This window comes from Armigeres subalbatus, chromosome 3 (assembly GCF_024139115.2).
Source record: "Armigeres subalbatus isolate Guangzhou_Male chromosome 3, GZ_Asu_2, whole genome shotgun sequence".
Lineage (NCBI taxonomy): Eukaryota > Metazoa > Arthropoda > Insecta > Diptera > Culicidae > Armigeres > Armigeres subalbatus.
In genome coordinates, this window is record NC_085141.1 from 23539129 (window position 1) to 23611217 (window position 72089).

The 72089-nt window shown below is 40.0% G+C and overlaps 5 protein-coding genes across 8 annotated transcripts in view; 3 read left to right on the forward strand and 2 right to left on the reverse strand.

The window, feature by feature from the left end:
- The first annotated feature begins 24118 nt into the window (after window positions 1–24118).
- LOC134221515 (BRD4-interacting chromatin-remodeling complex-associated protein-like) lies at window positions 24119–25282 on the forward strand. Its single transcript, XM_062700706.1, has one exon. It carries the CDS (start codon window positions 24119–24121, stop codon window positions 25280–25282), a length of 1164 nt encoding a protein of 387 aa, XP_062556690.1.
- A 1642-nt stretch (window positions 25283–26924) lies between these two features.
- LOC134221516 (uncharacterized) lies at window positions 26925–30083 on the forward strand. The gene is made up of 3 exons (XM_062700707.1): window positions 26925–27504; window positions 27549–28205; window positions 28255–30083. Exons 1-3 carry the CDS (start codon window positions 26925–26927, stop codon window positions 30081–30083), a joined length of 3066 nt encoding a protein of 1021 aa, XP_062556691.1.
- A 4160-nt stretch (window positions 30084–34243) lies between these two features.
- LOC134219690 (uncharacterized) lies at window positions 34244–36371 on the reverse strand. Its single transcript, XM_062698509.1, has 3 exons — window positions 36201–36371; window positions 35213–36062; window positions 34244–35158 (listed from the first exon to the last, which is right to left on the reverse strand). Exons 1-3 carry the CDS (start codon window positions 36281–36283, stop codon window positions 34337–34339), a joined length of 1755 nt encoding a protein of 584 aa, XP_062554493.1. The 5' UTR covers window positions 36284–36371; the 3' UTR covers window positions 34244–34336.
- A 12623-nt stretch (window positions 36372–48994) lies between these two features.
- LOC134226877 (zinc finger protein 239-like) lies at window positions 48995–51190 on the forward strand. Of its 4 annotated transcripts, none has more exons than XM_062707945.1 (5): window positions 48995–49103; window positions 49174–49526; window positions 49590–49807; window positions 49873–50127; window positions 50178–51190. In XM_062707945.1, the coding sequence occupies exons 2-5, from the start codon at window positions 49247–49249 to the stop codon at window positions 51072–51074; spliced, it is 1650 nt and encodes a 549-aa protein (XP_062563929.1). In that variant the 5' UTR covers window positions 48995–49103; window positions 49174–49246; the 3' UTR covers window positions 51075–51190. The 4 variants fall into 4 exon arrangements, with proteins under 4 accessions (XP_062563929.1, XP_062563931.1, XP_062563930.1 ...); XM_062707947.1 differs by having other exon boundaries at window positions 48999–49103; window positions 49213–49526; XM_062707946.1 differs by having other exon boundaries at window positions 49037–49124; window positions 49213–49526.
- Window positions 51191–64326: 13136 nt separating this feature from the next.
- Window positions 64327–72089, reverse strand: part of LOC134225401 (UDP-glucuronic acid decarboxylase 1) — a 42113-nt gene continuing 34350 nt past the window's right edge. The window contains exons 3-5 of the mRNA XM_062705445.1: window positions 65339–65926; window positions 65011–65277; window positions 64327–64941 (exon numbers count right to left, since the gene is read on the reverse strand). Of these exons, the coding sequence (XP_062561429.1) occupies window positions 64825–64941; window positions 65011–65277; window positions 65339–65926 (972 nt within the window). The 3' untranslated portion in view covers window positions 64327–64824. The remainder of the gene's footprint in view (window positions 64942–65010; window positions 65278–65338; window positions 65927–72089) is intronic.

Here is a 72089-nt window from a genome sequence, read left to right on the forward strand (position 1 = left end):
CAAAGTTTCACCTAATATTTCCAATGATTTTAACATCTAAACATCTAAAGAAACAAAATATTTCGTAGGCAGATCAAGTTAACGCCACATGCTTGGCGTATACAGTCAAATTGCAGCTAAATATGTGTTTCCCCGACATACCACACCCCATCGCATATAAAGTCGTACGATCCATAATGAAGAACCAACAGCAGCGCTGCCAGAAGTCAAATTTAAAGTTTTGCGCCATGACAAATGATTTGAAATAATTTCCTCCTTGGTATGCTCACTCGTTCTCCGCGCGCAGAGAACCAGTGTGAGCGTTGCCAGCTTTCTCCGTTTCTTCATATCATCCTCTTTCGCATGCGAATCAAGCACGTTTAAATGCAAGTTCTGCTATGCGCGCAGCAGGAGTCAAACCCGTTCGACGCGCTGCGAGAACAATCAACGACGCAACGCACCGGGCTGTGTCGGGCTGTGCTTTGCCAAAAGGCACACCGCGCACGCTTTCGTTCATACTTCGATGATTGGAAACAATTTGTTTTTCTTTTTTCTCCTGATGAATATGCAATGCATCAAGAACAATATTAAATTAATGTTTGCGTTTTCAAAAGAGACATTAAATAATGCTTTTTCACGAATACTCAAAATCAATCAACATAGAGAAAAAGGTATAGTTTTCACTAAATTTGAAGAATTAAATAACTGGAACACATTTCAGCTTCTAAATGTGACTCATTGGTCGTCAGAATCTGGGGTCGCAACAAACAGTAATTTTATAATCATATACTAATTATATACTACAATTATTGTACTAATAATGGTTAATAACATTTCTTTCAAAGCAACAAAATATGTGAGAATTTAAATATTAGCGGCGATGGGACCCGTGTACCCCGAATGGTGGAATGAGCCGATTTGAAAGATCTCTATTCTGAACAATATCCAGTTATTGCCAACTGTTACCAGGTTGTATTTTAGACGATTTGCAAGAGTTTAAAATGTTGAGTGCATCTAAATTTAAAACATTTTTGTAACAAAAGAGAATAATAAGCTATTTATTGTTTTGTAAATCCTTTCCATTTAAATTGTTTTTTTTCTAATATTTGGTTAGGTTGTACAAGAAAAGCTTTTAATATTAGATTAAAGGCACAACTTTCATTCGAAACCACTCAGCTTGATCAATATTTTTTATCAGCATGGTAGAACAGGTGTAGCAAAAGTCCACGAGACGCCCCTGGGTACCATTATCACAAAATCGCATATGCTCCTGGGATTTGCAAACGATATCGATATTATCGGAATTGATCGCCTTTTAAGAGGGAGACAGCGAAGATTGGACTCACGATCAATACCAGCAAAACGAAGTACATGGTCGCTGGCAATCAACGTGGGTTCATTAGTGGTGGTGGTAGCGAAATGGTGCTGGATGGTGAAAAATTTTAAGTGGTAGAAGAATTTGTGTATCTTGGAACATTAGTGACGTGCGATAATGATGTTACCCGCGAGATGAAAAGGCGTATTGCAGCTGCAAATAGGGCTTATTACGGACTTCGTAACCAGCTTAAGTCCCGTAGTCTGCAAACGAAAACAAAGCTCGCGCTGTATACTACTCTGATTCTTCCGGTGGCTTTATACGGCCATGAGACATGGACGTTAAAGGAGGCTGATCGGAGAGCTCTCGGAGTGTTTGAGCGTAAGGTGCTGCGGACAATACTCGGCGGTAAACAGGAGAACGGTATCTGGCGGCGTCGCATGAATCACGAATTGTACCAGGTGTAGAAAGGGCTGGATATTATTAAGCTTATACAACACGGCAGACTACGGTGGGCTGGTCACGTTGTTCGTATGCCTGAAGAACGTCAAGCGAAGATAATATTTAGTAGAGATCCCGGAAGAGGCCGCAGTCTTCGTGGAAGGCCGCGTACACGATGGCTTTTTGCAGTTGAAGAGTATCCGAGGGCGCTCAATGTTCAGGGCGACTGGAAGTGATTGGCCCAGGATCGAGTCCAGTGGAGAAGGATACTCCATTCGGCGTAGGTTCATCGAAGATCTGTAGCCCATCAAGTATCAAGTAAGCTCCAAATATTGTGCCATAAATTCACATACCGGAACGCCTTGAAGTGCTGATTCCTTGGGGAAAGTGGACACTTTTTGATCAATTCTGGTCACGTTCTGGAACGCCTTGAAGTGCTGGTCCCTTGTGGAAAGTGGCCACTTTTCAATTCCACAACCTGACTTATAACGTATCAAACTTCATGATTTTGCAAATCCCTTCTAGTCACATTCCGGAACGTCCTGGAATGGTGGTTCTTTTCTTTTCGATCAATTCTGAAACCTGGCTTGTGACGTGTCGAACTGATTTTGGCGACGTATCAAACTTCATAATTTAGCAAATCAAGTCCATAGGAATGTGTTCTGAGGGTATTTTGACATTTCGGAACGCTCTGGAATGCTGGTCCCCTCAGGTTAGTGCCCAATTTTTGACCAATTCAGAAACTTTGCTTGCGACGTATCTAACAACGTGATTTTGTAAAAATTGCTCCTACATTGATACAACTTTGACAAATGAAGTTGAAAAATGCAGCGTCTGGTCACTTTATACAAAATGTAAAGTCCAAGTAGGGTAACCAAATTGAGTTGGACCCCTGGCAACAATTTCGATGTTGGTTTCAAAAAATAAATTTGTTCTGCATGTTTGACTAGTTTCCTAGTCGAAGAAACCGATATTAATAAGATCAGTTTGCACAAGAAGGTACACCCAACCAGCGGATGGCAGATTTTAATACAGTTCTGCATAAGAACCTTGCAGAAACTGTATAATACAGTATCCCTCCGCTTATCCGGACCTCGCTAATCCGAAGACTCGTTAGTCCGGATCTTGCTAATTCGGAATATTCTGAATTAAAAAGTATCAACACCCATTTGAACACATTATGCTTTCAGTTTTCAAATATGTGCTGTGATTTTGTTTTGGTTCATTTGTATGGATTTGACAGTCAGATTAACGAGAGACACCTCGTTAGTCGGGGCATACATTTGTCGGATCAGCGGGGGTATACTGTAATTGAACCGTTTGTTTGAGAAACTGCATATGTAACATTTTTGACCAAAATGAGATTTTTATATATTCTGAATCCTCTTCCAAAAATACGTATTCTGGCAAAAAATACGAAAACAAAATTTTTGTTCAGGAATGTATGAAATTTTTTTCGTTTCTTTGAGAAACTACATATGTCCACGCACTTTGAAGAGCAATTATGGAGTACTGTTTACAGCTTTTGCACTGGAAGTGCCCCAGGGTGTTGAGTTTTGCCAAAAACTATTGATCTGTATCGAAGAAATCGAAAGATTCGGTGTCAATTTGTTCATTTGTTCAATTTGTTCATTTGTTCAATTTGTTCCTCGATGCCGTGGACGTGGTGAATCAAAAAATTTTCGTGGAGCATTATCGAGGGGTCCATCAATACGATTAAATCGATTACTATTGCGGATAGACCACCCCCCTGAAATGAGATGTAGTTCTTGAAGCCGTCTACCGATTGGGTGGCGCTAGTGTTGCCTTTCCTATTTTAAGCTCCGTTCATACCTCCGCGAGAGAATTGGCAATTGGCGCTTTGATGTTGAATGAAGAAGAAGAAGCAGAAAGATGATAACCAGAAATATTCGCACTGGAAAACATATGAAGAAATCAACCGTCTAAGACGAATTAAGTACTGTCCATTTAATTCCACCAGTTAATTTTCATTATCTTTGCAGATTTCGACCACAACTGTGTGGTCGTCTTCAGTGTCTCGTACTTGACTCGACTTAGTCGAGTCAAGTATCGAGTCGAGTCAAGTACGAGACACTGAAGACGACCACACAGTTGTGGTCGAAATACGTATCTGCAAAGATAACGAAAATTAACTGGTGGAATTAAATGGACAGTACTTAATTCGTCTTAGACGGTTGAATACATTCCACTAGAAGAGCTTTATATATTTTTCTGGATATGAAGAAATGTTTGAAACTCTTCTTTAAAATTCAAGAAGCAATTTAATTAAAAACGGTAAGCAGTACTGGGCTAGACTTGTATTCTACTGCACAATAAACACAATACAGTCCCATCCCGATTTTGGCAACACCCGTTTTTGTCTACCCCCGATTTTGGCAACACCCGTTTTTGGCAACATTTTCTTCCCGATTTTAACAACAACCACGAAATTTTTTTTATCACTTTTTACAGCTTAAACCTTTTTATTAATATGTAATAGGATAAACAAAACCAAAAGTGAATGTCATTAAGGTTTATATGCGTATTATGGGCTCTGTACGAATAGTGGGCACTTCCACTGAAATAATGACCACCACTCGTATCACCGCTCATTGTAAACAATTTCTATTGAAACTTTTCTGCTCTTTTTATTCACGTTTTCCATGTCCTTATTCATACTACCATAATCTAACCAGCCCACCGTAGAATGTTGTATTTTTTGCAGTGGCGTTTCCCTAACCTCAATCTACCTGTGCACTGGACTTAAATTTAAGGAATTTTCGTGCGAAAATGTATAGAATAACTAGATTTTGATTAGTTTAAACGACTCTGATAATTTTATTTTTCATTTGGACTGTAGAAATATCAAAATTTTCATTTTTTGTGTCAGTGCACAGGTAAAAAGTGAGGTTACGCGACGCCACTGATTTTTTGGCATCCTCACTGATTTTGTTGTCGACAAGCTGACTCACACCGTTGTACCTAGTACAACACCTATTAAGCGAAGCCCGCTGTTTACATCACAATGCAATCGATACTGCATTAGTGATCCAGGAGCAAGCAAGCCCCAGTAGGTTTAATTGCTAGTGATTAGCACATTCGATTTTATAAATGCGCTATATAGCTTCAAGTCGTTTTGCTCATTATGCGTCTCTTTTCTGGTATCAGCCGAGAAACTGTAATTTTATCATTTTATCCGTCTTTCTGCTACATTCCCGTATATATAATAAGCAACAATTTTGTTTCAACGAGTCTTATTGTTTAAAATTGACGCAAATTTGTCTAGCGATTAATATGAGAACACTGTTGGCTTTTTCAGTTTCCTGATGGGTCAATTGCATAACGAGCCTTTTGATTCCAGCATGTTTGCCAACAGTTCAACAGTAATTGTAAGAGATTGGTAACATGTGACCGTAAGGCTCTCGAGCAGGCATTGAAAAAATCAGATTATGAGAAAAAATCGGGTTAATCTAAGCAAACTTGATCCACTGCCGCGGGGCAAGTTATGAGCTTAATAAGATCTTTGAAATTGGACGTTCGATGATTCACCGTTTAATGATCTTCAACGCTCACCAATGTAAGTCTATTGAGTGAAGCGAATCACTTGGTAACACAACAATGAGCGTCATTACGGTGCGCTAATAGAAGCAGCCATTCAAGCATTTTAAAAATAAAGACCTCTATGAGTCTGGAACTCTAGCACACTGAATGGGAGGCGTTGATACTTTCTATCGACTATCTTATCACCTTGAAAGAAGATCGAATCAAGCAGAACGCATAATGTGGTTTGATTGTTTCGTTTCATTGTACTAGAGCAAGCGGGGTAATAGGCGAGTAATGCGTCACATGTGGTTTTATTATTATTTATTCAGACTAAGGCCGGAGTGGTCTGTGCGGTACATGACAGTCGTCTCCGTCAACTGCTGTACGTCACCAGTCACGCAGTCTACGAAGGGTCCGTAAATCGTCTTCCACCTGATCGATCCACCTTGATCACGCACGCATTTACCCGGTATATTGTAAAATATTTGGCCTACTTTACATGGTCGCATTTTCCGGTGGAAAAATACTTGGTTTGTCCCTCCTACTGCTACGGTTGGTTTTATGTTGTTCGAATAGTTGTAAATATTCGATCTAGTCTGTATCATTTGTGCTATTTAGTGTATGTTTTATTTGTTGATTCTGTGTCTGGACTGAACAGGAAAGCCTGAAAATAGGCAATAAAATATTTAGTTGTGATTTGTCCCAAGTTTGTTCCAGACACAGACATCGAATCGTTGATGCCAAATGGCATTAATTGATTCGAGGTGCCCAAATAGGATAAGAATGCTTTACGAAGGCTCAGCTATGAATACAGCAAACTAATTGCTGTAGACAAAAAGCGCGATGCGCAATAAAAATATATCTGCGGGATTTGGCTGATGGACCAAAATCTCATATGAAACCTCGGCATTTCCCGTAATGGGCACCACCAAGCCGTCTCTCTCTCAGGGCACCAGGAGAGAACGTGCATTATTTTAATTTGTTATTTGTTACATGTTGATAGTTAATCTTTATGTTGTTATAAAATAATTGTAACGTGGGGCTTGTTACACTGGCGCCCAACGTGGGGCTTGTTACACTAAGTGTAACAAGCCCCACGTTACAATTATTTTATAACAACATAAAGATTACCTATCAACATGGTCTTTTGTGAATTTTTTTTGCCTATATTTAAATTCAATTGTTTCTCGTGTTTGAGAAAAGTATATTTACTTTATTTCGATAAGAAAAGTGAAATTCGAAAGCACCACTGCTGTATATCACGTCACCATTTGGTACATCGAGAAGAAGTGGTCCTCAAGCTCACCGCATCCAATCAGCCAACGTGTTCGTGTCCACCGTATGTCCCCTGACGGATTCCTATTGCAACAGTTGGACATGTAGGAAGCTACCTTCACTATAAACCCGTCTACTGTGAACCCGGTTGGTTTCGGTCCCGCTAAAAGATCATCCGTTTTTTGAAGGACGTATAAACCCCAGTTTGCATTGGTGAGATCAACCCAATATTAATTTAAATTCTCTCTAGCTATCTTTCTTAACTGTGCCTTTGATCTGTCATATTTTCTGTTTTTCGGAATCTCCACAGAATTGATCCTTCATCCACGATCTTTTAAATTGCTAAATTGCTAAATTGCTACTATAACTTGCACTCCAGCCGACTCCGCCACAGACTTTGCGTTTCCGCCTTACGTTCTTGTGTACATTGTCCATTATTGTACTTCCCCAAGGATTTTTTTTCACACTCATCATAGACTGATATTGCAATTTCCATTATTAGAGTACACGTTCGGGATAATTCAGTATTTTTTCAACTGATATTTGTAGTATTGTAATTTGCTTTCATATTCAAGTCGTCAAACCATAATATTCAATAACATTTTTGTTTAAATCGTTTTTTATAAAATTTTGTATTAGTTTAATTTATTGTTTTTTCAATTAGCTAATTCGACTAGTATTTTCTTACTATTGATGCACACGATAAATCAAATTAACAATTATGATCAAAATTGGAGTTTTTTTGATTGTGGATAAACTCAACTGGCGAGCAAGTTCTAACTCTTGCCTTCCTATCTTTCATTGCTTCATGATTTTAAAATTGCGAAAAAAAAACACTAAATACGTACAGGGCATCGTTTGCTGCTATTGCCGCGGATATTGTGGGAGTCCCAGATATCCGGTTCACGCTTTAGTTAGCAACGGTGGCTCTTCTCGACCTTCTATTCCCTGAGTAGTTAACACGAATAAGGGCGTCCTTGTGAAGTATTGCTGTACCTGTTATGAGCACCTAGTACATCCCATTCCCCACACTTCCTGAAGAAACCTTTCTTGCTTCAGGAGTGATTCCTTTTTATAGTACTAGTCTTCGTAACAAAAAGGACACCATTACGGATCATGAGATATGATCAAATTATTCGTAGTACTACTTAATCAACACCCCCAGCTGGGTGAGGGGTAGAGGATGAAACACACACACACACACATAAAGATTACCTATCAACATGTAACAAATAACAAATTAAAATAATGCACGTTCTCTCCTGGTGCCCTGAGAGAGAGACGGCTTGGTGGTGCCCATTGTAGTGTATAGATGAAGCATACAGAAAAATAATATTAAATTCCAAATTAATGAAAATAATATCGAACGGCAAAAAAAAAAAATATCTTCAACATCCCTTATAACAAGACAGAATGACAGCATCCCTATAGTAAGAAAATGTTTACTCATTGCATTTCCCCTCCGATCGTTCTAATTGGTTGGAGCACACGCTGTCTCACCTATAAAAGAAGATGCATTGCACTAGTTAGGTCATTCTTCACTCGGACGCGATAGACGGAGCATCGAATCGGAGCAGCAGCGGACAACAGGATGCCAACACGGAAGGAATCTCGTGCTTCACACGTCGAATCGTGTTGTTCGGCGGAACGAAAGCGGTGAACGGCGGAACGAGAGCGGAGAACGGTGGTTTGGATATCAACAAGAGGAACACGGCAAACAAAGGTCCTTTTCAGGACCATTAGTTAATTTGAATGATTTTCTGGCTGGTAGCGAAAGCCCTCTTATTGAATAAGTAGCGCAATCCTACCAGCAAGTTGATCAAATCTGGATGTCGGATCACGACAATGGCGAAGTCGGTTTTTGAAAGAACCTACTGAATAAGAGGAAATGATGAAGAGATGAATTATTGAAAATATATTCCAATAGAGAAGGTGGAATATACGGGCTCCTATGGAAAAGGAGGAGTTCGAAACAATATGAAAGTTGGATGACTCCGATAGAAAAGGCGGATGTCAATATGTTATAGACTCCGATGGAAAAGGTGGAGGTCTGAGCTATAAAGGACACCGATAAGAAAGACGGATGTCAATTTTAGATTGAAGATTGATGTCGGAAACAAGTTTTGAGAATGAATTTTAGGTTTGCATTCGGAGTGAATACGGTAATTGTATTGATAATTACATTTGGAAACTGTTGTGAAGAATGCAGATTGATTTGAAAATTGGATTTTAGTTATTCTATTTATGATATGTTGTTAGATGGAAGTTCTGAATGAGAATTGGAGAGTTGTTTGGATGCTGGGTGTAAAAAATGGATTTGGATATTGAGTTCGAAAATGTAAGGTCGAATGAGTGAGATGAAATTATTCACAGACAATTGGATTGGAAGCTTGTGTATTGAGATTGATTTTAGAGAGTTTGGATGTGTAGATTTTTTTTATCAAGCAAAGATTAGATTGTATTAAAATTGAATTGAAAACTGGGTTTGAGACTTGATTCGATGATTAAAGGTTTCAAATTAGCATTGCGAGCGCAGGATGCCAATCTGGATATGGCGAGTTGGGTTCTCGGTCCGACCAAGCATGTTTTCGTGTGGGAAACATTCTCGACTCCCTGGACATAGTGTATCCATCGTACTTGCCACAAAAGTTACATACTCACGCAATGGCTAGCATTCAAGTAATAACTAAGCAATCAACAAAACTAATAGATTACTATGTTGAAAAAACAGACCTGTTGGAATGTAGAGCCATAGAATAAAAAGAAGAAGAAGAGGAAGAAGGAGAAAAGAAGAAGATTTGACTAGATGATTGAGCACGGGATTTTTTACATTGTTTTTCTTTCTTTATAGGTTTTATGTTTATAATGGATCAATCGCCGCGAAATTGCTGGTGGGGATCGATGAGAATTTGTTTTCGGTGAAACTTTTGGATTTATATAATGAAGTTAAGGATAACTTTGAGATTTGCTTTCGATTCGAAGGGTAATTATTTTGATTTGAACTACATTTTTTACGATACAGCCTTTACGATTGCATCAATGATTGATTTGGAAACTGTTGGATACACTTTGAAACTATGTGTATAGATTATGGTGTTGACAATGTTATTTAGAAGATAGTTCGACGTTTATTTCAGGAACTGAACTTGTATGAAGTTCATTATACCGATTGGACATGCAGATTGATTTGATATGCAGATTGATTTCGAATAAGCAATGCTGAAATAAAAGATCGTCGAAGACATGTGTACATATTTAGATTCTTGTTAAACCGTCATAAGGGATCAAAATCACTAGTTAGCATCAGTTCTGATAACTTACAGAATATATATTGAAAGAAACAGTGAGAATAAAGACCATTTACTCTCATTGGGAAAGGTGTTACATGTGCAAGTGATGTCAAAATTAGATTGGAAATGGAGAATTAATTTCAGAGAAGACTTCTTGCATCCTACACGTATCGTATCGGATCGTATATGTGATATGGTGATTCAGTTTGGATGGGATAGTTATCAGCAGGAAGCAAGCGCGGTTCACGCCTTCAGTTGATGACAAATGCAGAGTCTATTATATAGAGTTGCGCAAAGAGGATCTTCTTACACTTATTCTGAACGATCTTCTTGTTATTCTGTTTGCAACTTTCATTTTTGTTCAACCCTTAAAGTGACTTCACGGGAGTGTTCACTGCTAAAGCTTTTTAATTCGATAACCAAGTCACCCATAGAGTGCAAACACGTGAGTTTCTTGTTGCTACTTTATTGGGGGGTGTATTAAAGTTTTTTTAAACTGTTTCTAGAATAAATCTAATACATTTCAATTCATGCGTTTTAATTCGCCATAATAATCATTAGGCGATAACAATACTTCCGTCTTACCAACAAGCATTTGTTTACTTTGCTCGATAGGTAGACGGTTTGACAGTTCAATAGGTAGATTTGGCTTCACTCTTTGCGTAACTCTATATATAATAGACTCTGGACAAATGATACGCTCCTTTCTGACGTGTGACAATGCAAGATTTGACTATTGGCCATTGAATCACCAGTGTATGCTAATCAGTGGTGCGAATTCTCAATCTCAGTGACTGAAATTTGTTGGATATTGATACCATTCCTTCTTCACACTCACTTCCTCGCTCGCTTCCTAGCAGTGAAAACTGAAAAAGGTTAGCAGCAACAATCAAAGATAAAGTAAACAAAAGACCTCTCTTGTCATTGCAAACGCAGCCCGCACTGACAGTCTATTCAGTTCACTCGCTGCTGTGTGAATGCGACGGCCCTATATAAATGCATGGGTGAATACTATCACTTGAAAGACAATGACAGGAAATTTGTGCCGAATGATCATCAGCTTCAGCCCGCTGTTGGCAAACCGAGTTTGCTAAGCTACTCCTGCTTTGTCGTTCTGACTGAAAGGCACCGTCATAGGCAAAGAGGAGCAGAGAAAAATACAAAACAAAAGAATCACACTCAGCAGGTATTGTTGATAAATTGCACCACTGATGCTAATAAAGCAAGGCATTTAGGAAATCATAACAGTGACTAAACTCAACGACTTGTACCAAGACATACAGAGCAAGAAGCTATGACTGATAGATATGGTATACACACCTTTACGGATTTGCATAATTAGGACTTGAGTGATTGATATATTGACTTGAGGAGTGATATATAAAGTATTTATTGAGGTTAGTGAAAAAACTGACGATACTCTTGTAGTTACTAAAAGACAAGAACACCGTCTTCGACCAGAGATAGTACAGACTGAACATTTAACACCTAGGAAACGGGCAGGACACATAACACCCAGTGGACCAGGGGAGAAATTTTCGATCACGAAAAGTTTCCTCTTCACAGGGGTGGGAGTCGAACCCACACTCTAACCGCTAACCGCACGGCCATGAAGTCCACAACTTGAGTATTAAAACCTAGATTTTGAGATTAAATTCAAGGAAAATTCAGATATCGGATTTAGAGACATCTCTTAATGATTCAATTTTGAAATTGATTTGGAGGTTGGATTGTACAACTTTATTAAGAAGTTTACCTTGTAATCGGGAGATGATTAAGTTTGGTTATGATATACAAAATTTGCATATTTCCTCTGGTGATTGGTTCCAAAGTTTGAGTTCATTGAGTTGGTTTTATATCGGGTTTAAGATTTGTTGGATTAGAAATCAGATAATTTTGAGAAAGAGTTTTCAAAGAAAATTTTGATGTAGAGATAGTATCAGAAAATTGAATTTTGGTTTGACTGGTTTATTGATTAAACTATATAGGGCTATTATAGAGTCAGTATAAAGCTTGTTAGTTCTGTGAAAGCGTTATAGTCGCAAGTACGGCTTTTGTTTAATGTTACGGTTGCCTGAGCTTTTAAGAATGGAATTACGCATGGGGCTCAGAGTTTAGATGGAAATTGTGTCTGTGTGCTGATGTCTCTATATATCTATTTCTATGCAATTTAGAAGATTTTAATTGCAGTAACTGAAATACGGCTCAACTTGAATGTATCTCATTAATCGAATTTTAACTGTAAGTTTAGCTTTTGCTATTATGTGTGTTGTTGGGGTTAATCTTACTAGATATTGGATTTTGGCAAAGTGATGCAAGAATGCAAGAATAAACTTGAAAATTGCTTTGAATAGTGATGGACAGTATTATTGTAATTTGATTATCGATTGAATTAGAATAATAAATTCAAAAATTAAATTTGTGGTTAGGATTCCAAAAGAAACTGCTAGAATTAAATTCGTAGATGTTTTGAAGATGGTGTAGGGCAAATATTCGCAGGAGTACAGGATGTTAAATCAACAAACGCTTAAGCATTTATGTGAAATCAATCAAAGCTTAAAATAAATTATTTAATGTTCTAAATAGATATAAGAGTACAAGAGGGGAGTATTGTAGTATATAGATGAAGCATACAGAAAAATAATATTAAATTCCAAATTAATGAAAATAATATCGAACGGCAAAAAAAAAAATATCTTAAACATCCCTTATAACAAGACAGAATGACAGCATCCCTATAGTAAGAAAATGTTTACTCATTGCATTTCCCCTCCGATCGTTCTAATTGGTTGGAGCACACGCTGTCTCACCTATAAAAGAAGATGCATTGCACTAGTTAGGTCATTCTTCACTCGGACGCGATAGACGGAGCATCGAATCGGAGCAGCAGCGGACAACAGGATGCCAACACGGAAGGAATCTCGTGCTTCACACGTCGAATCGTGTTGTTCGGCGGAACGAAAGCGGTGAACGGCGGAACGAGAGCGGAGAACGGTGGTTTGGATATCAACAAGAGGAACACGGCAAACAAAGGTCCTTTTCAGGACCATTAGTTAATTTGAATGATTTTCTGGCTGGTAGCGAAAGCCCTCTTATTGAATAAGTAGCGCAATCCTACCAGCAAGTTGATCAAATCTGGATGTCGGATCACGACACCCATTACGGGAAATGCCGAGGTTTCATATTAGATTTTGGTCCATCAGCCAAATCCCGCAGATATATTTTTATTGCGCATCGCGCTTTTTGTCTACAGCAATTAGTTTGCTGTATTCATAGCTGAGCCTTCGTAAAGCATTCTTATCCTATTTGGGCACCTCGAATCAATTAATGCCATTTGGCATCAACGATTCGATGTCTGTGTCTGGAACAAACTTGGGACAAATCACAACTAAATATTTTATTGCCTATTTTCAGGCTTTCCTGTTCAGTCCAGACACAGAATCAACAAATAAAACATACACTAAATAGCACAAATGATACAGACTAGATCGAATATTTACAACTATTCGAATAACATAAAACCAACCGTAACACTACAATGCACACATTTACCCTGGTATATTGAGAAATATTGGGCCTTCTTTATATACCCGCGTTTTCGTATGACACTAGACAATACGTTTACACTGCTGGCTTAAATTTTCAACGTGACGATTACTATATCGAACTCATGAAACCAATGTGAACTCGACTCGTGGAAATCTTATTCCAGGTTGTCCGAGGCTTGTGATAGAAACGGACCTTTCCATCCACTGACTGGTAGGCTCGAACGTCCCGTCCTCTGCTTCAGACCCATAAGGGGTCTGAAACAGTTCAGTTTCAGGGTATTAAGGTGACTCGGGGAGGCACTACACCCCGTGTTATTTTTCCTATCTTTTGTCTATTTCTAGCATTGTCACCTCGTAACTTTGGAGCGGCGTAATTCGGTTCTCAGTTGTTCGATGTAACTGTAAATGTATCAGCATGTAGATTGCGAGGTGATACTTTTTCAAAATTATATTTGAAGTAGATAAAAAAATAAGCATTCAATGATGAAAATGATGATGATTTGATGACTGTTCGTGCTTCCCGTGTCACCTTAAACTTGTGAGAGAATAGAAGATAGAGGAGGAGAATGTGGAGCTTCTACTTCCGGCTCTAGCGATTGCTATGGAACCTATTTATTAGAGAATTGTTTGCAGAGAATTAGAAACGGTTGTGTTTATATACATGATAGATGTTCAGACAGTTCGGGATCGCTACGGCGATACTCTGATAAAGTAGAAACTTTTCAGATGATTTATACTTATGGTTGAAGGGAAATGATTGAAATCCGTTTTATGGTGATTGTCGAAGAAGCTATGTAGATTGATATGATAGAAGTACTTGTAGTTTTGTATTAGTACACCCGATTCTGTTTTTACACGGATTTTTTTTACACGGCCGTGTAAAAAAAATCCCATACAATTTTTTTGCAAAGTTGCTCCATTTTTCATGATTCGTCGAGAAATCAGGAAACTTTTTTTGCACGGATTTTCAAATTTTGAACTGAAAACTTTTTTTACACGGAACGCAATACTGTTGGTTTTAGTTTGGAAAAAATAAATGTTATTTGGGCAGGCTGGAGACCTGCAGAGGAGGTAATGATAGATTCAGAAAAATATATTAAGCTCGTTTAGTGGAATGTATTAAACCGTCTAAGACGAATTAAGTACTGTCCATTTAATTCCACCAGTTAATTTTCGTTAACTTTGCAGATACGTATTCCGACCACAACTGTGTGGTCGTCTTCAGTGTCTTGTACTTAGCCGACTTGTTGTTAGTCGAGTCAAGTACAAGACTCTGAAGACGACCACACAGTTGTGGTCGAAATACGTATCTGCAAAGATAACGAAAATTAACTGGTGGAATTAAATGGATAGTACTTAATTCGTCTTAGACGGAATGATAGATTGTCAGGAAGGTATTGATATGATAGAGTCTATAATCGTTTGGAAACTTTTGAAATGAGTTCGTGGGACATGCAGTTTGGGATTAGTATGATCACGTTGGTTTTAGTTTGGAAACATAACATAAAAAACATGTACGTCCAAGTTTGGAAGATGATATTAGCATTTCCATATCATCATAAAATAGACGCCTGAAAATAAAAATAATTAAACTGACTAAATTAATGATTTCGTGTGTGTTACTTCTACGTGAAGTTAAACGATTTACAATGATATGGAAATGCTAATATCATCTTCCAAACTTGGACGTACATGTTCATGATAGCATTGAGGCGAAAGTATAGAATTGATAGTTCCGTTAGGATACGGCAGGCATGAAGAATTTTTTTATAGAAGTCGATTTGAAAGCGAGCGGAGGGCAATATTTGTGATGGCACATATCACACGACCTTCCTTCTGCCAAGCTCCCGTATGAAGGGGGAGGGAAGAATATCAGTGTGGAAGCTGATATGAGCAATGAGAAAACAGAACTGTGCAATAAAAATCAGGGGTCTGCGAAGCGGCCATGTTTCTGATGCCAGCATCAAAATCATCGATTAATTTAATACGAAGGCATAATCATAATCGTTGAAACCTGCCATTGAAAATGTATTTCGAATATCGTGATATTTCGGCGAAGTAGAGCGCTTGGTGCCGATTGAAATATGAAAATTTATTAAAGGCATCAATATTCTTGTTGAAATAGCACCTCGCATTCATACTTTCGCACATGATCTTGAAAAATGATAAAAAATAATTACGCCTATTTGGAAAAAATAACTTCGGAGTAGTGGTTTGTTTACAAAATAGAATTGTCAGTGGGAAACCCAATTTTAAAAGAACAATGGGAAACTCAAAGATGTTGGCTATTGTCAAACGTAGTGGGTAGGATTGGGGTTGCCAGATACCTGATAAAAATCCTATTCGACTAAATGCTGATGTCATATTAGAAATTTGGAGACAGTACTCGTCGATAGCAAATCCTTCCGCACGCGATGGCATATGAGCAAGTCAAACCACCTTCCTTTTGCCAGTGGAGATATAATATCTCCACTGGCAAAAGGAAGGTGGTTTGACTTGCTCATATGCCATCGCGTGCGGAAGGATTTGCTATCGACGAGTACTGTTCCAAATTTCTAATATGACATCAGCATTTAGTCGAATAGGATTTTTATTGCACAGTTCTGTTTTCTCATTGCGTCCGTCTCGTAGCTTCCACACTGATATTCTTCCCTCCCCCTTCATACGGGAGCTTGGCAGAAGGAAGGTCGTGTGATATGTGCCATCACAAATATTGCCCTCCGCTCGCTTTCAAATCGACTTCTATAAAAACATTCTTCATGCCTGCCGTATCCTAACGGAACTATCAATTCTATACTTTCGCCTCTAATGCTATCATGAACATGTACGTCCAAGTTTGGAAGATGATATTAGCATTTCCATATCATTAATTAAACTGAATAAAAATAAATCAATTAAATTTTACACTTTTGGTCGAACATGGGTTAAAAATGTGTTCCAAGCGTGCCCACCAAATTAAGTAATATTACGAGTGCTGATCACCTATGCTACTAAAAAAGATCGTGATTAAAATGGAGGTTGGCATTGTTATTGCTCATCAAAATATAATATTATTCTAGATATTCTCTTTGGTATGAAAACTCAATCCTAACTGTCTCGAAACTGCTTTCACCGTACTGTCGCCCCGAGCACAGCCGCAGCATACCACTCATAGGCGATGTCCCTCCCACCGACTTGACAGCCTCCAGAAATATCTACCAAAAGATTTAAGAACTAGAATGAATTATTAACATGTCCAGCTTTTATATAAAATTATTTGTTCAAGCAAAGGCGTCATAGATGTGTCATCATATGTTACGCAAAAGCGTCATCATATGTTACGCAAAGGCGTCATCATATGTTACTCCAGGATGGTCCGTTACGTTTTAATAAATCAATTTTTTTTGCCATGATGGTGTGTCGAAGTTGATGATGCTAAGATGCGATGTCAGCGCTGGCATTTATTCCGGTAATCAAGAGGGCTCCGTTTCCATTTTTGGCCGATGAGGCATTCCACGGGGGCATGTCAGTCGATCCTGAGCGACCATTTCGAAAATATTTGAAACTCTGCACAGTTTTTCAATTTCATCTAAATCGTCATTTTTCGATATCAAATCTTCATATTGAGTCACGACTAACTTTTCAAAAGGGTGTATGTGAAAATGGTTCAAAAATATTTAAAAAGCTGCACAGCAAAAACGGAATGTTCGATTGTTATGATTTTTTCAGCAAAGTTAGACAACTAAATGGTGATTCTTAAGAAAATGTGCACAGTAAAAAAAAAATTGTTTTGCCTTTAAAAATATCATTTTTGTCACAAAAACTCAAATATCTCAAAACCCTATCTTTTTTCGAACGTAATTTTTTTAGGGAAAACGGTCCATTATATTAGCTATCTACCATAAAAATTTGGTGATGGTAAACTAATAAACAAAAAAGTTATGACATTTCAAACATTTCACAATTTTCACAATTAGTAAAAAAAAAATTTTTCTGTGTAAGTTATTTCGAGAATTGCAGTTTGATGCAGATTTTATTGTTAAGGGACGTGATTTAAACAAGTTGTTTTCATGATATTTTGATTTAATTATTCATAGCATCTATAAGAAACTTAGACACGATCCAGTGTTGTGATCAAAAGTATTGATAGTGTCATAATTTTCATTGCACGTGACTGGCGAAAATTCTTGTAATAGTGTTGAAACCTGTTGATAATAACGTTGATAGAAACATATCAGAAATGTTATTTTTAAGACAAAAGCTGCAAAATCAAAGATTTATATACACGTGTACGTCTATAGTTTACCTGCAAAAATATACCTCTTAGAGAATAGACTTTATGATCGGGAGGAAACGGGTATCTTCAACAACAACAAATGCATGATAGGTACATACCATGACAATGCTCACGAAAAAGCAAAAAATTACTACTACTAAGGTTGTTAAAGATCTTATAGTAATTTTTTTCTTCAGTCAAGCAAATGACACCAAACTAGTCAGTAAAAACTTAAAAGTGATTTTGTTTATTGAAATATTACGAACAACATGAGTAGCCGCTTTCTCAACTGTTGTAGGCCGTTTGATGGAGAAAAGTGTTCAAAAGAGTTACGAAATCTCACCGAAAGCACCATAGATAAACTGAAAGCGACTGGTTATGCTCCAATGTCCACATTGAATACAAATTTACGCATTTGCACGTCATGCCGTCTAAACGTTGACCAAAGAGCAATCTGTATATCATCGGTTGAGCAGAGCGCAGGAAGTTCGAAAACGACAGCAACTGAGGAATTGCCAGATGTATCGACAACAACTGAGGAATTACCAGAAGTATTAAGTGATGAGAGCCTTGCCACCGTACCATCAGCGAAATCTGTTTCAACAAATCAATCGGAAGATGAGTGTATCCAAAAGGTCAACATCGAACGCTTTAACGAGGGCATAGCTGGGATAAAAGTGACTCCGATTAAATGGAGTAAGATTCATTCATTTATTTAGTTAACATCTAAACAGATAACACTGAATCAACAATTTGACGCCACAATACACGGTTCGAGGCTGCATCTCTCCATCCTCGGATACGCCCCACGCTCGCCAAGTCGTTCTGCACCTGGTCTGCCCATCTCGCTCGCTGCGCTCCACGCCGTCTCGTACCTGCCGGATCGGAAGCGAACACCATCTTTGCAGGGTTGCTGTCCGGCATTCTTGCAACATGTCCTGCCCATCGTACCCTTCCGGCTTTAGCTACCTTCTGGATACTGGGTTCGCCGTAGAGTTGGGCGAGCTCATGATTCATTCTTCGCCGCCACACACCGTCTTCTTGCACACCGCCAAAGATGGTCCTAAGCACCCGTCTCTCGAATACTCCGAGTGCTTGCAAGTCCTCCTCGAGCATTGTCCATGTTTCATGTCCGTAGAGGACAACCGGTCTTATTAGCGTCTTGTACATGACACATTTGGTGCGGTGGCGAATATTTTTCGACCGCAGTTTCTTCTGGAGCCCGTAGTAGGCCCGACTTCCACAGATGATGCGCCTTCGTATTTCACGACTAACGTTGTTGTCAGCCGTTAGCAAGGATCCGAGGTAGACGAATTCCTCGACCACCTCGAAGGTATCCCCGTCTATCGTAACACTGCTTCCCAGGCGGGCCCTGTCGCGCTCGGTTCCGCCCACAAGCATGTACTTTATCTTTGACGCATTCACCACCAGTCCAACTTTTGTTGCTTCACGTTTCAGGCGGGTGTACAGTTCTGCCACCTTTGCAAATGTTCGGCCGACAATGTCCATGTCATCCGCGAAGCAAATAAATTGACTGGACCTGTTGAAAATCGTACCCTGGCTGTTACACCCGGCTCTCCGCATGACACCTTCTAGCACAATGTTGAACAACAGGCACGAAAGTCCATCACCTTGTCTTAGTCCCCGGCGCGATTCGAACGAACTGGAGTGTTCGCCCGAAATCTTCACACAGTTTTGCACACCATCCACCGTTGCTTTGATCAGTCTGGTAAGCTTCCTAGGGAAGCTGTTCTCGTCCATAATTTTCCATAGCTCTACGCGGTCTATACTGTCGTATGCCGCCTTGAAATCAACGAACAGATGGTGCGTTGGGACCTGGTATTCACGGCATTTTTGAAGGATTTGCCGTACAGTAAAGATCTGGGGTGGCATTGCGCACCTCGACTCGAAACGAGCAAACCATGCAAACTGTCATACGAAAGAGCTGTCGAAAGGAGATGCGCAATGAGGCCTCTGGTCTGTTGTCGAGCGGCCGTCAACGAAGCCGACTTGATAACTTTCCACGAACTCGTTCACTAATGGTGACAGACGACGGAAGATGATCTGGGATATCACTTTGTAGGCGGCATTAAGGATGGTGATCGCTGGAAAGTTCTCACACTCCAGTTTGTCGCCTTTCTTGTAGATGGGGCATATAACCCCTTCCTTCCACTCCTCCGGTAGCTGTTCGGTTTCCCAGATTCTGACTATCAGTTTGTGCAGGCAAGTGGCCAGCTTTTCCGGGCCCATTTTGATGAGCTCAGCTCCGATACCATCCTGCTGGTCTGCTGTCTCCGCTTCCGTCTATAACGTTCCACATTCTGCCGGGTACCTTGCTGCAGCGCGACCGCCCGCGCTGCGTCCTTCTCCTCCAGAATCTGTCTGCACTCTTCGTCGAACCAATCGTTCCGTCGACTTCGACCCATATACCCGACGTTGTTCTCCGCTGCGTCGTTAATGGCTGCTTTGACTGTATTCCAGCAGTCCTCAAGAGGGGCCCCATCGAGCTCACCCTCTTCCGGCAACGCTGCCTCGAGATGCTGCGCGTATGCAGTGGCGACATCAGGTTGCTTCAGTCGCTCTAGGTCGTACCGCGGCGGTCGTCGGTACCGAACATTGTTGATATGATAGGATAGGATAGTTTTGGGCGCAGTTTAACCATCACCAGATAGTGGTCAGAGTCGATGTTAGCGCCACGATATGTCCTGACGTCGATAATGTCGGAGAAGTGCCGTCCATCAATCAGAACGTGGTCGATTTGTGATTCTGTCTGCAGTGGTGATCTCCAGGTGTACCGATACGGGAGGCTGTGTTGGAAGTAGGTGCTTCGAATGGCCATATTCTTGGAGGCGGCGAAATCAATTAGTCGTAGGCCGTTTTCGTTCGTCAGCCGGTGAGCGCTGAACTTTCCAATAGTCGGTCTAAACTCCTCCTCTTGGCCAACCTGAGCGTTCAAATCTCCTATGATGATTTTGACGTTGTGGCTTGGGCAGCTGTCGTACTTACGTTCCAGCTGCGCGTAGAATGCGTCCTTATCATCATCAGTGCTTCCGGAGTGTGGGCTATGGACGTTGATTATGCTGAAGTTGAAGAACCGGCCTTTGATCCTCAACCTGCACATTCTTTCATTGATTGGCCACCACCCGATCACGCGCCATTGCATATCGCCCATCACTATGAAAGCTGTTCCCAGCTTGTGTGTTGCCGCAGCTCTGGTAGATGGTATGATTACCTCTAAACGTTTGCACCATTGATCCCTTCCAACAAACCTCCTGCAGCGCTACGATGCCGAATCCACGGTCCTTGAGCACATCGGCGAGTATGCGTGTGCTCCCGATGAAGTTGAGAGTTTTGCAGTTCCAAGAACCGAGTTTCCAATCGCTAGTCTCTTTTCGTCGCAGTGGTCTTCGCCGATGGTTCCGGTCCGTACTCTCTTGTTGATTGTTCGTTGCTTATGATTTTTTAAAGGCTGGCTTGCAGGGCCTGACACCAAACCCCCTAAATTTCCAGACGACCCTTCCTCCTTATTTCCGGTCGACCATGGTGCACAGTTTCACTTTAGAGTCCCTCGCTGGCACTCGGACGATGATCAGCCGCCCCTAACATGGAGAACAGACGCTGTTGTGAGCCGATCCTGACATGGAGAACAGACGCTCAATAAGATTTGCACCTCCGGAGAGGAGCAAACCCCCCCTTCCCTGTCAGCATACGACCATAGTTCCCACCGGGGTTGGTTACCCGATCTTCCCTAAGGTTGCTCGTATCCCGGCCAGCACCGCGGGGAGGTAGGGATAGGAGTTGCTGGGTAAGAGGCTAAGGACCGCGAGATGGGGTCTATTTTATTCCTTCAGGTACAATGCACACATTTACCCCGGTATATTGAGAAAAAATGGGGCCTTCTTTACATACCCGCGTTTTCGCCTTAAAATGGTATAATAGATACTTGGATTGCTCTTCTTAACATGTACGCGTTTTGTATTTAGCTTTTCTGCAAAATGGTTCACTCCGGGAAATGACATGCTGCGAAAAATTTACGCGAAATACACCATTCCTAAACGGGTTTCCCCATATTAGGACTCCGCGAAAAGAAATTCCGTGGAATTAAATTCCGCAATTTGTCGTACAAACTTGTTATTCTTGTTATACTCAACGCATCCCCGGGCCGTAGCCAATCTGCGTTGTATGACACTACCCAAGCAACCACACGGTTAGAAAAAAGTACCTAATTTTAGGTACTTTTTTTCTCTTGCATCTCCCTCCCTCTTCCCTTTGTTGTAATAAAATGAAGAGCAAAACCACTCAACAAGGGCATTAAAGTGTGGGAACCCAACGTTAAGTAATCTCATGTTTACAAAAGTTGAGTAAAATTTACCTAACTTTTGGTTAGTTTCTATTTAAAATTAAGTATATTTTACTTAATATTAGGTGAATTTTACTTAATTTCAAGAAAAAATTACTTAATTTTGGGTTCCCACACTGAACCCCCAATTTGAGTGAAAAGTACCTAATATTAGGTACTTTTTTCTAACCGTGCAGAAGTTCGGATAAGAAGGGCTATTTTGGCTTAATCAGCTCTCATTTTAAGAATTTTTTTGTATGTAACGGAACTTTAAGTGAACTTTGAAGTTTCGTTAAGGATGTTTGGAACTTGATGTGAACCATAGTGAACCAATTAGTTCGGTTAAGAGTAAATTTAAGTAAAATCTGAACTTCTGGTTGCTTGGGTAGACAATACGTTTACACTGCTGGCTTAAATTTTCAACGTGACGATTACTATATCGAACTCATGAAACCAATGTGAACTCGACTCGTGGAAATCTTATTCCAGGTTGTCCGAGGCTTGTGATAGAAACGGATCTTTCCATCCACTGACTGGTAGGCTCGAACGTCCCGTCCTCTGCTTCAGACCCATAAGGGGTCTGAAACAGTTCAGTTTCAGGGTATTAAGGTGACTCGGGGAGGCACTACACCCCGTGTTATTTTTCCTATCTTTTGTCTATTTCTAGCATTGTCACCTCGTAACTTTGGAGCGGCGTAATTCGGTTCTCAGTTGTTCGATGTAACTGTAAATGTATCAGCATGTAGATTGCGAGTAGGCACGCGCCGGTGATACTTTTTTAAAATTATATTTGAAGTAGATAAAAAAATAAGCATTCAATGATGAAAATGATGATGATTTGATGACTGTTCGTGCTTCCCGTGTCACCTTAAACTTGTGAGAGAATAGAAGATAGAGGAGGAGAATGTGGAGCTTCTACTTCCGGCTCTAGCGATTGCTATGGAACCTATTTTCACCCAGGTTTTTTTTTTACACGGTTTGGTTTTAGTCGTTTAAGACCTTCAGCGTCAATGAAACAATGAGTTAACCCCACGGAAAAATTCACAAAAATCAAAGAAAATTCAGGTGGTATTTAAAAAGCTGTGAAAGTTTAGGTAACCCGAGAAATTAATGAAATCCAATCGTGTAAAAAAAAACCTTATAAACGGTTGTGTTTATGTACATGGTTGTGTTTATATACATGATAGATGTTCAGACAGTTCGAGATCGCTACGGCGATACTCTGATAAAGTTTAGAAACTTTTCAGATGATTTATACTTATGGTTGAAGGGAAATGATTGAAATCCGTTTTATGGTGATTGTCGAAGAAGCTATGTAGATTGATATGATAGAAGTACTTGTAGTTTTGTATTAGTATTATAATACTTGTTGCGTACACCCATTACGCGAACCCGCACCTACGGATCAACCGCAATGAGCAGCGTACCTGCTGGAACGTCAACGATTCTAGCGATGGCTTACGGAGATAGAGAGAACTATTTGACAGGGGACGAATGACTATCATAACTGAAGATATATCATCGTGCGGATAGAAATAAGTTTTGAAACTATTGAAATTGTTGTTTAACTTATCTAAATCAGTGAATTCTATATGCTACCTTACGAACTATCCTAAACTAGTGACTTAGCATACCCTAGTAAGTTTCTAATCCTCCTTAAATGATAGTAAAATAGCTTTGATACGACAATTCGTTGAATGTAGGTTACACATCTGCAACCGCACAAAAGGTGCTCTCAATGGTTTGATAATAACCGTCGAAATCAAGAATTGAGGTAAAAATGAATTGTATTAAGCTTAAACAAATTTCTCATTTCTAATGTCAAACGCATACAGAACTACTACGTACATTGCGGACCGAAAATCAAATTTGTAAACGGAAACCCTCACAAAACGTAAGATTACATTGTACTCTTAAATAATAATTACATAACAACGCTTATTTTAGGAAATTTTAACCGTTCCTGCAAATACACGAGTTAAAATTACGGACATTCGTTTCCTCTTTGTTGCACAAGCAACATTTTAAAATTTCCGTTTTCGGATCCGTGTACGATGCCCAGGCAGAATCAAGTGCCCTGAGAGAGCCTGCTGCAGACATGTTTGCTCTGCAATCTCCCCAGATAACAACGAGATGGTGTGCTGTGACCGGTGTGACGAGTGGTTCCACTTCATTTGCGTCGGAGTCAACGAGGACGTGGCCAATCGTTCCTGGAGCTGCCCGGAATGTTCAGCGTCGATAAATCCGGCTTCACAATTGCCACCACCGCCGACCTCGCCTACAGCAACCACAGGTGAGCCACCTATACGTCCACCTTCACCGTCTCCGCCACCAATACATCCTTCTCGGACGCCAACACCACGTCCCCGAAATTCGATGATTCAAACTCCGCCGCCACCGCAAGTTTCCACCGATCTTCCACCAGTGCCTTCCCCTCGTCCTCGGGCACATGGATCACATATGATTCCTTCATCTACGTTCCAGCGTTCACAGGGCTTACTTACTCCTGTCGCTGAGGTTACGGAAGTGAGGAGCGCAAGTCGAAATATGATGGAAGAAGAGGATCTCGTTAATAGACTACCCTCGGATCTACGAATTCAATTCTTGGAACAGCAAGAAGCCATAGAATTACGTTATTTAAGGCGTAGGTTCCAGATGTTATTGGACTCATCGTCAAGTGTGAATCACCGAATAACTCCACCTCATCGTGATAATGTCACGGCTCCTGTAAGTCATTCTTCACCTGTGTGTTCCAACCAAGTCGCAGCACCGTCCACTGCACGAAACAACATTGTTTCACCATTCGTTCCAATTGCGCAGCCCCAACCGGTTGGTCTATCGAATCGTCTACCCACTTTAAACGAGCAACTGGATGATACTAATAAGCGTCTGTATATTCCTGCGCTTCGTTCTCATCCTGCTATTCAACGTCCGGCTGCTTCGACATTCCAAACCGATTATCTCCCTAGTGCTCTCCCGTATTCTCATCCTCCCGGTAATCAACGGACTCACGCCTCTGCTTTTGCCCCGTCAACGAGTAATTTGCCCCCAATCGGTCATGAATTCTATCCCTCTGCGATTCACGATGATCATACAGCAGTAGGGGGCGTAACGCTGCTGAATAGGAGCCAAATCGCTGCCCGCCATGCCGTACCGAAGGAACTGCCAATATTCACCGGCGAACCCGAGGAGTGGCCTCTGTTTTTTGCCTCATACGAGAACACGACGCATCTGTGTGGACTCACAGCCGAAGAAAACATGATACGACTCCAGCGGTGCTTAAAGGAAAGGCGCTAGAAGCAGTGAGGTACCAGTTATTGCACCCCGGTAATTTGGATCAAGTTCTCTCTACCCTAAAATGCTTTTTGGTCGCCCAGAAATTATCGTACATTCTCTGCTGCAAAGATTAATGGTCTTCCAGCCCCTAAAGCCGATCGTCTCGCAACACTTGTTGACTTCGCGCTGGCGGTGCGCAATATGGTGGCCACAGTCAAGGCCTGTGAACTAGAAGAGTACCTCTGCAACCTCACGCTTTTGCATAGCTTGACCGAGAGACTTCCCCAATGATCCGTTTGAATTGGGCTACATATCGACAGTCACTTCGATCCGTTACTTTGTCTGAGTTCAGCGAATGGCTGTACAAGTTGGCAGAAGCAGCGAGCACTGTGACGATGCCACAGTTTTCCGGAGTAGCCGACAGCAAATCACACCGCGGGCGGAAAGATGGTGGATTCTTGAACGCGCATACTGAAACGAGCTCCAAAGACGACGGTAATGGCAGTTGTTTCGTTTGCCATGAAAACTGCGACTCCGTTCAAAAGTGCAAGAAATTCCTTTCGTTAAACCTCTCCACTCGTTGGGACATAATCCGGGAACACAAACTATGTCGTAGTTGTCTATGCGTTCATCGTGGTCCATGTAAAGCCGGAAAACTATGTGGAAAAAACGGTTGCCAGTACAGACATCATCAACTTCTTCACAACGATGGAAAATATAAGCATGAAGCGTCGTCATCTGGCTTTGATAACCGGACTGTCGTGCAACAGGTGAACAATACGGAAGAAACTGAACCCTGCAACACTCATCAAGGAGGAAGCAAATCGGTACTGTTCCAGTACCTCCCAGTTATCCTATACAACAACGGAATCGAGTTGCGCACGTATGCATTTCTGGATAGTGGATCATCTCTAACTTTGATGGAGGAGAGTTTAGCGAAAGAATTAAAACTGCGCGGCGAGAAATATCCACTTTGTCTACGCTGGACTGCCGATACCTGCCGCTATGAAAAAGACGCTACGATCGTTTCCTTGAACATCTCCGGTACACACAGCGCTCAGCATAGTCTAACTGAGGTTTACACTGTCAAAGATCTGAAACTTCCATTACAATCTCTACCAGCTCGTAAATTGACAGAAACGTATTCTCAATTAAAAGGGCTTCCGATTGAACCCTACAATAATGTTCGGCCAAAACTATTGATCGGAATGAACAACGTCAAGCTACTACATCCCCTCGACGGTCGAGAGGGAAAGTTAGATGAGCCTCTCGCAGTTAAGACCCGGCTAGGATGGTCGGTTTATGGTAGTTGTCCGCTAGAAAACTGCATAACATCATATGGAACTGCTCGTAGCTTTCACATCTGCTTTCACGCCCATGACTCTGATGGAACTCTACATGAAGCTGTCAAAAGGTATTTCGCTCTAGATAGTTTAGGCATCAGTGATCCACAAAATCAGATACTTTCGGGGAAACTGAACGAGCTCGGTCGAAGTTGCAAGAAACTACCACATTTCATAACGGACGGTATGAAGTGTCGCTGCTCTGGAAATACGACAATGTAAGCCTACCCAATAACCGGTCAATGGCATTGAGACGGCATCACTGTCTAGCGAAAAGATTGGAACGTGACCCAAAACTATCAGACACAGTGCGAGCGAAGATGGCGGACTACATGCGGAAAGGGTATATTCGCAAGCTGACGGCGGACGAAAGCAAGAAGACGGGAGATAGAACATGGTACCTACCGATCTTCCCGGTGTTTAACCCTAACAAACCAGGGAAAGTTAGGATTGTTTTCGACGCTGCTGCTTCATTCGGAGGAGTCTCCTTGAACTCTGTATTAATGAAGGGTCCAGATCAGCTCAACAGCCTACCACCTGTGCTGTATAAGTTCCGAGAGCGGTTGGTAGGTTTGGGGGGAGATGTTGCAGAGATGTTTCATCAGATGCGTATGAATGTCAAAGATGCGGATAGTCAACGGATTGTATGGTTCGCCAATAACGAGACAACGGAGCCATGTGATTATGTTCTGCAGGTAGTGTCATTCGGTGCAACATGTTCACCCAGCACCGCACTCTTCGTCCTGAATAATAACGCTACCCGATTCGAGAGTAAATATCCTGCCGCCGTTGATGCTATCCACCACCGGCACTACGTTGACGATATGTTAACAAGTGTAGACACCGAGGAAGATGCTATTCAATTGGCAAAAGATGTTCGATACATTCATCTGCAAGGAGGTTTCCAGATGAGGAATTGGGTTTCTAACTCCCGGCTGTTTTAGAAGCAATTGCTGAAAACCCTAGTCATGAAAAATCGATGGAAATGAACGCCGACCTTGTTATGGAGAAGGTTTTAGGCATGTGGTGGAGCACTACGACAGATGTATTCCGATACAAGCTCTGCACGGACCGCAACCGAGATATTCTACTAGGAACGAAGCATCCAACCAAAAGGGATATGCTCCGAATGCTGATGGCCATCTACGACCCTTTGGGTCTTATTGGAAACTATCTAATGTACTTAAAAGTACTTCTGCAGGAGGTCTGGAGAGCAAGAACAGGATGGGATGAAGAAATCGGAAAAAAGGAGCTAGAAAAATGGCACACATGGTTGCTGATTATGCCGGAACTGCAATCGGTTGAAATTCCTCGTTGCTACTACCAGGCAGAAAGTATTGACGAAGCAAGAATCGAACTTCATACGTTCGTCGATGCAAGTGAGCTAGGGTACGCAGCGGTTTCTTATTACCGGTTTGAGAAGAACGAACGCATCCATTGCGCACTAGTAGGCAGCAAGACTCGAGTAGCTCCTCTTAAGTTTGTCTCTATTCCCCGGCTAGAACTGCAAGCGGCAGTCATAGGCACACGTTTGGCCGTGAGTATCGAAGCTGGACATTCCATTAAAGTAGAGCGCCGATACTTCTGGACAGATGCTCGATGTAATATGTTGGCTACAATCAGATCACCGACGCTATTCTCAATTTGTAGCCTTCCGCGTGGGTGAAATATTAGAGTTGACAGAAGTTAACGAATGGAGATGGCTAAGCAGTAAATCCAACGTAGCTGACGATGGCACAAAGTGGAAGAATAAACCGGATCTATCGTCGGGAAGCCGTTGGTTTAATGGGCCCTCATTTTTGTGGAAATCCAAAGATGAATGGCCGGACTGTTCACTGAATAACGTAGAAACCTCTGAAGAGATTCGCTCGAGCGTATTACATCACTCAGAAGAAAGTGTTAGTAGCATTCTATTGCCACAGGACTACTCTTCGTGGAATCATCTGCGACGCGTGACTGCCTTCGTTCAAAGATTCGTAGGTAACGTTAAATTGAAAATAAGTGGCCAACAACTCAACGCTGGACCGCTCACCCAGAAGGAACTTCACATGGCGGAGATTTTTCAAATTAAGCGAGCACAGAAGGAAGTGTTCTCAGACGAATTAGCGATAATCGCAATTGAACACCGTCGTCTTCATAAGAAAAATGCCCTGTATAAGCTCAGCCCGTTTATCGACGAGCAGGGCCTCATGCGGATCAATAGTCGGTTGAGCGAATGTGACTTTCTGGACAAAAACACCAAGTATCCCATCGTACTCCCAAGAGACCATCCAGTCACATCCCTCATTGTGCGTGAAGTTCATCTACGTTATCATCACCAATGTCACGAGACTTGCATAAACGAAGTACGTAAGCGATTCCACATTCCACGAGTTCGCGCTGTTTATGATCGAGTTCGACGAGGTTGTCAAGTCTGCAAATTACAACGTGCTGAACCTGCCCCACCAACCATGGCCCCTCTACCAAAAGCCAGATTGGCAGCCTTTGTTCGCCCGTTTTCATATGTGGGTGTTGACTTTTTTGGGCCCTTTTTTGTAGTCGTCGGTCGTCATCATGAAAAGCGCTGGGGCGTCATTGTAACATGTCTCACGACCAGAGCAATACATCTCGAGCTGGCAGCCTCGTTGAATACAAGCTCGTGTATCCTTGCCCTGAATAGCTGTTTTGCTCGACGAGGGACTCCAATCGAAATTGTTAGCGATCGTGGTACAAATTTCGTGGGTGCGGACAAAGAGTTAAAAGAAGCAGTAGCGGCGATGGAATATGACAATCTAGTGACAGAATTCACATCGCCAAAAACATCATGGCGTTTCAACCCCCCTGCGTCGCCTCATATGGGGGGTTGTTGGGAGCGCCTCATACAATCAGTAAAAAAGGTCCTAACTAAAGTAAAGCCATCGCGAGTACCTACCGAAGAAGTGTTGAGGAGCTATCTGGTTGAAGTGGAAAACATCATCAACAGCCGACCATTAACACACGTGCCCGTAGATGACTGTTCGTCACCGGCGCTAACACCCAACCATTTTTTATTGGGATCATTGGATGGGTCGAAACCGTTGGTTCCATACGATGATTGCCCATTGGCAATGCTGCGTTCCTGGAAAGCCTCGCAGGTCCTCGCCAACCATTTTTGGAAGTGGTGGGTAGTAGAATATCTTCCCACAATTACCCGTCGAGCAAAATGGTTTTATCCAGTGCGACCCATTGCGGTAGGAGAAATCGTAGTAATAGCTGATTCGGCGCTGCCGAAAAACTGTTACCCTAAAGGCAGGGTGATGTCGATGAAGACTTCCATAGATGGGCAAGTTCGGTCGGCAGTTGTCCAGACTGCTTCTGGATTATACGAGCGGCCCGCAGTTAAACTGGCTATTTTAGACATAGGTGCAGAAAGGAGTAAGCCGGACCTAGGTTCACCTACTGAGGGGGACTGTTGCGTACACCCATTACGCGAACCCGCACCTACGGATCAACCGCAATGAGCAGCGTACCTGCCGGAACGTCAACGATTCTAGCGATGGCTTACGGAGATAGAGAGAACTATTTGACAGGGGACGAATGACTATCATAACTGAAGATATATCATCGTGCGGATAGAAATAAGTTTTGAAACTATTGAAATTGTTGTTTAACTTATCTAAATCAGTGAATTCTATATGCTACCTTACGAACTATCCTAAACTAGTGACTTAGCATACCCTAGTAAGTTTCTAATCCTCCTTAAATGATAGTAAAATAGCTTTGATACGACAATTCGTTGAATGTAGGTTACACATCTGCAACCGCACAAAAGGTGCTCTCAATGGTTTGATAATAACCGTCGAAATCAAGAATTGAGGTAAAAAATGAATTGTATTAGCTTAAACAAATTTCTCATTTCTAATGTCAAACGCATACAGAACTACTACGTACATTGCGGACCGAAAATCAAATTTGTAAACGGAAACCCTCACAAAACGTAAGATTACATTGTACTCTTAAATAATAATTACATAACAACGCTTATTTTAGGGAAATTTTAACCGTTCCTGCAAATACACGAGTTAAAATTACGGACATTCGTTTCCTCTTTGTTGCACAAGCAACAATACTGTTGGATTTAGTTTGGAAAAAAATAAAATAGAATGTGGGCAGGCTGGAGACCTGCAGAGGAGGTAATGATAGATTGTCAGGAAGGTATTGATATGATAGAGTCTATAATCGTTTGGAAACTTTTGAAATGAGTTCGTGGGACATGCAGTTTGGGATTAGTATGATCACGTTGGTTTTAGTTTGGAAACATTTACCCGTAACGCTGGGTAGACACCTTTACGTGGTGTGTTACGGGTAAGTTCTACCATGGGCACATTGCCAGCTACAGGCACATCCTGACCCAAAGAATACCTTCCCAATATCCAACTCCGTGGTACTTATTCCTTCTCTCCTATTAACGGTACAGGCCAGAAATAGTTATTCTAATGCTTTTGTCATTTTGTCATAGATTGAAATTAAGGACTACACCCACCTTGATTTCTGATAGCAATCTGGACAGAGATGTCAAATGAAACATGAGTATCACTAGTTTCCAGTCCACGAAATAATGTATAGTAATTTATTTGTTTTCCATATTTCATTATACTTATATTTCATATTTCATTATATTTATTTTTCATATTTTAACATTTTAAGTTTTTAAGTTTCCATATTTTTATAATTTTATATTTTTACATTCTATTATTTTTTTACTTACGTATTTTATACTTTCCTAATCTTACACGTTCATGTTTTATTATTTTTGTGTCTTAAAATTTTCATATTATTATGGTTTTATATTATCATATTTTCATATTTCTTTAAATTTAACATTACGCTTTCTTATTTGATACTTATGTTTTAATATTTTTAAATTATTATATTTCATCTTTTTGTATTTCCATATTTTTATAATTTCATAATATTACACTTTCATATTATTATCATATTTTTATATTATTATATTTTCCATATTCTTATATTTTCTTATTTTAGTATATGCTCACATTATGATACTTTTATATTTTTATATTTTCATGCTTTCACATTTGTTATACCTGTATATGTGCAAATTTTTATACTTTTGGATTTTTAAATTTCAAGTTTCATATTTTATTCTTTTGTATTTTCATAAATTTGTATTTTCTTTTTTCATGCTATCATATTTTCATATTGTTATGATTTCTAATATTTAATTTTAATATTTTAACTTTTTTATCTTTCTTATATCCTCATACTTTCATGTTGTTATAATTTAACTTGCATATTTTCATATATCTATATTTTTCATGTTTCCGTTTTCATATGTTTGTATTTTTATATTTTTATCATTCAATTTTTTATACTTTCATATTTCCATGTTAGGGGAAAATACGGCTTTCACAGATTTTGTTCTATTATCGTCAGGGGGGTTTTTGTCGACCGATTTTTATGAAATTTGGCCACAATATTCTTTGATATGCAAATAATGTTTAGGCCAAATTTGAGCATAATCAGTCGTAAAAAACCCTCCTGACAATAATAAAGCGAAACCTGCCAAAGACGTCATTCACCCTATATATTTTTGTGTTTCAATATTTTTATATTATCTTATTTTCAGATCTTCATATTGTCACATTTTCAAAATTTTATTCTTCAATATCACCCTTTATATTTTCAAATTTTCAATATTTTTTATATTTTTTTGTATCTTAATTTTTTAATTTCATGTTTTCATTTTTTTTTTTCATATAGCAATTTTAATTCTTTTATTACATTATATTTTTATGTTTCTTATTTTCGTATTCTAAAATTTTCATATTTTCATGCTTTTATATATTTATATTATTGTATTATGTTCCTTCATATTTTCATGATTTAACATTTTCATAGCCCACTACAAAACATCCCAGGACGAAAAACTTCACAACCTGCCATGTAACCTTTATGCAGACGACGTCCTGGCACATGACCTGCTATTTGATACTCATAACAATCTAAAAAATAATTAAATTCTTTACAATTTCCAGCTTTTTCTACAAGAGATGGACATCCCGAGTTAACTTTGGCACCTAGTTGATGTTATATTCTACAAATATATATATAAAATTTGATATAATTTCTTATAATAATGTTATCCATTTCACTACATATTTATATACAACTACCGAAATAAGAACTTAAAAAGAACGCGGTGCGTATGGTACGGTATGTCCACGCATCCTTCAACCCCTGTAGATTCGTGATATGTACCATGTTGAAGTGACTACTTGAACACGATACATCTCGAAGAATCATCTCTGCGGCAAACACAACGCAGTGGGCCTGGCCGCTTTGAAGTTTATGTCATACCACTGGTATGCTGTGAGCCTCAATATTGACAAGAAAAATTATTGGGCGTCATCTAACTCAATGATTTTCCAGGATGCTTTCTTTGTACTGGCTGCGTTTGTGTTCGATTAGATTAGATTAGGTTGGTTTTAGTTTGGAAACATAAAATAGACGCCTGAAAATAAAAATAATTAAACTGAATTAAAATAAATCAATTAAATTTTACACTTTTGGTCTAACTTAAAAATGTGTTCCAAGCGTGCCCACCCAATTAAGTAATATTACGAGTGTTGATCACCTATGCTACTAAAAGAGATCGTGATTAAAATGGAGGTTGGCATTGTTATTGCTCATCAAAATATAATATTATTCTAGATATTCTCTTCGGTATGAAAACTCAATCCTAACTGTCTCGAAACTGCTTTCACCGTACTGTCGCCCCGAGCACAGCCGCCACTCCCACTCATAGGCAATGTCCCTCCCATCGCCTCGACAGCCTCCAGAAGTATCTACCAAAAGATTTAAGAACTAGAATGAATTATTAACATGTCCAGCCTTTATATAAAATTATTTGTTCAAGCAAAGGCATCATAGATGCGTCATCATATGTTACGCAAAGGCGTCATCATATGTTACTCCAGGATGGTTATGTTACGTTTTATAAAATCAAATTTTTTGCCCTGATGGTGTGTCGAAGTTGATGATGCTAAGATGCGATGTCAGCGCTGGCATTTATTCCGGTAATCAAGAGGGCTCCGTTTCCATTTTTAACCGATGCAGATCACTAGAGACGCACGTGACTTTGTGCATAGGTCGATGGGGAAAAAGCAGGCTATTGACATCCTATTGTTTAGCCTATCGCCAGATCGTAGCCAGGATGTCCCGGGCTATATTTTTTTTTCATACTGCGTTTCAATGATGACAGCGGTCTATGGCTATTGATGATGATGACACCGCACTTGTCACCGGCTCGGGAAAAAGCGATCCTCATTCACCATGTCGTTCTACCGTACGGAATACCGCAATCAGCTCTCCGTTTTAGCTCTTTTCTCCGAGACGACGACGTCCATTCACACGTCCATAACTTTATGTTATCGAAGCCAATCTTCGCATTGTGTAGCTCCCAATGTCACTCTTCATTAATGCAGCGATCACCTCACTCTAAAAATTTTCATTGTCTTGTAATTTCGAGCATCTGGCCTGTCTAAAGCTCCGAATCTGGCAATGATTATTCTATCATTTATTGGCTCTCCCTAGATAGAAATTAAACCAAACTACCTATATGCTTCCAATACGTAGATCAAATAAAAAATAAACATGATTATATTTCCGAACTCATTTATCAGGTACCCTCATACGCATTTATTTTCCATGTTTAATGGAACTTATGTGTACATGTGACATTCATAATATATTATTTTTTTACTTGACCAGTCGAATCTGCGTAGATTCTCCATTCCTTAATCTGATCTAGGGTCTTTTCTTCTCTGTCTGTCAATTCCGCGTAAAGATTGTGAAATAGTACCCCATCAAAAAGTAGAAACGGTTGCTCTTCGAATCCCAATAGGCGCCCAGCTTTGTTAAAATGATTGTAAATCTTCAGAAAGAGAAAAGCAATTCGAAACGGGCGCTTGGCGAGCTTTGTGGGATATGATACGGCTTTAACATCGTATGTTCGGAACGCAACGTCATGTGCCACTTGAAGCAGAGTATCGGCTTCCACTATCTGGATCATTTGCTTCTCCACGAGGCAGTAGAGTGTCAACACTGGAGCCCATAATTGTTCCGGCACCGGCTGCAAGCGGCGGTAGTCCAGGCTATCAGAAGCTATCCAACAGTACAACTGGACTCCCACTTCTAGCGAATTGGTTTGGTCGTTATCTTGTTGCGTAATCATGTTCAACAAAAGAGGTGGCTCTACATGCGTTGGAAACTGGACTGAAACTTCCTGAAAAGAGTATCCCGCTTCATGGCTCATTTTGATTACAATTGTTCGCTTCGAACAGTCCGACAGGATGCGTTTATGGTAGAGAATGATACCAGCTTGCCGCATAAATAATTGGATTACCAAACTTGGATAGTGTTCTCCGAATTCTCCTTTCCGCATGTCCAAAAAATACGCCGTCACATTGACTGGCTTATCCGTCCACACCTGATAACAGAAGGTTTGATTCATTTTCATCAAGGCATCAAGTACGGGATCGCTCGAGTCATTGGTATGGTGGATTTCGTAATTCTGTGAATTTGCGGATTAGTTTATTATTTTACGATTTCTTGAGGTTTGACTTACTGTATCATAAAAATCCAAACTTGCTATGAAACGTTCCTTCAGATCATCATTAACAGCAGCTCTTCCGAAGACACGACACAACAAGTTTTCTAGGACTGCACCTATCTTCAAACGATTCGGTAGTGGCTGGCTTCGAACAAATTCCGCCAGCCTTGGGAATTTATCTCTGGGTTGCCCTAGCGTGGAGTGAAACTGCCGAACCTCATCATACTTTATTATGTCATTACCACCCAATGTGGCAAAAAGACGCATTTGCTGGAAAGACAATCCCAAGTTTTTGACCAACGCAACTCGGTTGTAGGCCTTTGTATCAAGAGTGTCAAAATTGATATCCTTGGCAGACCAATAACGCCAAAAGCCTTCGTAGATCATGAAATCAGTGTCGTTCGATATTATTGCCATAGCTTTCATCTTTTTAGCATATGCTGCCATTTCCTGATCGCACTCATTCATTATTGAAATTATCGTTTCTCCATATTTGCGTGCCACCATAAAAAGTGGGTATAACGTATTGTTAGGAATAATTTGGTGAAAACGATTGACTATCCAGGTCAGATCTCGCCCTGTATCTACAGCATTGATGATGTTCAGCATCTTGTGGTACTTATCGTCTTGACGCATCACCCACGTATCGTATTTTGTGTTTTGCACTGGTCCATCAAAAAAGAATACTAACTTTGCTCTTAGGGTTTGTAGCTTTCCGAAAAATTGTTCCAGCAAATCGGTCACTTGATTAAAGCGTCCGCCACATAGCAATCCCGGAAAGTCTATGCTAGACACCGGACGGTAAAGGGCCATAAGGTCAATTACAATGATCGGTGCAATGGGGTTTGGTTCTGCATAATGCCTCCTAAACAAACCAAAATGAGATATCTTTGTTTACCAAATCAAGTAATAGTAGTAATTATAGTAATAATATAGTAAATAATAGTACCTTGTACTTCAGTAATTTTTTTTTAATTATTCATCAAATTTATACCCTACTTACTTTATTTCAGATTCAATGTTTACGCTGACAAAGCCTTTTCTAACATCAGTGCAAATATAGGTTTCCAAATGACGAATCCCCATTGTTTTTACAATCAGATATTATTCCGCAGCAGTGTATATTTCGTTCATATATTATTATTCGCGAAGTCGAAGCAAATTCTGATCTTCCCTCCTAGGGTCTGTTCAAATATTACGTAACGCAATAGGGGGTGGGGGATTGTTTTATTTTTGTTACGATTTGTTACGCAAAATATAGGGGGTGGGGGTCCTTCGAGAAATTGTTACGCGTAACAATTGAGAAAAAATATTTAAATTTTTCAAAAAATAGTTACTGTCTTCTAAATAGCATAAAATACACAAAGAATAATAATTTATTGTATCGTGGTTCACATTCTACCAAAACAATATTTTTTCAAAAAAAAATGTATTTGTTACGCGTTACGCATAGGGGTGGGGGTAGTTCTAAATTTTGTTACAGATTGTTACGAGGGGGTGGGGGGTTCTTAAAAACAACGTTTTTCGCGTTACGTAATATTTGAACAGACCCCTATGGGAAATCCCACACTGTAAACTCGGCATTACTCATTAATGTGCTAAAAATACACATTTTTTGATGACATATGAAGCTGTCAAAATAATGGGTATTTTGAAATTTTGTATAATGCGTAAATTGTGCACACTTTCACGGTTACTGGCTAAAACCCATTAATGGGTACTATGGTACTCATTTTCCCCAAAACCGCCACTACTCATTTAATGAGTAAACCCGTTTTACCCATTAATGGGTAATCGATATTTATGTCAGAAGATGGGTACTATTTTACCCACCAAACAACAGCAGATTTGCGGCAAAATGGGTAAATAAATACCCATTTTTCAGCAATAGATTTATTAGCTTTATTCACAGCTGCAGATTGTTTTTAAAAGGCATTTTTAAGTAAATAACGAACATCATAACACATTTTTATTTACAAAGTACAATTATGCAATATATCTTATGATGAAAAAAAGAAAATATTCATATCCCACCGCGTCATCTGCCATGGCCGTGCTTTGGGTGCTGATAGTCACGATCCACTGCTGACAGTAACGATAAACGCTGATCTCGCCCTGGAAATTGGAATGATGGCCCGGTTCTGACAGCCGTCTTGCATTTAGAGTGGTATTCCTTATCCAGTTTGGCATGGCAAGAATTTATATGGGAATCCGCTAGTCATACAACAAATTAAGAAAATTCGGTAATATTGTTAAATATGCATTTACATTTATATAGGATATCTACTTACGGCTACGTGTTTTCGATCATTTTAATTTTCCACCTCGTTTTTCTCCTGCGAAACGTTTTAATTGCCAAAACCTCGGCCAAAACAAACGAAACATTTCACCCGACTAGAAATCAAGAATATTTTAATCCAACTATTTTTTCACCCATTAATGGGTAGAAAAACGCACATTTTCGAACCTCAAATCACGGTTCAAATAAATTCTCAGCATGAGTATTTTTTTACCCATTTATCCATTTAAAATAATACCCGCTTTTTGACAGATCCATGTACTATCAAAAAATGTATACTTTTTCACCCATTAATGGGTTCTAGCCAGTAACCGTGTTCATCCTCCAAGCATTTACCCATTAATGGGTGAAAAATGAATTAAGCTGTTTGTGATTTCATCATGATTATGTTTTGAAAACGGAAATGGCAGGCGTTATCTCGTCAAGTTCTTGGTTTTGCAAAACGTTAGTTAGTTATATTAATATAAAAGTTTATAATCTAGTTGTTTTTTCGTTATTGCAGTATGTTAGCTAATTATCGCTCACCACCTAATTATGTGCAAAATGAACCCCAGCGGGAATTTGCCTCGACGGACTCTGCTCCCACAGCGGATTACAACACGACGACATTCAGACGTATTTGCTGGAAGCAGATACCTTGGTGGACAGGCACTTACGAATATGGGACTGGGCGCTTTCCTCACATCAAACTTCAGCTGCGCGTCGTATTTGCAGGATGGAGACTTTGGCTGACGGCCACTCATGGATGTGGCTCTGGGCAGATCCCCTCAAACCAAACTTCAGTTGTTCTGTGCTCCGCGTATAGGCAGCGAGCAGAAACCTTGGCGGACGGCCACTTACGGATCTAGGTCTGGGCGGCTTGTTTCAAACCAAACATGAATGACTTCACTTTGTTTCACGCTCTTTTTGAGCGATAAAAGTGCATCAGAGATGTTTGTTGTATATTAAAAAAAAAATGATTGAAATAAAAATGTGAACATTCTAGTGAAAATTCCTAAGAATATAGATGTTTTTATTACATACAAATTCAAAGAAAAATAAAACCGAAATATTCATTCGTCGTAATGCTAAAATGGGTATTATTTACTCCTTTTTCCCAATATAAAATTCTTGATAAAGAGTAAAATTTACCCTTGATTTTGACGTACAAGCCGTTTATCCATTAATGAGTAAACGCTGTTTACTCTTTTAATGAGTTGAACTATTTAACTTCATAATGGGCACTTTTTTACCCATTAAAGAGTACTTTTCCGGCACAGTGCATAGCCCTCTCCAACCCCATCAGTGTTGGTGCTGTGTTTACAAAATTTTCCTTTGTTTGCTGTTAGAACTGTCATATTTTTTTGTTTGCTGTTAGAAAACAACAAACAATGCGTGGAAACACTAAGAAAAATATCGCAAATTTGAACTAGACATCAGGTGAAAATGATCATTTTCATTTTGATTCAGTGTGCAGCAAAAAAAAATTCACTCTGTGATAGTGTTGGTAAAATCTGCTTGGAGACCTCAATAGACTAACGCAAAATGAACTCCCCCAAGAAATTATGACGTTTGAGCGGGTCGCATAATGAACGCAAAATGAACTTTTGTTCGAGAAGACGACCCGCTCAAATGTCAAAATCCTTCGGGTGAGTGAATTCGATGAACCGCTGCACAGGTCTATAGACCAGTGCATGATGACGTAGGTTGACAGTTCACAGAGCTTTTTCACCGGGACTTAGCCTTTGGCGAAGCCTCCGATAAAATTGTTTCTTCATTTTATTCGCATGTAGATGTCCTTTGCGATTGATTTCATGCTGAATGCAAAGAATATCATTGAAATATTCGGATCGCAGCAATTTTAAACTAAAAATATTGCGCATAAGCCCCAAAATTTTATTCCCACCTTTGGGTTTCCGCGCCGAGCACTCAGCGCCAGACTCGGCGACAAGGAGATAGTGGTCAAGTTGGTACTCCTGATTTTTTGACAACTGATGTCGATAGGTTGTGTGAGTGCACCGGTGTCAAAAAATAGAGCTTTTAGCTGAAAATTTAGTTGTCAAATGCACATTTTGACAGCAATGTAGATGTATGAGTGAATGAAATGTGCAAATGCTCTATCGCGGAAGCAGTCGCTGAAGACAAGTGTCAATGGTTTCAGTGACGAAACGAAAAGTTTCAATGCAAAAAGCAATATGAATTTTAATTTTCTCCTCATCGATTTTTCTTCTAACACCTTGTAAACAAGCTCTGTGAACTGTCAAATAAGTGAGGTTAGATCAAGATCTTGCATTGGTCTATTGGTATCTGTCAGAGTTTGAGTAAAACATGGCCGCCATCTCCTCCCTCTGTTGCTCTATACACGGTTAGAAAAAAGTATTTAATATTAGGTACTTTTCACTCAAATCGGGGGTTCAGTGTGGGAACCTAAAATTAAGTAATTTTTTCTTGAAATTAAGTAAAATTCACCTAATATTAAATAAAATGTACTTAATTTTAAATAGAAACTAACCAAAAGTTAGGTAAATTTCACTCAACTTTTGTAAACATGAGATTACTCAACGTTGGGTTCCCACACTTTAATGCCCTTGTTGAGTGGTTTTGCTCTTCATTTTATGACAACAAACGAAAGAGGGAAGGAGATGCAAGAGAAAAAAAGTACCTAAAATTAGGTACTTTTTTCTAACCGTGTACACGGTTAGAAAAAAGTATTTAATATTAGGTACTTTTCACTCAAATCGGGGGTTCAGTGTGGGAACCTAAAAATAAGTATTTTTTTCTTGAAATTAAGTAAAATTCACTTAATATTAAATAAAATGTACTTAATTTTAAATAGAAACTAACCAAAAGTTAGGTAAATTTCACTCAACTTTCATAAACATGGGATTACTCAACGTTGGGTTCCCACACTTTAATGCCCTTGTTGAGTGGTTTTGCTCTTCATTTTATGACAACAAACGAAAGAGGGAAGGAGATGCAAGAGAAAAAAAGTACCTAAAATTAGGTACTTTTTTCTAACCGTGTAGAGTATACTGTTAAAACCCATAAAGAACTGTCATTGTTTCGACTTCGCGAATTAAATCAAGCATAATTTTTCATAACGACGTATGTAACAATTATGAGGATTCGAGAAATCCTTTGCAGAAAGTTGGCAAAACTTTTTCTAAAACTGTTTTAAAACTAAATCTTTTTTCAATATTTTTTTCCGCTGGCATGCATCATTACATGACACGTAATAAGCGTGCTTCACAGTAAAGCTCAGTTCATTCAAATTCATTGTGAAAAACGATAAAATTATACATACACCGGTATGCTACACGTACGTCGGTGTACATTGGTCGGTTTTCCATAGTGCACGATTGACGCAACTACAGTTTTGTTTTGTTTTGCTTTTTTTGTTACATAGGTCGCTCTTATTTCCCATATGTTAAAGCGACGTATGTAACAGTGAGACTTCAAAAATAGAAATTTTTACATACGTCGATTCGCAAAAAGATTGAATTAAAGAATTTTAAGATCTGAAATCAGTAAAATCGATGCGTATTATATGAAGCCGCGTGTGATTGTCACGTTGTATATAAAACCCCGTTTTGTTTACTTTTGTTACATACGTCGTTATGAAAAATTATGCTTGAAATGTTGCAGACTGCAGCACATACACGAAAAAAAAAACAAAACAAAAACATTCACGATCAATGCTGAGCCGAAATTTCTCACCAACACGAACGCACTACACTCACATGAATCTCTACGTAAATTTCATCAGAAATATCATACATTGACAAAAATCCAATCATATCCATAATGCATTAAGGCTCCCCCAGACCTAAGCGATTTCATCGCCGCGACGGCGACAACTAGTCGCCTATCGCTGGGTCCCTGCAGGCAATGTTCCATTTATGTTTCCATACCAACGACGACAGAATCGCAGTCGCAGGGAAAAAAGGCCAATGAGTTTTCCTCCAGCTAGTGTCAAAAAGTACAGTGACCGATTGATTTTTACATACCGACAAGCCGCCATTACCGAGCGTGGAAAGCTGGATAGCGGCTGGTTATTAACGCACACATAAAATTTATTTGGAAATTTGTTTAGATTTTTGCCAATAAAAATGTGTGGATTTTTATTAGTGTAGAGGATGTCACGGGGATATAGGGATAATAGAGGTATTGTCGGGCCACCACCAAACCGGACCGCGCGATTGAGCACTCGTGATGCGACGCGAGTCGCGACAATTCGAATTATATCATTAGTAGTGCGCATCATGCACGCATGTATGTACTATCATGAGCACTGTGGTAGTCACGTGTGGTCATCACGCGAGTGTATATAAGACTAGCAGCTTGATTGACTGAGCTGTATCTCAAGCACTCACTATCGCACCGCTGGTCACCGGTCAACCAGTGTGTCGCATACAGATGTAATATAGTATGCGTACAGTCCGAACCGCAACTAATAAGCATGAGCATCCAGATGATTGAAGCACCAATCACCACATCCCCCTTTCTTTAAATTGAACATGTTCGCTAATATAACAATGGTGTATATGTAATATGTTAATGTTCAAATAATACCCTAGTTGAGGACATGCTGCTTCTAGAGGTATTACAAAATCGTCAATAACGAAAATCGGTTTATTATAAACTTTATGTTATTAATTTGAAATATAAGTCTGGTAATAGTGTAGGTAGATAAATAACATTATTGTCACGAGTTTACATCCATTTTTTCAGCCTATAAATTATTTTATGACACCCATATCCGTTTTATTACAAGAATGTCCGAAGGTCTTAGATCAACATACACGGAAGATAATTACTATTAACTAATGCGATATTGCTAGACATATACTCTTCGAAGATAAGGTTTTACAAACCAAACAGTACAAACCTGATTCATAATACCTACTACTATTTGTATATCGTGCACTGAGATAATGTATCGACGAATATTCATAAACTTAACGCGCTGCGAACCTCGCCTTCTTGTGCCGTTGAATCGTTGTTGAGATCTATCTATTATAGAGCTAAAAAAGTAATAAGGTTTATGCTGATCCTCTAGTAGCTTTGCGAACAAAGGGATAAAATTTCTGATCCGAAGATGACGAGGTCGATTCTCGGTCCGGTCTAGGATATTTTCGGGTTGGAAACCTTGTCGACACTCTGGGTATGTTGTATCCATTGTACCTGCCACACAAGACGCATACTCATGCAATGGCGGGCATAGAAAAGCTTTCAATCAATAACTGAGGGAAATGCTAATAGAATACTAAGTTGAAAAGCAGGTCAAGTTCCAATTGGAATGTTGAATCATTGGAGAAGAAGAGAAGAAGGTTCATGATGATGTGCATATCATTCAAAACATGATAAGAAATTTGAAATTATCCTCAACCATAACTTCATTATAGGGAAGATCCATTAATTACGTAACGCAAAAATTGGACTTTTTCAACCCCCCCTCCCCCCTATGTCACACTTTTTGTATGAAGCTTCTGAAAATTTTGTATGGGTCGTCACACTTCACTCAACCCCCCCTCCCCCCTCTAAGCGTTACGTAATTTGTGGACGTTCCCATATTCTAGTTTCGTATCATACATATTACAACATGATGATTATGAATGATTGCATTTTTCGTTACACACTCAAGTAGGTCTGCTGCCTTATTGAAATATTAATGTTCAAGTATTCGAGTTGCTATGGAAAATACCACAATCCCATATAAAAGAGTTAATTTTTTTGTCGATATCTTCTGAATACATCATTTTGCTATTGTAAGGTCAATGTGTATTATCTAGGGATCGTAATTTTTACTCAATTTCACAAGCAAAGAATGATCACTTCAAGACTTTCGAAAGAAATCGCTATGCGGGAAAAACGAAATATCTGATGAGTTATAAACACTGCTCATCCTCTCACATCCCCCATTCTTTTCGTGCTTTAACCAACAAAACCAGGTTCAATGGTACAAAGGACCCAATCCTAATAATACAAGCCACTCCTGTCGACGTTCTATATACAATTTCTGTAAATGACATAACTTTCGTCCAAATCCATTCCAGAGAGAAGAGTTGCGAGTAAAAGATGTTTACCTTCTTATAAAGGAACTGGTGCTCAACGAGATATTTAAACCTCAACGATGACTGCTGTACGCTTTCTCTAAGTTTCAGAAGCCCACACGAGGGGCCCGTGCAATCCATAAAAAAAAATCCATCCATGTATCAACCCTTGCACTATAACTATACGAAACGTGTGTACTATACGTAATGTGTAATCTAGCACTCCACTATGCCATAAAGAAATGTTTGATCAACACAAATGATCCATCGGTGAACCAATCTGAGACTGAAACCGCTACAATAAAAACAACAGATCATTCATCCATGATTAACTCGAGGATTCACTACAGTTTCCCGTGCGTTTCCCATTTCTCATATATTGACGCACATTACAAACTTGCAACACACATCAAAAACTTCAAGCCAGCCTTCATATGATGTGGACACAATTTGAGTTAACTGCCTACCACAGCTGCACCGCACGTCAAAACTCTTGGTCCATTCACAGTTTCAAAGAGTTACCTGTACGAACCCTCGCCTCCATCACCGAAGTCACCGATTCACGACGAGTCCATCACAAAGTATGCAAAATCAAAAGTATAACCACAAGATCAAATGAACAACATATCAATCTGATGAATGGCAGTGCCACTATTTCCATAGACCTGTACTATTACCCTTGTATCGAGAGGAGTCCATCTTAACGCTTACAGTTCATTTTCAGTGAACTCAATCACCACTACCTACGGCCCTTTCTGTAAACTCAAAGGACCCAATCATATAAACCCTCTCGTCGAGTTAAACTACAGAGTTCTCAGAATTAATGAATTACATCACAGCACACTTCACGCGCTCTCAGTTAATCTAATCACAGAACTTCTGCGCAAGTGAATTCAATCTTAGCTTTCGTTATGGCTAATTAGTCAATTTATTCACACTGCACTTTTACGCACTCGTAGTGAATTTATTCACAACGTTCTCTGCTAACTTTCAGTGAATTTAGTCACAGTGCTCTCCACGCGATCTCAGTGAGTTCGATCATAAACACGCTCTCAGTGAATTTAATCACAACACTTTTCCTCCGTTTTCAGTGAATTTAATCACAGCGTCCTTTTCACGCTCTCAGTGAATTTAATCACAACGCTTTCTGTGCGTTCTCAGTGAATTTAATCACAGCACTCTTTACACGCTCTCAGTGAATTTAATCACAACGCTTATTCCGCGTTCTCAGTGAATTTAATCACAACGCTTTTCGTGCGTTCTCAGTGAATTTAATCACAGCGTCCTTTGCACGCTCTCAGTGAATTTAATCACTACGCTTCCTGCGCGTTCTCAGTGAATTTAATCACAGCGTCCTCTTCACGCTCTCAGTGAATTTAATCACAGCGCTCTTTACACGCTCTCAGGGAATTTAATCACAACGCTTATCCCGCGTTCTCAGTGAATTTAATCACAACGCTTTTTCCGCGCTATCAACACGATCTAAGTGAATTGAATCGCAATTCACTCCAGTTAAATAGTCCCCGTTCATCCACACCTTAGTCTTCTTTTACGCGGTTGAAATTCGTTAGTTTCACAACTATTTGAATACCACCTAAATTTTCTTAGATTATTTCTTAGCAGCTATACTGCTTGTAACCGCATAGTTGTGCCATCTTTGCTGGGTTTCCTATTTATATGGGACATTTATGTAATTACAGGCAGTGTAGACTTATGATGGACCGTCTAAAAATAAACCTTGGAGTACCTCACTTTATACTTGACAGCTATTTTGTTCATGTTCATTTTACTGAGCTTAACTAAGAAAACGTTTATTATGAAATAAGTTATGGCTTCTGTCAATCTTCTAGTTTCAATTGTGCAACATAAGATGCTGATTCTGTCGAAGTAAAATTTACCTTTGCCTTAAATGCTTAACGATGTTTTATGCTCGCTTCTTTCCGATTACACAAATGGATACTATTTATAGATTTACAGAACAGAAGAGTACCAAATCTTTACAGTTACTTATTGCTTTCTAAACCATTATTCTTCACCATCGGCACATACTGAATTTTGAAAGATTATATGCATTATTGGTAAGATTTGGATTCCCAGGATTCCAGAGGATACATTGCTTCTTGAAGAACCGAGTAAACAACGTAATTTACGAAGCATTTAATCAAATATGAAGATTTTGTAATCTTTTCCAAAAACATGCCAAAGTGCAAACGCAGAAGTCGTTTCTCTCTCCAGTTAAATCAATATTATTCAAAACTCGAAACTAAGGTCCAAACTCCGCAGCTTCCAATGTAGCTCTATGGCCGGGCTCCTGAAACCTATTCACAAATAATTAACGCTACACATATCTATATCTATCAATTATCTATGATATTTCATGCTCTGATTAATAGACGGCACTTCTTCGACATTATCGACGTGAAGGCATATCGTAACGCTAGCATCGACTCTGACTACATATTTGGTAATGGTTGAACTGCGCCCAAACTAGCCGTCATCAACAATGGTATGACATCGACGAATGAAAACTGTTATAATACTAGCTCTGAACAAAAACACTTTGCTAGATAATACAACTTTATTTCATTATGTATGCATCAATGGATACTTTTTTCTCTTAATGTACCATTCATCAAATATTAGGATTTTTTTTATTTGTGGAAATAAATATGGGAAACATGACTTACGTTTGTATTTCTGTAACTAAATCGGCGTCATTTTCATTGAAGCACTGTAACGGCTCACACATTGTAACACAATAATAACTAGACCGTCAGCACTCGACGTCAATGCTTCAACACATGGCAGTGAACAAAATGCGCACCTATTATCCATCGCGAAGCGCGAAGCCAAACAAGACCTGACATGTCTCAACAGTACACCGCGTGAGAATTTTTATATTTATTAGCACGCTGACCATCACGATTAGCAATCAATTTTATAAGCACTAAACCCATTCCGTATCAGCAGCACACTAGACTAAACCAGTAAACCACTTTTTTTTCTTCAAAATAACACCCGAAACGCACTTTTTGCAAGGAATTCTTTCAAACACCAGCTATTTTTTTTCTCACACTTTCTTGTACATCACAAATCACAAATCAACCACTGATTATTCCCATTTGGATAATGACAACTTAATTCAATTCACAACAAACTAAACTAACTTTTCCATATTTCCGATTGGGATGAAAAAAAAAAAAAATTTTTTTCCTCGTCGCCACTTGTGGTAGTCACGTGTGGTCATCACGCGAGTGTATATAAGACTAGCAGCTTGATTGACTGAGCTGTATCTCAAGCACTCACTATCGCACCGCTGGTCACCGGTCAACCAGTGTGTCGCATACAGATGTAATATAGTATGCGTACAGTCCGAACCGCAACTAATAAGCATGAGCATCCAGATGATTGAAGCACCAATCACCACAAGCACTAATCAGAAATGAGTTGCGACGTCTAATAGCTGCAGATATTTCATTTTATTGAAAACAAATTTTCGATTTTCTACTATACACGGAATAATAAACCAAACATGTTGGGTACCTATCTGTCAAAACGTACTGATTTTTCCTTCGTTGACATTTAGTGTCTTATCCTCGCCATCAAAACATGTTTCGCCAGTGACGACAGCGACAATCTTCCTCTATAGTTTATTATTGTCGGGCCGCCACCAAACCGGACCGCGCGATTGAGCACTCGCGCTGCGACGCGAGTCGCGACAATTTGAAATATTTCATTAGTAGTGCGCATCATGCACGCATGGATGTATACTATCATGCGCACTAATCAGAAATGAGTTGCGACGTCTGATAACTGCAGATATTTCATTTTATTGAAAACAAATTTTCGATTTTCTACTATACACGGAATACCTCTATTATACACGGTAATATCGGAATACTCATTTTAGGAGTACTTTTTGATCACTTATCAGTGTATTGCTTATACGTCAAATTATGCGTACTTTTAGGGAGTACTTTTTACGCCTTTCCTAGAATGTGGATGATATTGGAAAATGCGTAAAAAGTAGCTTATTGCGAGAAAAGAAAATTTTCATTCTGCTGACATTGTTAAAGTTAGCGAGTAGGTACGGAAATTGTTCGTGATTATATTTAAATATGAATTTTAAACGAAATGTTATTTAATCTTTAAAATGAAGTTCGCTGGTGAGGACATTTAGCTAAACTAGTAAGTATACTCATCAAAACAAACATTTTTATCCATTTTTTGCTTAATAATATTTTCCTAATAGGTATTTGATTGTTATGAACGGTAATATCAGCACGCAGCCCCCCTTGTCCCCGTGGCCTATTCCTGGCATCAGCGACCTCGTTGTCGTTGTTCGAGACTCCCTCGGAGGAGATTCTCCGGAAGATAAAACGGAATCAACTTTGTCTGTGGTCGAACGCTAAAGAACCATGAGTCCGGAGTTGAACGCTTAATAACCAACCTGATGTCAGTTCGAGATTCCCTCGGAGGAGATAAAGAACCATGAGTACGACTCAACTTGTCGGATCAAGCGGATCGAAAACAAGAGAACTGGAGTTTGAAAAGACTGCAGAAGATCGTCAAATAATGGTAAGCAAATTATTTTTTATTAACAGAATCACAAATTCAGAACTTGTTTTTTATGTTCTAGATCATCAAAGCGTAGGATGAATCCGGATTACAGCATAGATTCTACTTACTTTATGATTATTTATTTTTAATGCAAACTATTATTTAATTATCCAATTTTATAAGTGTACTATTTTAGTTTAAAAGTGACAGGACAAAAACAATCTGGTGCGATGTAATTATTAAAAATTGGCAAAAATAAAAAATACTTCGAAATTGAAAAACTGTTTACTTCTTCAGTGAGTAAAATTCATACATTTAACTAATATTTAACTTAGGGGTAAAAAGTATACATTTTTTATTTTTGTCGGAGTAAAATATACACACTTTTTACTTTGCGAACAGGAGTAAAAAGTATGCCTATTTTGACGTATGGGCAATATACTCATAAATGAGTAAACGAAATATACTCCTTTTAGGCGTAGTTCCACTTTTCTAGGATTATGCGTACTTTATAGTTCTAAAAGAGTATTTTCTGGTTACCGTGTAGGGATAGATCAAACAAACCCAAATTTTGAGTTGTTTTCGATCTGGCAGGATCTGGCATTTCTTGTATTCCATCCTTTGATATCAAAAACAGAGAAAGAAAACCACCCAACGATAGAAGCTCGATGGGGAAAGCCAACACTAGGTTAAAGGGGTTGAACTCAAATTTAGGTTGTTTAAACCCAAGGAGCTAGACTTTACTAAGGTGGCGCAAATCAGCGCTGCGTGCCACTAGCTCTCTCTTTTACTTCTCTTAAAAATCAGCCACTGCCAATAATTCATTGAAATTCTAAAGCATTTCCCCCTTTCAAATGTTAAGCGAGATTATAGATGAAATTTTCATGCCATATCTGCAAAAAAAATATTTTTTACTGTGTAATAGAAACATATGTTTCATGTCAAAAAATGTAAACAATGTTTACAGCAGTGTTGTAGTTCTCATCGTTCTCATAATTTAAAATCTTTGGATTAGGTAAATTATAATAAAGGATAGGTATATTTATTTGTTCCGACAGTCTTTGAGTTACAAGACTTTTACTTAGATCAAGGCTTACAATCGACACTTCTTAAACGGGAAACAGGCAGCTACGGCGAACTGCCAAAATTGTTTCGCAAATGGAGAACGCCCAGATTGATTCCTTCCAACTGTTACCAAGCGGAGACCCTTGTCGACTGTGTCTCAAGAAGTGCGAACAATCCTACGGCCTTTACGTAAACTCCCCGGACGGAATTTTGCGAGAGCTACCGAAAAAGATACTGGACTGCATTGCATTGGTTGTGACCGACAACGAGCCGCACATCTTTTCCAAACTGGTGTGCAGCGATTGTATCTGCAAGCTAGACTACTTCTATGAGTTTCGAGAAAATTGCCGTAAATGTCAGGCGTTCTTCAGCGGTATGTTCCCTGGAGGGTGACCAGGTATGGAGGATGACTAACTTTCAACTTTTATGTTTGTAGAAATGCTTATGTTCTGTCAAGCGGAAGCTGCTATCGAACGTCAGCAGGAACAACAGCAGCAACATGCTCATGATGTCCATCAACAGATACTGCCAGAAATTAGCTTTCCTGGGCACGACTTCTTAATGGACGGAAGCACTAATAAGGATTATGAGTACATCATCCAAAGCCTGGAGAAGGAGGACATTTTGTTTTCTGCCAACGTAGAGGCTCTAGAGGTATGGAAGACGGGTTTTTGAAGAAATAAGTTTCGAATACTAATTTCGTTAATTGGATATTTCAGTTGAAAAAGGAGCTAGAGTTTTCGATTCAGCAAAATCAGCAGGAAGAGAAATTTATTCCTATGGTCGAATCCTCAGGGCCGGAAGGTGTAATCCCTAGCGAAGAAACTTGTTTTAATAATCTGGAAGCAATAGTGGAATCCATTGCGCAGCAGAACGCTTCCGTGGGATATGCAATCACCGAAACTGTTCCGGGGAACGATCTCGATTATGACGATTTTGTGGGTATTGAAACAGTAGACGACAACAGAGATGCTGTAAGATTCCAAATCTTTAAATATTCTTTTACTTATCAAGCCCCATTCAGTCAATTTCAGAGATTCAACTTCAGCAAATTATCGAGGAGCCTCCAAAGTACGAGTCTGCAATAGTAACTGTTGCTGTCCCATTAGCGTCAGATGAAACTACGGAGAAAGTTGATCCTGCGGAATCCCAAACCGTGGTTGGGCAGATACCTCTTATGCAAGCCCCAAATGACCGCACATGTGATATTTGTGGAAAAGTCTGCTCCACTCGCACAAAACTGAAAATCCACCGAAACACGCACCTCAACGTGATTCCATTTCATTGTACCTTTGAAGGTTGCCTCAAAGCATTCAAATCAAAGAAAGGTTTGGATGAACACATGGCGAATCACACTGGAAATTTTGCACTGTCTTGTAACATTTGCGGAAAAGGCTTCTTGAAGCAGAGCAACCTAACTAGTCATCTCAGGACTCACGCGGATCAAAAAACATTCCGCTGCAACATTTGTAAGCAAGCCACCTTTAAGAGCAAGAAAGCTCTCCTCGATCACAGAAATCGTCACCTAGGTTTGAAACCGTTCGAATGTGATCAATGTGGGAAGCAGTTTACCAATCAATATCTTCTGGAACAGCACGAGAAGGTCGTCCACACCGGGGTTCGGTTCTCATGTCCTCAGTGCGATAAAACATTCACCTGTAAAAGTTATCTGAAGGTACATCAACGGATACACCAGAATGTTCGACCGTTCACGTGCGAAGTTTGCAACCGAGGGCATGTAACGAGGCGGGATTTGGAAGTGCACATGACTTTGCACACCGGAGTAAAGCGATTTGTCTGTGACGTGTGCGGTAAGGATTTTGCACGTTTGAATGCACTAACGTTTCACAGGAGAATACATGAGCCCCGTAGAAAAAGTTCCGAGAATAAAGAGGAGGATTTGCCTACGGCAAATGAGTAGTAGATTAATAACGTCTTTATTAACTTAATAGAAAAGAAAAATCATTTCAGTTTTCACTAACCGATTGCTCATTGAGCCGGTGACAGCTAAAGTGGTACATTTTGTAACCTCTCAAATCAGTTACAATCCTATCGTAGCATTGACCGACAAAAAAATGCATATAAAAAAAAACAAAAAAAATCGTACATTAGTAATATGTGGTCCTGGAATTAAATTAAAAAAATTATCAAGATTATCTATGTTATACATTTAAAGTTTTGTTATCCCATCCTAATCCCTTTCCCTTGGTGTCAGTCAGATGCCCTCTACACTGCCTATGATCGCATATTTGTAACAATCGACAAAAGTACACTACAAAAATTCCACACATTTTTATTGGCAAAAATCCATTAGTTTAATTCATGATTCTTATTAGTGCACACATAACCACTCTCCACGCGAAGTACAAATATAATCTATAATCAAATAAAATGTATGTGTGGTCTCTAATATGCAGTTATTGAATTTATGTGTGGGTACAAATTGCATATATTTGGGTCGCCAAATTGCAAAAATTTATGTGTGCGACAAATATATTCAATATAAAGAATTTTTTCGGTGTAGGCATGGGAGAAATGGAACGATGAAGTTTATAATATGCATAAGTATGCAAATCTGAATGATTTTCTGAAAATTCCCAAAAATTGCACAAAAACTTTATCTAGTTGGAATCTTCGGTAGAAACATTTCCATTATTTGGTATTTGAATGCCATCTATTTTCGAAAATTTTTGTACACAGCGCATGGCGTACCGGCAATAATGTTTTCCAGTGTTACGGTTATGCTTAATGTTACAAAACAACTTGGTAGTTTTTCGAGTTTTTTGGAACAAACTCTCTTATTTCACCTGGTCAGCTGGAAGAACTAGCAATTTGGAGATGATTCATGAGCCTTTCTCAAAATCGACAAAAATGCAAATGTTATAAATATGCGATCATGGGCAGTATAAACCTATTATAAATTCAAATTTGAATTGTCTAATCTCTTACCTCCTGACACCAAACAACCGCTGACAACAAACGACCGTTTGTAACAACTATTATAACCCGCTATCATGTTAGGCTGTAACAATTACCCTTTTATGCTATGACGATTTTACCACGGATCAGCAGATATAAAAATTACCTGAATCCAGGTCAATGGATCGTATTCGGTAACAGAAAGGTGTCCGCTAAACTACCAGTAGGAGTGCCAAGAGTTGCAAAAGCTCTGTGTGCGCTTCTACTATGCTGATCTGCAGTGAACAATCGAACAACTGTGTCATGTAGGCGTACATCGATCAAAAGGTACCAAAGTCATAGAGAGACGCCATACCAACTCGGTGACCAAGTGATTCATCCACCGAACGTCGGGAGGAGGGGCCTTTTATCGAATGAGCGTTGTCAGCATCGACCGGGCGAGCAGCTGGTAACAGTACTCTCGCGTGTATGCGATGCCACCATGCCTAGGAAAGTCCACCATATGAATGGGAGGCCACCGGCTTACTGGTGGACTCAAGCAATTGCGAACCTGCGCCGCGCCTGCCTACGGGCACGGAGGCGGATGCAGCGAGCACGCACAGAAGAGGAGCGTGTTAAACGACGGGTGGCGTTCGTGGCTGCTAGAACCGCTCTGAAGAGGGAGATTAGATCAAGCAAAAAAGCCTGCTTCGAGGGCCTGTGTCAAAGTGCCAACGCGAATCCATGGGGTGACGCGTATATGGTCGTAATGGCCAAGACACGTGGGGCGATGGCCCCAAAGAGCGGTCTCCAGAGATGCTGGAGAGGATCATCGCGTGGTTATATCCACGTCATGACCCAAGTCCCTGGCCCCACTTAGTGGAGCTGCCAGGGTCCAGGGTGGCCGACGAGGGAAGACCCAAGTAACACCGACATCTTTTTTGCGGAGGTTTAAGATACTTGTTGTATAACGGTTAGAAAGATGAAATACAAAACATAACATGTATGATGAAAGTTGTGAAAAGGTTTTTGTTAAACATACAGCTTTTCGATCATAGAAGATGTTTTGTATTACATTCTCACGACTCGCTGATAACAAGTCATTTTTGACATTTGTTTGGGTTTTCAAGATGTTTAGTTTTACACTCTCAAGACATAAAACATGTCGCCAGGAAGATTTCACGAACTTACAATTAACATGTTTATTTTTTGATATTTGTTTAGTTAGATTATGTATAGTTATGATGCGGGCTCAGCAGAAATCGAACTTTATTTCAACATCTCTTCAGATCTAAGCAATGGATATTTTTCATCGATTCTATCGTCTGTCGAGAACTCGCCATATTGCTGTTCTGCAGATTCGAGCATGTGTTTACAGATGAATTTCTAAATTTTATGTTTTTCATATAGTGCGTATTTTTCTCCAATCAATGGCGCATGAATTTAGGAGAAGTAAAATAAAAAGTTCCACGAGGAGTCATGAGTGGCATATAAAAGCATCTTCACTATAGACACTATAGGTTCCATAGACGAGCTGAGGCGAAGGCGAGTGTAGCCAAACGAACTGTCAGTTAGTGTAGCCAAACGAGCATGACGTCACGATTGCAATCCAAGCAACAGAGCGTGTGACGTCAAATTCACGTGGTACACTGTGAAAAAGTGGAAAAACACACTTAATCGAAATGACCCAACCGTTCCTGCGCTCGTCTATGGAACCTATAGTGTCTATAATCTTCACGAATTTCAAATGCTATGTACCTATGTGTATTATATTTTATTTTATAAATTCATAGCTAAATTTATGCATGCATTTTTTCATCCAATATTGTAAATATTCTTTTGGCATGAAACATTTGTCAACAACGTTTGTTGTATTCAATTTGACAGATCATATTATGTTGAGTGAATGTTATTGAATACTCACTTCCACACGGGGATGACAAGCTACGCCATCTTTGTCGCATCTTTTCTGAATCACCAATACGAGTGCACTGCGAATGCAACATAAATAATTGCGAGGGTAAAAATGATATAAAACGAACAAAGGCATAGACAGTACCTTGGGAAACTAGCATTCTAAATAATTCAGCAAATAAGTTGAACATTCTTAAGTTTGAAGCATGGAATCAAGTGTAAAATTGTTTTAATTGATAATTCGTTAAATTTTTCTCTATTTTCTCATGATTGTATCATGTTGCATTATTGAGTGGTATGGGCGTTTTGCATTATATTCTCCTGTAAAAACGTAAACATTCAAAATTCACGCACATACTATTGCAAAATAAATCAGTATTGGGGTAATTTGACACCGGGGGATAAATTTATCACCCAAAAAAGAACGAACAGGCAAACCTGTCAAAATCCATAGTAAAAAAAATTGGATGTCGCTCCTCTCCTCGCTTCCAACTTAACTTTAGTCTTGTGAATGTATTAAGATGTTGAAATTTTCAACAATTTTAGCGCTGTTTCGGTCGTGTGAAGGTCATGAAACAAGTTTATATACCAAATCATGAACAACCTATATGTTTGAAAGATGAATATTTTACTCTCATTCAACAAACTGTGTTACTTGGTGAGTAACTCTGGCGGAACTTGCGGGGATTGCACAGTCTCTTAGTGTAGGTAAGGCGCCAGGACCGGATGGTATTCCGAACCTGACCATCAATGCGGCCATTGCTGAGGCTCCCGAGATGTTCAGATCTGTCATGCAGAGATGCCTGAACGAGGGAGTCTTCCCTGAAGCATGGAAAAGGCAGAGCTTGGTCCTATTGCCAAAGGCGGGAAAACCACCGGGGGATATATAGACCAATATGCCTGCTTGATACAGCGGGGAAGGTGCTCGAGAAGATCATCCTCAACAGGTTGTTGATACGCACGGAGGGTGCGGATGGTCTATCGAGTAACCAGTTTGGCTTCCGAAACGGTAAGTCGACCGTAGACGCTATCTTGTCGATTACCAAATCCGCGGAGATAGCTATCCAGTGTAAGAGGAGAGGAGTTCGCTATTGTGCAGTAGTGACTCTCGACGCGAGGAATTCATTCAATAGTGCCAGTTGGGCAGCTATTGCAGATGCGCTTATGCGTTTTGGAACTCCCGAGTGCCTGTACAATCGAGTACTGGTATACGTCACGGAGGCGGGGCGGAAGTGCGTTGACATAACCTCAGGGTTCCCGCAAGGTTCCATAATGGGTCCGGTGTTATGGAACGTCATGTGCGACGGTGTCTTGAGGTTGAAGTTCCCGGTGGGCGGGGTAATCGTCGGCTTCGCTGACGATATTACGCTGGAGGTCTACGGCGAATCGATCGAAGAGGTGGAGTTGACTGCAACCCACTCGATCGCAATTGTGGAAGAGTGAATGAGTTCCAGGAAGTTAGAACTGGCTCACCACAAGACTGAGGTGGTTGTTGTTAACAACCGAAAGTCGGAGCAACAAGCGCTGATAAGGGCAAGCAACTGCGTGGTCACTTCTGAACGCTCCATCAAACTCTTGGGAGTAATGATCGACGATAAGCTCACCTTTGGTAGCCACGTCAATTACGCCTAAACGCGTGCCTCCACAGCTATAGTGGCATTGTCCCGGATAATGTCCAATAGCCCGGTTTATGCCAGCAAGCGCAAGCTTCTGGCTAGTGTCGCTCTGTCCATACTGAGGGAGGGGGGGCAGCTTGGGGCACGGCCCTGCGTATTAACTGCTACAGAACGAAGTTAGAAAGTACATATAGGCTCATGTGTCTAAGAGTTGCGAGCGAGTACCGTACTGTGTCGCACGATGCACTTTGCGTCATCACCGGTATGATGCCTATTGACATCGTTATCGGTGAAGACATAGAGTGTTTCGAAATGCGCGGCACGGGAAGCATCCGTAGGACTGTCATGTTGGCCTCAATGGTCAAATGGCAGTGTGTGTGGGACAGTTCTACTAAGGGTAGATGGACCCATAGGTTGATACCGGAGATAGGTACGTGGGTCAAGAGGCGCCATGGGGAAATCACTTTCCGCCTGATCCAGGTCCTTACAGGCCATGGTTGCTTTAGACAGTATGTTGCGAGAAGTGAGCCTAGGCCCTTTGTGTAACTTCCACATCGCTGCAGCTGTCAAACTACAACAGAAAGCGTGGAGTAATATTTTTCACGTTGATTGACTAAGAAATTCTCTATAATTAAAACAAGTTAACCGATTAGTTAAACTATTAGCCTAAGATTGAAGTATCGCGAGTTGGACTATTAATTGTTATCTTTATGTTTATCAAGTGAGGTGAGGTTAGATGGAAAAATTATCTGTTCCAATTTCATGCTAAAATTTGTTTATAATCACAGGAAAAAACCTTTTCAAACTCGTTGATTCAACTAACTAAGGCACATCGATCCTGTAAAACCTGAAATAATTTGTAAGAACTTTCAACTTTTTCCGAATGTATGTTACAAATTTATTGAATTTGAATATTTTAGCACATCTACTGTACAGCACATAACCTCGGTGCACCTAACCTCGAACTTTACCTCCTCCCTATGATTGCCAGCTAATTGCGAACTGAAGAGAAAGCTAACTGTAAGTTTATACAAAAATTCATACCTTATTTTAATTCTAAAAAAATCATATGTTACAGTTTGAGTCACGCAATAAAAGTTACGGACTACAGAAAGTTTTCCACAAGCTCAAAAGTTATGAGCTCTCAAGGGAATAATTGTTGCCGAGGTTGCACTCGACCGGAAGATGCTGACGATATGGTAGCTTGTGACAATTGTAGCCAGTGGTGGCATTACAGCTGCGCAGGAGTAGGAGCCTCTGTTGGTAACCGTTCGTGGCGCTGCAACAGCTGCAATAAGCCTTCTTTGTACGGCTCAGTTGACTCGTCAAGAACCACTCGGACAACGGGAACAAGTGCGCGACTCCGATTGCAACAGCTAGAAGAATCAAAGACATTGGAAGATCGGTTACGCCACGAACAGGCTGAAAATGAGAGACAATACCTTAATACAAAACATCAGTTGGAGGCCGAACTCGAAGCTGAGGAGAAAAGCGAGATCAGCTAGCTCCACGAGCTCCAATATGCGGACACGACGCCGTGAAGACGTTCAAAAGTGGGTAGCCCAACAAAATTTCGAGCAAATGCCAGATATTTCCAGGCTGAACTTTGAAACCGGTGAGCACACCGTCGCCGGTGCAATAGCAATTTCGTCGAATATAAATCACCCGCCGACATCGGTCCAATTTGCGACCATGCAGTGATTCTTTTCCTGAACAAAACACAGTCCCAAAGAAACAGATGAACACATTTCCGGAAACGAATAAAACCTTCCTGTGTCAACAATATCCACACAATTCAGGGACAAACCAGCACAACGTCACCGACAACCCGCAATACTCCTATTATCCACATTTGGAGAAAAAGCCAGCAACGCGGTGGTCTGGAACGCACGGTTTTTTTTTTTATCTATTGCATTTATTTGACAGGCTCAGGCGTGTATAACACTTAACGGAGCCGAGACTCTTTATGATATTTAAAAACTATATCATTATTATTAACAGTTAGTAAGGGGAAAGGGACATTGACCAAGATACTCGTGGTGACACAAGGTTAGATTGCGTAATTTCAGGATGGCCAGGGTTGGGATTTTGGTTTTGGGTTTTTTTCAGCTGCTCATCCGGGTATTTGACGTCAAAAACGTTGTAGCGTAGCGTCGTCCTCCAATTGTGGTTCGTCAGGGAGCATCTTCCGGATGGCCAGAGCTTCATGGTACACGGAACAATACGACAAAGACAAGAAAAAAAACTTGGAAAGAAAAAAAATGAAATATTAGACTTTGATGTCAGACGAGCAAAGAAAGACATAGATAGCCTGCATATATACCACATCGCGATCCCCCAAAACACTTCTTACTTCCCTGTAGGGTTGTTTACCTCGGGCCACAAGGGTACCATAGGGTACAATAGTTGCTCTCTGGGTTTTCCGAGCAATACCAAACTACGTGATCGATGTCATCGTAACCGGCTCCACACCTACATATATTGCTATCGACCAGGTTTATTCTATAGAGATGTGCGTTTAGTGAATAGTGATTGGACATAAGCCTCGACATCGTGCGGATGAAGCCTCGACTTAAGTCCTCACCTCTGAACCACGCTCGCGCAGAAACTTTAGGAACTATGGAAAATAGCCACCGTCCAAGTTCATTGTTTGACCAAATCATTTGCCAATTTTGAAGAGTACTCTGACGGACTAATGGGAAAAACTCGTTGTTCGAGATTTGTCTATCATAAACTTCACCTTCCTGTGCGCCCACCTTTGCTAGCGAGTCCGCCTTCTCATTGCCATAGATTAGGCAATGGGATGGGACCATGCTTGTAAAATGTCATCTGCATGTCATTTGACTAATTTGTTCATAACTTTCTTCAGAAGCCAAATTTATTCCATAATTATAGATGTACTCATAACGCTTGAGTAGGGCTATATTTTTGTCCAAGGGTACATTGCTCTAAATATTACATATGAGGCTGGATAGTGAATGCTCTCCAAAATGTCACGTGTCATTTGACATAATGTCATTTGAATGACATTTTGCCTCCCACGCCCCAGATTACATATTTACAGCAATGTCTTGTTAGACAAAGTTGTAGGCACATTTAAGCGCTATAAGTTTGTCATACCTCAGGAATGATGGCTACTTTCAGAAAAAGTCGTGTCTAGGGATCTGCCAAAATTCTCCGGTGATCCTCTTGAATGGCCAATGTTTCTGAAGGCATTTGAATCCACAACGGAGATGTGCGGAATCCAACCGGATGAAAACCTTGCAAGGTTACAGAAAAGCCTAGAAGGAAATGCGAGAGAGAAAGTACTGAGTATTCTCACACTCCCAGAAGCTATTCCGGACATCATAGCAACCTTACGCGACGAATGTGGACGACCGGACCAACTTGTACATTGTTTACTAGCAAAGGTTCGCAACGCACCCACTCCTAACGTCAATAAACTTGAAACATTAGTGACGTTTGGGCGAGAGGTTCGAAACCTGGTGACGTACATTGAAGCGGCGAAACTAAATGACCATCTTTCGAATCCAATGCTTCTTTCGGAATTGGTCGGAAAGCTCCCACCGAGCTTGCGATTGGACTGGGGTATACATCTGCAATGTAATCATTCAGCAACCCTGAAAGCTTTCAGCGACTTCGTATCGGTTATCAAAAACGCAGTTTGTCAAGTGTCCGTAGCTTCTGACACAGTATCTCCAAACCATATGAAACAAAGTGGCAAAAAGGAAAAGGGAGAATTCGTCAATGCGCATTCTACTGATGATGAGCAAAATCGTGAATTTAGATCCCAGCCTAAGAACGAACCGCGACCATGCATCTACTGTCAGCGAGACGGTCATAAAATCCGAGACTGTAAGACTTTCAAAATGTGTCCGCTTGAAGAACGTTGGAAGGTCGTGGAAGAGAATAATCTTTGTCAACGATGTTTGTCAGGTCATGGTAAATGGCCTTGTCGGACAAAGCAATGCTGTGAGGTCGACAATTGCGGAGAAATGCATCATAAGTTACTTCATCCCGGAAAGCCCGAAAACACTAGAACAGCTGCGGTAGAGGATGTGTCAGGAATAATCACTACAAATAGCTACAAAAAATCATCAACTATATTCAAGATACTTCCAGTAACTCTACAAGCTAAGGGAAATTCAATGACCGTTTTTGCTTTTCTAGACGATGGCTCCGAGCTTACGCTTTTGGAATCTTGCATTGCTGATGAACTCGGATTAGACGGCGAAGATGGTACTCTGTGTATCCAATGGACCAGTGAAGTAACAAGGAATGAGGAAAGTTCTCGGCGGGTTGAATTTCATATCTCGAGCAATAATAGCCGAGTGAAATACGCATTGTCCGACGTGCGTACTGTTAAAAGTCTGGGTTTACCTAAGCAAAGTTTGAATTACAAGGAGCTATCGAGACGGTACCCATACTTGAATGGGCTACCGATAGAAAGTTACGCTCAAGCAAATCCTAAGCTATTGATAGGTTTGGATAACGTCAAACTGACGATTCCCCTCACCAGACGCGAAGGTCGAAAAGGAGAACCAATTGCAACAAAAACGAGACTTGGATGTACTGTATGTGGAGGAAGAATCGACAAAAATGGGCCAAATCGTATCCACGTGCACGCTTGCAATCCGCCTATGTCACGAACTTTACACGATTTAGTTAAAGATTACTTTGACATTGAAACAATTGGAACTAATACAGTTGTCCTTCCGGAATCACCGGATAATTAACGCGCTCGGAAAATCCTTGAAGAAACGACTAAACGTACTAAGGATGGTAAATTTGAAACAGGGTTACTATGGAAGTCAGATGAAGTCATCTTACCCAATAGCCATCCGATGGCTTTACAGCGATTCAAATGTCTTCAAAGGCAGTTATCGAAAGATACCGAACTTAAAACAAAATTTGACGAACAAGTGGCCGAGTTTGTCGCCAATGGCTATGCGCATAAAGTGACCAAGGATGAAATCCAGCAATTTGACCGGCATCGCATATGGTACCTCCCCCTCGCTATAGTTCGCAATCACCACAAACCAGGCAAAATACGAATCGTATGGGATGCGGCGGCCCGAGTTGGTGATACTTCGCTGAACTCTGAATTGTTAAAGGGACCCGATATGTTGGTTTCACTGCTCGGGGTTGTTTTCCGGCTCCGTCAAAAGATGTACGCAATCGCAGGAGATATTCGGCAGATGTTTTTACAGTTGCAAATGAGACCGATCGATCGTCAATCACAGTTATTTTTGTACAGTCGATAATCAATGACAGAGCCGGATATTTACATGTTAGACGTTGTTACCTTCGGAGCAACATGCTCGCCTTGCTCTGCACAACACGTAAAAAATCGGAATGCCCTGGAACATTCATCCGAGTACCCTGAAGCAGCACAAGCTATTATACAAAACACATATGTTGACGACTTGGATAGTAGGGATACGATCGATGAACTAGTGAAATTAGCCACCCAAGTACGTAATATCCATAGCGATGCAGGATTTGAAATACGTAATTGGCAATCAAATGCACCTGAAGTCCTCCAGTACATGGGAGGTAGAAGTGAGGAACTGGTGAAGACTTTCACAGCCGATAAAACAGCTGTGACAGAGCGCGTCTTAGGCATCGCTTGGAACCCATCCGAAGATGTTCTCACTTTCAATGTGCAGTTCAAGGACGACCTAAAACCATTGATATCCGGCGAAGTAATTCCAACGAAACGACAAGTACTTAGAGTGGTGATGAGTTTCTTCGACCCTCTGGGATTGATTTCATTCTATACAATTCATGGAAAGATTATGATTCAGGATATCTGGCGATCTGCAGTCAAGTGGGACGATCCAATAAACGATGCGGACTTTTTGAATTGGCAGCGATGGATTATGCGAAGTAGGAGTCTGAATGAATTGCGTATACCCAGATGCTATTTCCCGAACCGGTCGATTGAAAGTTACAACGATTTGCAGTTACACCTCTTTGTAGATGCGAGTGAGCAAGCCTATTACAGTGTAGCCTTTTTCCGCATTGTCGAGCATGGAGTCCCACGGTGTACGTTAATTGCTGCCAAATCTAGAGTTACTCCATTGAAGCCTCAATCGATTCCGCGATGTGAGCTGAATGCTGGAGTACTTGGTGTGCGTCTAATAAAAAGCATAATGGAGCACCATACTTTGCCGATCTCAAAACGATTTTTCTGGACCGATTCGACAACAGTGTTGGCTTGATTGCATGCTGACCCACGATGTTATCGTCAATACGTTGCACTAAGAGTAGTGGAAATACTCAACGATAGTAACATAAACGAGTGGCGTAAGGTGAAATCTCAAGTGAATGTCGCTGACCTGGCGACGAAATGGGGTAATGGACCTTGTTTTGATGTTGAAAGTTCTTGGTTTAAAGGACCAGAGTTCCTTTATCAGCCCGACACCGAATGGGATATAGTAAATCCTATATCGTTGGACGCTAGAGAGGAGTTACGACCAGGTCGCGTGAATCTTCATCTGAATGATAGCCCAATCGTAAACATTGAGGATTTCTCACTGTGGCATGACCTGCTTCGAAGAGTAGCCTTTTTGTACCACTTCATACACCGGTGTCAGTCAAAACCTAACAATCCTACTAACCTCAAAGCAGAGCGTTAATGAATAAAGCTTCCAATGAATGATTAAATTGGTTATGATTAAATCATTTAACTTTAAGAATAAAGATTATGATTAATGATTTATTCATTTTTGACAATGATTAATGATTATGATTAACGATTAAAATATTTTTTTACAACGAATAACGATTATGAATAATGAATAAAACGTTTGAAGTATGATTAACGATTACCGATCGTGATTAAATGTTGACATGTTGTGTATGATTAATGATTAACGATCGATATGATTAATGAATAATGATTATGAATAATTAAATTGAATGATTTGAATAGTGATCAATAGTCAAGTAACCTTTCTTCCAAATTGCGTTATTAAAAGGTATAAAATTATATGATTATGATTAAAGATTAATGAATAAAAGCGATGCATGCAATGATTAAAATTGATGAGTTATGAATAAACTCAAAACAATTATGAATATGATTAGTGATTAATGATTGAATGTAGAATTATATGATTAATGATTAGTGATTAATGATTAAATCATATTTTTAGTATGATTATGATTAATGAATAATGATTAAATAACCCATTATTCATTAATCATGATTAAATCTATGATTAATCACTAATGCTCTGCCTCAAAGCCACAAAACTAGTTCTGTCTCAAAGGGATTATGAACAGGCTGAGACAAGTATTTTGCGTATGGTTCAGTCGAAGCATTTTCCCGAAGAAATCGATTTGCTGAAACAAAACATCAAAGGAACAACACCAACACGTAAGCAAATGAAGAAATCCAGTCCATTAGCTAAGCTGTCTCCATATGTGGACCGCGATGGACTCCTCAGGATGCAAAGCAGAATCGATCCCGGTGCTATGTATTATGCGTACGATTTTCGGAACCCGGTAATACTTCCAAAGGAGAGCCACGTGACAACACTATTGATTAGCCGTTTTCATCAACGCTTTGGACATGCTAATACAGATACTGTATTGAATGAAATGCATCGTAGGTACTACATTCCCAAGATGCGGTCAGTCGTCGGAAAAGTAGTACGTCGCTGTATGCGGTGCCGTGTATATCGAGCCAAACCAAGCGAACCGAAGATGGCATCTCTTCCTCAACATAGAGTGAATCCGTATGTACGTCCATTTACATTTACCGGATTGGATTATTTTGGACCACTAACTATCAAAAGAGGAAGATGTGAAGTTAAACGTTGGGTCGCTCTTTTTACGTGCTTCTCTGTGCGCGCGATTCATTTGGAAGTTGTTCATTCCTTGACTACAGAATCTTGTAAGATGGCCATTAGACGATTCGTAGCCCGAAGAGGGGCTCCCCAACGAATTTACAGTGACAATGGCACTAATTTTAAGGGCGCTGCACGCGAGCTCGCCGAGGAAATAAGAGAGATCAATCGAGAGTCCCCAACCCCGCACTTCCTGGACAACCCAGAATGTCTGTTGAGCAGATTCCCCCTCCATTGCTTAGGAAGAAAAAAAAAACACACACACACATATTCACACAGACATCACCTTAATTCGTCGAACTGAGTCGATCGGTATATAACACTATGGGTCTCCGAGTCCATATATGAGCTCCGGGTCCAGTAATCAAGAAAGGCAAAAATGACCATATTGTACGAGACTTTTCTCTCCCAAAAGAAATGATGGCCCATATTGCCCCGATCACCGATGTCTCATACTTGTGCTCTTGTGCATATGAATGAATCGCCTGCTTACAGCGGCTCACTAGGAGTTAACTTTCTGAAATCAGAATGGCGAAAGGCATCTAAGGTTCGATTTCTCAAAATTAAGCACCTTTATCGAAAAAATATTTGATAAGCGTAGTAGCGGGTATCTTCCTACATAACCGGTACCAAATATTTTTTTCATGAAAAGTTCCTAATTTTGAGAAAACCCGCGTTAGATGTGTTTCGCCATACATTTTTTTTTGCGGTTAACTCATGTTGGCTATTTTCGCATATACGATATCGCCTGGATGCTGCAGCGGCGGGTAGAAAACCAGCCACTACCAATAATTCATTCTACACTGCGTTTTTCCGCTTCCCACCTTATAATATATCCTAACAGCATAATATGGCTGTGATATCTATGACCACGAACAGTAAACACCACTTTTACTATTCACTATTTTTTTTCTTTAGTTTACATAAAAATATTCACAAAATTATAACAAGACTAGAGGAAGGTTCTGGAAATATATGCACAAAAGATCCAACATAAGAGCTGTTATACTACATAAAGATTAAACTAATCAATTGGGTTAATCGATATCAGAATTTGTACTCTGTACACAATAGACCCAAAACCATGGGAGCATTTATCACCTCAGGTGCATCATGAAACGATGAACAAGAAACTGCTAGCCAAATGACCGAATGAAGATGGTAGAAATTTGTACTGTCATGAAAGAAGGGTATATTGAATGTTCGGAATCAATGGAAGAGCACAAAGGAAAGTAACAACGAAAACAGAACATTCACATCTGCTAACAGCCGTAACACTCGAATAAATCGTTTCTACCACTCACAACACCGTGACTAAGATATGAAAACCGTTTAACATACCACACAAACCGTTCATCGCTTCAACCACTTAACCGGGTCCCTTATGCTAGTTCTCGTTTTCAGTCGTTTCCGGCACGAAAATATTCCGTTGGGAGTGATTGGACCGAGCCAGTTCTTTTCGGAAATATTCCACCGTTTTGATGAGTCCCTCCTTCAGTGGAACCTTCCAGATACAATGATGAATTGAACATCAAATTTACCTAAATTTAATCCACAATGTCAAAGAACTTACCCGCGGTTCCCAGTTGAGATACTTCTTGGCGCGTGAAATGTCCGGCTTGCGCCGCTGTGGATCGTCCTCTACTGCCGGAAGCTCGACGATTTTACTCCTGCCGCCCACCAGATCGCGAATTATTTCGGCAAAGTCCTGGATAGTGCGTTCCACCGGGTTGCCCAAATTGACCGGTTGAGTGTAGTTGGATGCCATCAGAGCAACCATGCCGTCCACCAGATCAGACACATACTGGAACGATCTGGTCTGCTTACCACTGCCATACATCTGTAAAAAGGTCAGACTTGTCATCTGAGAAAGATCAGAAGCCAGATAGTAGTGATAGTACCGTAATTGACTTATTCTGCAATGCCTGAATGATGAAGTTGGACACCACCCGGCCATCGTTCATGTGCATCCGTGGGCCGTACGTATTAAAAATCCGCGCCACACGAACATTGACGTTCTCCTGCTTGGCATAGGCATAACTCAGCGTTTCGGCAACCCGTTTACCCTCGTCGTAACAGGCTCGGGGCCCAATGGGGTTCACGTGACCCCAATATGTTTCCGGTTGAGGATGCACGTCCGGGTCCCCGTACACCTCCGATGTGCTCGCAATCAGCACTTTGGCGCCAACTCGCTTCGCCAGACCGAGCATGTTGATCGTGCCCAAGGTGTTGGTTTTGATTGTCTTCACCGGGTTGTACATGTAGTGCGGTGGGCTCGCCGGACTGGCCAGATGATAGATTTCATCCACCTCGATGAACAGTGGATTGACAATGTCGTGGTGGATCAGTTCGAAGTTTTCGTGGCCCAGCCAGTGTTCGACATTGCGCTTCCGCCCAGTGAAGAAATTGTCCGCGACGATCACCTCGTGGCCCCGCATCATCAGGTAATCGACCAGATGGGAACCGACGAAGCCAGCACCACCGGTAATCTGTAAAACAGAAGGAAATTCTACTTTAAATAATCATAGGGAGAGTATGATTAAAAACAATGTTATGTAGAGATCGAATTAATTTGATTTTATTTGTTAACAATATAAGACCGAAGTGGCTTTCACACTAAGGGCCGATTTCTTCACCTTCGCTTAACTCTTAAGCGGTGCTTACCCATACGTTTAAGCATGGTTTAAGGCCTAGCGGAGGTGAAGAAATTGACCCTAAATAGAACCGCTATCTATTCTGCTAGGTCCATATATTTTATTACCTTTAGAAATGCAAATTTTAGTTTTCTTGGCATACCCTACGGGCTGGGTGTCCTCCAAATATAAAGTATTTGTCTTAATAATTACATAAATAAAACGTTGAACATGCTTTGTAGGCAGCAGGGACTATGTCCAAGGGCTTGACGATCCCTCCCCAGGCCATAAGCGAGTTGTGGTGCTTGCATAGGATGTGGTGTGTTATGACAGTGGGCTCTGTTAAATTCCTATAAAAAGCTGCATTTATTCGCAAGTAGGCCCCACCTGAGCGACCGTGTACCGCTCAAAGCGCACAAGTCCAAGTCCTGGTGTCAGGTGGGACACAAAACAGACGTGACACGACGGCCCTCCGACGAGACAGGAGGATTGCGCAGGCCCAATAAGCCGCCTGTAAAACCAATAATTACGAGCAATATAAGAGATAGCACGACTCGATATAATCGGCAAAGACCTAGGCGACATTAATAAAATCAGCAATTTAGAATTATGACTTTCAAATTCAAGACAAGGGAATATTCTTAGATTGATAGCTCCGTAAGTAGGACAAGATCGCCATATGGGGCAAGACAGCCAACGTTGATTATGGCTTTATTTAAATATTGATTTTGGGATGGTTTAGTTGAAATTCGAATTTTCTTATAATTTTGTAGTTACAAAATTTAAGGTTTAAAGGTTAAGGTTAAAGTAAATCTGAAGAATTTATCGGTGAAATAGAATTTTTCTTTTGGCAGAAAGATTGGTCATTTTCTCGAAAAAAAAGTCGTTTAGCTGGATGATTCATTTGACAGAAAATGCCCTTTGGCCGAACTGGTTATTTTGCAGATAGGACATTTTCGAGACATATGGCTCTTTCTGCCAAACGACCATTTCTACCAAACAATATTTTCGACCAAATGATCTGTTCGGGCAAAAGACTTTCTCGGCGAAAAGACCATTTCGACCAAACAACTTTTGTTCTGTCGAATACCCTGTTAGGGTAAATAGCTTTTTTGGACAAGTTACCAGTTCGGCCGAATGTTTCTTAGGCTGTATGTCGCTTTCAGCCAAATGGAATGTGACTACATGACCTTCAAATGAGTGTGTCATTCGGCTAAATGGCGATCAAAGGGCTTTTCGGCGAATGACGGGAAGAGCCATTCGGCCGAAGTAGTGTTGTAAAAGCCATTGACATTCATTTGTATAATTTTCCCAGAACTTTTTTCAGAAGCTTTAAATTAATTCATGAAGTATGACGAACTTATAGCGCTCAAATGTGCCATGCCTTGTGTTGGACCTCGGAATGGTTCTCCCTCTGCGGGTGGGTATCGAGTGGACTGTATGTGATCTCCTTCCTTTATTTGGAGCTACCGATGAGCAACGGTTTGGTGGGGTTTCTTCCGATCGGATGGGGTTTGAAAACTCGTATTTGTATTGCACAACACGACACATTACAGTTTATTTTATAACACTTTTATTTACATTACACTAGACATTCTAACACTTTATTTACAATTTTTACACAACATTACTACATTTATTAACTTAATATAATAACAAATTATCGGTCCCTGACCGGCTATCGCAATGGCTATCTTGTTTCTCTTTTTATTCACTCAAAAGTGTATTTCACGCCGCCTTCCACGCTATTCGTAAGTCGCCTGTCGTGGTGCTCGGTTGAGGGGGTAGCGAATAGTAATTTTTGGAGTTGTACAACTAAACATACTCCCCCACCCTGAAATTACGGAATTTCTGAAAAGAAATGAAGGTGGGTGAGCAAATGTTGGGGAAGAGTCCCTGAATTGATGATTCCTTGAAGTGGACTGTACATATAACTTCAATCCCCAACACAAAATGGTCTGTCCTGATTGCCAAATTGTACAGGTGAGTGATAAACTCTTTGTATTCCTTATGGAACCTTGAGGATGGTTCCGAATTTCCTTCGTTTGTACTCCAACATATAACAGGACTCCAACATATAACACGCGACGTTTGATGATACATCGTATTTAAAACATTTATTAGTTAATCACGATACAATTATATTTACAACGGATACTTAAATTAAACAGTTTAAAAACGGATTACAAATTGAACAGAACATCTTTATAGAGCAGAGGCCAAGCTCTTACTAGTCATTGTTATATAACGTGCTGAACCTATCAATTTCTCTTTCACAATATTATAGTTTGAGAGTATGGTATTTGATGGAAGGCATGAAACATTTCGAACTGGATTCCAGAGATGTAGCTAAGGGTGGGCAGGATCACTCCCAAACACCTTGTCTAACAAGATTTCTTATTCTTCTTCTTCATTGGCATTACATTCCCCACTGGGACATTGCCGCCTCGCAGCTGTTCAGTGTTCATTAAGCACTTCCACAGTTATTAACTGCAAGGTTTCTAATCCAAGTTAGCATTTCTGCATTCGTATATCATGAGACTAACACGATGATACTTTTATGCCCAGGAAAGTCGAGACAATTTCCAAACCGAGAATTGCCTAGACTGGCACCGGGAATCGAATCCAACCACCATCAGCATGGTCTTGCTTTGTAGTCGTGCATCTTATCGCACGGCTAAGGAGGGAGATGTAACAAGACATTCCTGTAAATATGTAATTTGAGTCGCGGAAGGCAAAATGTCATTCAAATGACACGTGACATTTTGGATGGATTTCGCTCTCTGGTCTCAGATGTTAATTTTTGCAATTGCAAATTATGTTGTGCGATGGACCGTTGGACAATCACTGGATCACTGCTAAGTGAGTTATACTAAAATTCTATGTTTTAAATTTAAGTCAAATTCATCGCCCTTTATTTCATTAACTATCATTTGTAGACTCTGAGTCAGCACACAGAACGCAAGCTTAAAGTCTCAACTTTTTAAGCTTCTTTGACCTTATGTTGGTAAAAGTGTTTGTTAGTACAGTAATTATGCAAACAATCCAAAAAGTGCCAAGAAAAACTTGCTTTTTTCGTGTAGGGGAACGGTTCGGCACTTCATCACATAGTTCCTATTTCCATCTAATCAAAAACAAAGCAATGAAAAGGAATTTGGGTTGTTTCTTATTTTTGTGATTTTTTTCACCAGTGAGCACGCTTGTTAGCAAAAAGAAGCGACGAGATTGGTGCTGTATTTCTTTGTTTTGCGATGAGATGAATATATGTGCAGTGAGATTCTAACATTCTTAAGCTTCTTTGTCATCAAAATGTCCTTTGATGGAGCATTGTGTGATTTGCAGTTTACTTATAATCCTCAATTTAAAATTATTAACAAAAGTCATCGAACACCAATTTTCATCGCGATGTTCACTTCGAAATCTTGTTCGGGAACACTACGCGTTCGGCCGTTCGTTCTCCGCAAGTGCACTATGGGGCGGCTCCATACAAGTAGGTGGCCGAAAATATTTTCATTTCATTTCTGCAATATTTCACACTTATATCGTAGATTATTGTCTAAAAGATGTGAAATACTTGTTTTGCAGGTCGGCAGGTTATTACTTCTAAGGTCTCAAAACTCCCTGGAATACAGACCTTTGATCTCTATGGAATATATCCCTTTTATCTACGAATGTCTCATGTACACAGCAGTCTATAGATGTGTATTTTATTGCAGCGCAGACCTGTAGAGTTCAAACTAGAAAATTGTATACTGTTTTTATGTGAATTGAGTTGTACAGATGTTCTAAGTTGCACAAGGACTCCGTCAAATACAGGCCATTGCATCTACATACGTAACATGTTGTCTTTGTAGGATTTTTCAGATTGGTTCAGGCTCTTAACCCGTAAAACAAGTAAAGGGAATACAATATAAAGCTCTATTAAAGCTAAACGAACTCCATGCAATAAAAGCTTCAAGATATATAAGTATACTGCAACAACATTTATTTATTCATTATGTACATGAACATCCTCAACAAAATCATAATTTATTTCTTCAAGATCGATTAAAATATCTGCTATGGAATATTTTTCTGTACTCGAATCTGTTGTATTGCAAGAAGTTTCAGTCACTAAAAAACTTTGAACATCTTCTGGATATTCCAGATTAGATTTATTTTGAAGTCGCTTACCTAAGTTGAGGGAGCTTATCAAAGGATCCGACGAGTTCATAGCACGAATGAAAACGTCATGTAAATTTTCTTCTCTTGTCTTGTCTTCTCTTCTTTCACCTAGGTACATACCAATAATTATCGAAAGATGTCCTTAGGTACAGACATTTTTGCTTCTTGTATTCACATATTGGATTTTAATTAATATCAAAATTTTACTTTTTATGAAATAATTTCAAATGAAGCCTAGAGTATTTTCGTAACTCTTTTGTCATACGCATGGGATTTGTATCCAGCCCATCACAGTCTGCCGTGTATTATGAGAATAATTACATTTAATGTTTCAAAATTAATGACTTTTTTCGAAAAAGTGATCGGAATCGCAGATTTGCAGCCATGAGCAGCTGGAATTTGTTTTAATGCCTTCTGGGAGGTCCAAAGAAAGTCGTAGTGGTAGTCGCTAAGCGAAACTTTGAGAAACTTTTTTTGTATGGAACTTTTTGTATAAAAAAAAAATTTTTTTTCTTCGGTTCATTTTCGGATGTTTCACTACCTATTTTCCCATAACTAACCCGTTCTTCGCAAGTCCATGAAACAAGCTTTCAGAAACTTTTTAAAGAGTTGGAAAAGAGCTACTGTAGCCGAAGATATTGACAGTTGAATAATGCATTGATTTTTCAAGAACTAAAAAGTGTCTGGCTCTAATGCCTTAGCCTAATGGCTTAGAGTGCTGATATGCTGGGGTTTAATGCTCCAAAGCATTAGCATTTAGTAGGTCAACTTGAATTACGAATCAGAGAAAGTCGATTTTTTTTTATTTTCGGCCACCTGATTCCCCATAGTAAGTGGTGGGATCGTTTGTAAAGTAAACACATGATGGATGTCACCAATGCCGTACGAAAGGAGGCTCAAAAGCACGGATCAGCTGGTAGACAAACTGGCAATTTTTCAACAATGGCGTAGGGTAACGGTACCAATAGTGGAGGTATTAGTAGATCAACAAAAGAAAATATTTTTTAAAAATTGATAATTATGGGAAATTTACTGCTTTAATATCTTAGTCAATAGATAAACTAATAAACTTGTTAACAGAAATGAGATAGATGTCATATAACATCAACAATTACCAAAAATAGCTTGCACCACTATGGGTACACTGTTCCTTTAGTGGCGGTAAAAATTAATTTTGGTTCCTATAGTGGTGCCATCCATTGATTTCTTATGAGACTCGCCACTATTGGTACAGTTGCACCACTATAGGTGCAAGGGAGTCAATTTTGTTAAGGAAAATCATTGTTTTCAATAGTTTTTCAAGCGAAATCTTAAGATAAGTTGCATTTAACATGATATTTAAAGCACGACGCATCAACTGAAACCATCGTAAAGTGTATAATTATGACAAATCTCATTAAAACCCCACTACCTCCACTATTGGTGCTACCTCCACTAAGGGTACGGTTACCCTACATGATTTAGAAAATCGATTATTTGTGCTTTAGATTTCGAAACACGTAAGAGTTGTATTTGCGCTATCAAATGTAAGGGTTATTTTGTAGGAAGCATGCCATAACAATTTTTCTGAAAATGATTATTTCGTCAGCAATTTCCTTCTTTTTTTTATTTTCGTCCAAATCGTAAGACAGTGTCTTAAAGACACCCTTGAAAATCGACGCATGTAAGCGAGCGAATGTCTTCGTATTCGGTTTGGTTTACTGTTGGCTCTAGTAGATTTCATTCATTCAGTAAAAGTCGCCATGCGGTGACGATTAGACACGATCTGATAGCGTGTGAATGTTTGGTTTATTTTGTAATTGACGCATTCGCATTTAGATTATGTTCAAGAATTATGAATTATTTTCAATAATAA

What these genes read in the sequence shown, in the direction of transcription:
- LOC134221515 (XM_062700706.1), top strand. Translation starts at nt 24,119, where the DNA reads ATGGTGTGCTGTGACCGGTGTGACGAGTGGTTCCACTTCATTTGCGTC.
- LOC134221516 (XM_062700707.1), top strand. Translation starts at nt 26,925, where the DNA reads ATGGCGGACTACATGCGGAAAGGGTATATTCGCAAGCTGACGGCGGAC. An exon ending in ATACATTCATCTGCAAGGAG is followed by an intron (nt 27,505 to 27,548) that starts GTTTCCAGATGA and finishes CGGCTGTTTTAG; the next exon opens with AAGCAATTGCTGAAAACCCT. An exon ending in CTTCTGGACAGATGCTCGAT is followed by an intron (nt 28,206 to 28,254) that starts GTAATATGTTGG and finishes CTCAATTTGTAG; the next exon opens with CCTTCCGCGTGGGTGAAATA.
- LOC134219690 (XM_062698509.1), bottom strand. Translation starts at nt 36,283, where the DNA reads ATGGGGATTCGTCATTTGGAAACCTATATTTGCACTGATGTTAGAAAA. An exon ending in AACATTGAATCTGAAATAAA is followed by an intron (nt 36,063 to 36,200) that starts GTAAGTAGGGTA and finishes TGGTTTGTTTAG; the next exon opens with GAGGCATTATGCAGAACCAA. An exon ending in GTTTGGATTTTTATGATACA is followed by an intron (nt 35,159 to 35,212) that starts GTAAGTCAAACC and finishes GCAAATTCACAG; the next exon opens with AATTACGAAATCCACCATAC.
- LOC134226877 (XM_062707945.1), top strand. Translation starts at nt 49,247, where the DNA reads ATGGAGAACGCCCAGATTGATTCCTTCCAACTGTTACCAAGCGGAGAC. An exon ending in ATGTCAGGCGTTCTTCAGCG is followed by an intron (nt 49,527 to 49,589) that starts GTATGTTCCCTG and finishes TTATGTTTGTAG; the next exon opens with AAATGCTTATGTTCTGTCAA. An exon ending in TAGACGACAACAGAGATGCT is followed by an intron (nt 50,128 to 50,177) that starts GTAAGATTCCAA and finishes AGCCCCATTCAG; the next exon opens with TCAATTTCAGAGATTCAACT.